The 56,089-nt window shown below is 34.7% G+C and overlaps 3 protein-coding genes across 3 annotated transcripts; 2 read left to right on the top strand and 1 right to left on the bottom strand.

The window, feature by feature from the left end:
- The first annotated feature begins 6,539 nt into the window (after window positions 1–6,539).
- Window positions 6,540–21,258, top strand: LOC111058134. Its single transcript, XM_022345636.2, has 3 exons — window positions 6,540–6,699; window positions 15,706–15,846; window positions 18,582–21,258. Exons 2-3 carry the CDS (start codon window positions 15,787–15,789, stop codon window positions 18,741–18,743), a joined length of 222 nt encoding a protein of 73 aa, XP_022201328.1. The 5' UTR covers window positions 6,540–6,699; window positions 15,706–15,786; the 3' UTR covers window positions 18,744–21,258.
- Window positions 8,362–10,801, bottom strand: LOC120350489. Its single transcript, XM_039424029.1, has 2 exons — window positions 10,518–10,801; window positions 8,362–9,475 (listed from the first exon to the last, which is right to left on the bottom strand). Exons 1-2 carry the CDS (start codon window positions 10,539–10,541, stop codon window positions 8,531–8,533), a joined length of 969 nt encoding a protein of 322 aa, XP_039279963.1. The 5' UTR covers window positions 10,542–10,801; the 3' UTR covers window positions 8,362–8,530.
- A 26,419-nt stretch (window positions 21,259–47,677) lies between the features above and the next one.
- On the top strand, window positions 47,678–50,274 carry LOC120350252. The gene is made up of 3 exons (XM_039422835.1): window positions 47,678–48,188; window positions 48,314–49,168; window positions 49,695–50,274. Exons 1-3 carry the CDS (start codon window positions 48,160–48,162, stop codon window positions 50,023–50,025), a joined length of 1,215 nt encoding a protein of 404 aa, XP_039278769.1. The 5' UTR covers window positions 47,678–48,159; the 3' UTR covers window positions 50,026–50,274.
- The last annotated feature ends 5,815 nt before the right edge of the window (window positions 50,275–56,089 follow it).

Genomic DNA, 56,089 nt, shown 5'->3' with positions numbered 1-56,089 from the left:
AAAAAAAATTCTCTCTCTCCTTTTTTACTGTAAAATTAAGAATAAAATGAAATCATTCAGACCTCTCTAACTTCAATCAGTTCTATCCTACAGTTTTTTCCAAAACGAGTAGAATTTCATGGAAAAATCAATTTTGATAAATCTTATAGTTTTTAATCAACAATATCTTCCGATTTTCACAATTCAAAAATGTATAATTCAACATCCTACTAGGCGTAATTTTGTGCTCTACAATCTGAGAACAAGTAGAACGCTCTATCTCAAAGATTTTCAGGACACCTCAAGGATAGAAATTTCATTCATAACTTTTGATACAATGTTCAGATCTTCCCGTACGCTCTTTCTTTTCGGCTTGTCAAGGTAGTTGGAAATCATATATCATGAGTCAAGTTCCTAAGATAAATGGGAAATTTTTTGTTGAGTGTACACTGTACTTCAACCCATATTCCATACACAAAATAATGACAATTTATTTATTCTATGCTGCATATCTTATGAAATAATTCAGCTATAAAATCAAAATCTAGTCAAGGATGTGAGGAATTTCCTCCTCTTCTCACTCCAATCAACAATACTTTCGATTTCAATACCATTAGAAAGTTACAACCGATTGAAAAAGTGACGATTGAAGTTTTACCATTTTTTCGCAATTCCACTGTTAATCAAGAGTCTCTTAAACGAGGATCATACATAATAGAAACTCATGATTGGTTCTAAATTTTATCCTATAGGAGCTCAGTTACCATAAATGTTTATCTTCAACTACTGTTTTCCATCTTAGAACTACCGAGATCGTGAATATGAGGAGAATATCTTCAATCTCTTGATATTTTCAAGTGATTGAATCGTACCATGCGTCCAAGTGAACTATGAATAAAAATGATAAAATCAACAGCATTTTTTGTGTTACAAGTTTATCAACATGGTCGGAATTGATTAGCAGATTCAGCCACAAAGTTTCTTCTAAAAGGTCATGAAGATTATTTCAAAATCGATTTACAATTTTAGATTTGCTCTTTATTGCTCTACTTATAATTTTGTATTATATCAAGCAAAGGAAATAAATTTACGACAAAAATACACATACATAATAACAGGGGTAGGTAAATCTTTTTAAAGAGTATCAATCAATTTCCTCATTATAATATACAATGAAACTGGATGTTATTTTACTGAATGCTAAGAAGATAATGGCTCTTATAAGTTTATAATGAGAGAAATTCATTGAATTTTCAAATTACTCCCTCTTCCCCAATCTCCCACTAGACAGCTAGCCTTACAGCATTTAGTTCATAATGCAAAATTAGAACTTTCCAGTATGGGTACAGTCCATGAAAAAGGTTGACAACCGTTGGCTATTCAATGAGAACAAAAAGCAACTGAAATAATATTATTAAGGTTAACAATCTTTGGCTATTCAATGAAAAAAAAGTAACTGAAACAATATTATTGTTAATGAGCAGTTTTGACATCATTTATTAAAATCATTTTAGAACAATAATAGAGAAATATAATGCTGCATTACACAGCACCTCAAGAACATGTCATGATTAAAATTATTCCATGCTCTTTCTCAATTTTTAAGTTCAAAATCGCAATATTGTGGATTAAATTAGATTGATTTAAATTTTTTCAATTATTGAATTGAAGTACATAATGTAATAAAGTTTGGATTATATTACATTTTTATAATGGACAATAGTTTATCTGGCCACTCATTCACTTATTGTTTTCTAGTTCTTGTTGATTAGAAATAAAAATTAATCCTCTTCGTCACTGGAGACGCAGCGTTCATGCGATCTGGAGAGTTGAGAGTAGCAAGTGATTAGAATATTGTCCAGGCGCTGGCTTACATTGAGCATACATGAGAGAGGCAGAGAATTTGACTTCGGATTACTGTTAGGGGGTCTTTAGTGTATATGAAACTTGATGTCGTCACGTCCCAGGGTGGTCGACAGCTTGGGGGGAGGGGGGTAAGTTGTAAAAAACGCGCGCTTATAAAATCGCCTGTCCTGCAGTTACTATTCATAGTACAGCTTTTATTTTTTTCTCAATATCATGTACACATAACTGGCTTTCAATGTGGTCCTCTACATTTTTGCGATAAACCGCATAGTTTTTCCGTAAAAAAATAAAATATCTCGAAAAATGTATTTTTTTATTATGGACTTTTTGTTATTTCTCGAATATTGAAGTCATTAGCCGACTTAGAGGAAAAGGCGCCCAATAAACGTTGTAGGCCGTTTCTTCCTGAATCCAATGATATATATAGTTTGGGGGTTACGATCATAGATGCGGCGGTGGGAGGGGGATAAGTAGCACTGTTACGCTGCGGCGCGGTCCTCCCCCATGATTAATGCGCGTAATGGCCTGTCTATCCCATCGCTCCTACTAGTCTTTGCATTTAAATTATGTATTTCAGGAACGCTATCTTATGTATTTTCGGTCGCTGAACACGATTTTTCAACTCTCAAGTCTCAATAATTGATAACTCTCATCATAATATACTAATTATGGTCAAAATTACAAACTTCATCTCATTCTGCAAGGAAACTAAGAAATGACTGTTTGAAATAAACGAAACTTGGGTTTCAAGAAATATATTAGGATAGAATAATGATAATATTTATATGTGTTTATGTTCTATTGTTTTTATCTCAAATTAATTTATTGTGATGCGCTGCAGGCTAAATTATATTATTAATTGCACACTGGCCACGCTTACTTGATATAGTGGTCAGTTAATTTCCAAGAAATATTTGTGGAATTTCTTAGTTCTTCATGGTGGAAATGGAATTCATCATTCATTCATTATCATAATGATTATGTTTAGTATAAAAATGTTAATCTTTCGTGAATCTTCAGTTTGTCATGAACTTTTGAGAAATTATATCCAATATAATAATAGATATGTGTCAAATCAAAATGAAATGAAAATTTAAATATTCATTCATATTATTTCTAATAGTATTATTATAATGATATTTCACTAAATCTTGATTGATTCAACCATTATCGTATTCCCGTTCAGACTGTTTTGAAATGGTAACAAGTTATTCAGTATCAAAATTTGGGATTCGAATAGTTTGCCATGCCTGTTATTCTTTCCCAAACATATTAATATGATTTGTAATTTTATCCACAAATGAATGAATGAATGTATGTATCTCTGCACGTAGCTAACGTATGGATTATTCCTTTATAGATTCTTGCATGTCACATTAATGAATCTCTGCCACAGATTTAGAAATCAAGTCTCGATGGTTTGGAGAGCATATTATTGGAGTGATTCTTTTACTCTGCTGCTTCTAATATGTTCACTACCTTTGTTTGATTTTAGACCATAGACATGAAAAGCTATGTCCACCTGTATCACTCCATCTTTATTGAGAATTTTCATAACTCTTCTCATCACAAAGTTTCCATAATCTTGTAGCGTATTGAAGTTTTGAAGAGTGAAGTAGGAGTTGAGTTCAGGAGAGCCATGTCATCATTATGCGAATTTGTCAACGATATTTAGGGATTTAGTCAAATCCACAACTAGTTTCACTTACAATTTCATGGGCCAAGTGAGATTAAGAGTTTTTTTTCAAATATCCATCAGATGTTGACAGAGATTGCGGTTATTGTAGAAATGCATGCTGCACTAAAACTTCAATGCTGAATTATCTTTAAACAGCTACCTAGTAAAAATACAGAGATCAGATCTTTTTGTTCTAGAATCAACTAAGACTAAGATTTTTGTTTGATTGCATCGTGGAGAAAGAAAGAACTCTGTTTCTTTTTATAGGTGAGAATACACTTTTACAATTTGCCACAACCATGTTCAGATAAAAATCGTTGGAGACCGAATAACTATTTCTTTCTATACGTTCAAAAGAGAATCACACACTTCTTCACTTGCTTCCAGACCATTGATAACATTATGCAGATTCTGTTGTCCATCAGAGTCTTGAAGAAAAATGTTATGTTCTCTTGAGAAGGTTATGCTTCTAGAAATCATTCTCATCTCTCATTATTCTTGTTTTACTCCATTCGATGACTTTCTTCACAATCTCCAGTGATATCCATAATAAAGTCAACATACTTGAACAGAATATCTTGATGAAAGATTTATTTATATAGTAGCAGCCATTTTAGGAGAGCCTTTGAAGAACTAGCTATTCCAATCACTCAGTTTTGGATGATCGAATAAGGGTTTGCTCCAAAGTATGATCGGTTGTCACATTTATTAAATTTTCAAGGTTTCATTTGACAGAGAGTCAATGTATTGAGTTAATGTTTCCTTATTGGAAATTATTTTCTACTTCTAAGGGTATTTTTTCTATATTTACTAGATATAACACAGACTCCATAACATAGTTTGTGTGATTGAATGAAAAAAGTATGGGATCTTTTCTCGTACAGTTTCTATGTGCAATACCAGAGTCCTTCCTTATGAGCATGAATACAATTTAAGATAATTTAAACTATGTTACAATAATCAGTCATAAATTTCAAGTAGTCATTGATTTTGCATTGTGATTCTAAAAAAACTCCACAAATAGCTCCTGTCTTCTTTCAAATATACTTTGACAATCTCTCATGTTTGAACCGTTCATGAGTCCTTGTAGTTGTTTCATGGAATTGATTGCTTGCTCTCACACCTTAATTATACTGATCTCCCCTCAATAGATTTCCAACAGTATTCTCTCCAAATATTTCAAATTCAAGAAAGATATCTCCCATTCCACTTCCATTCAAGTACCACCCCAAGACAATCAGTCAAACTCAGCCAGATGAAAAGTGTCTATTCGTAGATATAAGTCACAGAAATCAGTTGATAAAGCTGCGTTTACACCAAAGTTATTAACAAAATGTTAATAACTTAATCTTTAAAGACTCTATTAGATTAACGGAACTTGGCAAACACATATGTCCATCATGTGTATGATAAGTTATGTTCAATGTAATAGAATCTATAAAGATTAAGTTATATTAACATCTCGTTAATAACTTTGGTGTAAACGCAGCTTTAGAGTTGTATTTCCTTTGTAATAAAATATTTAGTCATATCACATGGGAGTAATTGGCATTATTTGTGTTCCAAATGTAAATTTATATTAAGAAAATATTTTACTCCTGTTACACGGTTCTCTATATGGGGTAGCCTATATTATTTGTTTAACTTATTCCATTACTTGACTTTCGCAATTCCAAAGTGATCATTGAACTAAATTGAATAATTATTCTCTCTTAATGGAATATCAGTTTTTTATCGACTGAGAAACACATATAGGATTCCTAACAAGATGGTTTATCATTGCAATGTAATCATAAATAATGATAATGAGATGAAGTTTGTAATTTTGACCATAATAAGTATATTTTGATGAGAATTATCAATTATTGAGACTTGAGAGTTCAAAAATCGTGTTCAGCGACCGAAAATACATAAGATAGAGTTCCTGAAATACATAATTTGAAAGCATAGACTAGTAGGAGCGATGCGATAGACCATTACGCACATTAATCATGGGGGAGGATTGCGCCGCAGCGTATCAGTGCTACTTATACCCCTCCCACCGCCGCATCTATGATCGTAACCCCCAAACTATATATATCATTGGATTCAGGAAGAAACGGCCTACAACGTTTATTGGGCGCCTTTTCCTCTGAGTCGGCTAATGACTTCAATATTCGAGAAATAACAAAAAGTCCATAAAAAAATACATTTTTCAAGATATTTTATTTTTTTACGGAAAAACTATGCGGTTTATCGCAAAAATGTAGAGGTCCACATTGAAAGCCAGTTATGTGTAGATAATATTGAGAAAAAATTAAAAGCTGTACTATGAATATTAACTGCAGGACAGGCGATTTTATAAGCGCGCGATTTTTACAACTTACCCCCCTCCCCACCAAGCTGTCGACCACCCTGGGACGTGACGACATCGAGTTTCATATACACTAAAGACCCCCTAACAATAATCCGAAGTCAAATTCTCTGCCTCTCTCATGTATGCTCAATGTAAGCCAGCGCCTGGACTAATAAGAAAAATGAATGTCTAGTCTATGTATTATTAGCAAAACAATGACATGCATGCCTCAAGCCACAAATGCTGTCAGAAGTTGTTTTGCTGGGGGGTGAGAGTGCAGAGTGGTGTGAACTAGTTTGTTGGAGAGGGAAGTGTAGGATGCCAATGACTCCCCACTACGTCCCCCTACTAGAGTACTAATCCAGCTCAGACAGAAATCGTCATTTGCGTATACAAGCGCTTTCTACCGGTATAAATGATACTACACATTAGGCGAAACAATAGTCGGTAAGAATGTTCCCTCTGATCCCTTCTTCTTTGTGGTTACTGCTAACTTTGCCGAAGCCGTACATGCACCGCAACCTCCCATGAACACAATCATTGTTTTCTATCCGATGCCGACGTCACGATATGGTGATATGGCAGTAGATGTTGGCTTCATCGACTTTCAGTATGAATATTCAATGGGCCGTGTCTATTCTATATAAGTAGTGCAAACGTCACTTGAGAAGGTCTTGTCTTGTAATCTAGATGGCATAGAACTTCTCAAAAGTCAAAACTCAAAACCGAAAATAGACAAAAATAATGAGGTTATGTCAATGCTCCGTAAATAACTTCCAAGAAAAGAATGTTTGTTTTCAACATATTTGTTGAAACCATGAGTAAAATTCAGTGTTAAATGGTGAGTAATGTAGAATTTAATCGATTGGGACAGTGAGAAGCAAATTAGAGTTTCTTACTTTTCTAGTAGTAACAATATTTTTGCTGGTATTCAAATCTCTATTATGTAGTATTTCGACAAGCTGATGATAACATCCTAATTTTTTATTTGATGGTTGCTGAAATTACTTAACTTACTATACTATTTTGAATGCAAGTAGTTCACTCATAATATTATCTTAAAATAAAGAACCAAAGCTAATTTAAGTTATGGCCCATAGGTTACTAAGCTGTGTATCATAATTATTAAGTTTCTTGTCAGCTTGTAAATTATCCATTTTCAATTTTTAGGCCTACCGGTACTTGTTGACTGAGTGAAGTTACTGTAAGGTCTAAGATTCAATTTGACGGGTTTCATTACTCTTTATGTATGTTTATATTTATGTTCCGCATTTACGGCGACACGCGGGAATAGATTTCTATGAAATTTGATAGGTATGTTCCTTTTATAATTATTGCATGCCAACGTAGTTCTATATAGGCTATATATATATATATATATATATAATATATATATATATATATATATATATATATATATCGCACCTTGGCAAGAACACCGTGTCATCTCAAAAAAGTACATTTTTGGAAAATCGTAATCAAAGTTTCATGAGCACATAAATTAATTAATATCAAAAAATCATCGCATATTTCTAGTTTATTCTCTTAAACATCTTTTCTACAATGTTTTGCATTATTGTATTTCTCTCTGAAAAATACGAATATTAATGGAAACAGAGATTAATGCAAATGGTTCTTGATGTCACGTTCTTCCTGCCTGAATACTATTGACCAGTCTTAGTTATCACGTCCATTTTCTTAATTCACAACACACTTAAAGGTGCATCCACATGTTATAGCTCTACCGAAATTGATAAAAACTCATAAATTTATAACTGCTGCAAAGAATAAATAGCAAGTATTCATGTATTGAAACTTTGGATACAGCAACTGTGTAACAATGTAGCTGTTAGCAAAAAATAGCTTGTAAAACTCATTGATTGCGGATATCTTGCCCAGCTGTATAAAGCATAGCTACAACATTTTGCTATAGGTAATACTTCTTACAAGTTTCTTGAAATAATCTAGTTTTATATAAATTATAATGGTAATCGAGCTATATTCATGAATATTTTCATAAAATAATAGCCAATCATAACTGAATAAACCAATCTGTAACTAAATAGTTTTGTTATTTGGCATATCCTGATGGTTTTGTAACAAACAGTATAAGTTAAAGCAGCTATTCTAACAGAAATTTTCCCATTCTTCAGCCCTGTTGTGCCTGAAAAGCAACTTGTTACAATAGAAACATCTTTATTGGAATTGTTGCATCAATTTTCATACAGCCTGTTATGAAATATCAGGGTACGTTGTCCGACCTTTACATTTACACTGTAGCATACTTTATGCTACTAGTGATGCAAACTTTGTCGTATTCACTGTCTATTGTCTTGCTCAATCCATAACTTTAATTCTCACTTTCAATCAGTGTTTTTTCACTTCAAATAAAAGGTGGGATGCATCTCATAAATTGATAGTCTATAGCGCATCGTTTACAAAGGGTATTAATAACTCAAGTTATCAATAAAAATGCATTGTTTAATAGTAAATCTTAAACAGTTTAATAAAAAAATAATGAAATCCCTGAGCATCACATTAATACATAAAGAATAATAAAATACAAATAGTATAGAACAATAGAGTTTGGATTACAATCATTCATAGTGCATCTTGTGATATCCAATGTGTTCATGAAGAAAACTTTACAAACCCGAATTTCCTTACCATTCTTAGTGGAATAGTAATAGTGGAATAGCCCAGTTCACTTTTCTGGATTTATCAGTTTGATTATGGGTAGTTACATCCTTTTTTTGGCGAGTGATGAACTCTCTCTGCCTCGTTACATCTCCAATTTCCCAATATTCAGAGAATATTTTTTGCCTATCTTCATCACTGAATTTAGATGCACAGTCGAAAATACAGTCATCACATGCAGGTTTCAAAGCTCGAGCAGGTCTAGTTGTCTTACTTTTTTTCTTGATATATTGTTGGCCAGTATTGCGGAGTTTTTTTCTTTTATTGTCTTCCCACTTTGAAGGATCCGCTATTCTTTTCTTTCCCTTTTCTGCCACTAATGTGGATGGAGCGTAACTCAGTTCATCCTCCTCATTATCGATAACTTCTTCTTGAGAACATAGAACAGGAACATCACCTGTGAAACGGTTGTCAGTTTCTGCAGCTACATCTGTGAGAAATGCATCATTGCCGTCAGATGGAGAAACTTGATGTGTTTGAGCCAAATTTTCCAGTTCATCTAACATGCTTGTGAGATTCTCCTGGGTCTCTACATGAGCAATTGATTCTACTAGAAGAGATGCAAGTTCTTCATTGGTGATTTTGGGTTGAGGTTGATCGAAGTCATCAAAGGTCATTTGATGAGTTATTGTCGAATTATTGTTCTCTTCCATCTTCTCTTGTTTATTTTCACTCACCTTAGTTGTGTCAGACCCATCAGACAGTAGCGTCATTTTTAACAATGTAATATTTTCATTGCTTATTTCACAATAAAAATGTTTGTGTTCAAAACTCAGCTCCGCCCAAACACTGCCAGGATCCAGCTTCCAGGACTCACCAACATTTTGGGTGATGAGCGATTTCTTCGGATGTTGAATGTGAGAAGTTGCTGGCACAACTTTTACCATTCTCAAAAGTTTCTCCCCTCTGCTCTTCGGTATCTGAAAGAAAACTAACATACCAGTAATATCAATATTATAAATGAATAGTATTTAGCTGCTAATTATAAAAATTGGGATACTGATAAAATAATTTTAATTTTGTAATGTCGCAGCTTTATTTCCATTGTAATAATAAATGTGAAATGTCTACCTGTGGGATTGGAATGAGCATTTAAATGGTATTTCATGGATTATTGATTTGAATGAAAAGGACAAGAGTTATTCCATATCGAAATTTATTTATATTCACCACTCGAAATTGTTAAGAAATATAAGTTGAATGAGGAAAGAAGATAAATCAAAATCAGAATCAAAAAGTTAAAAAAATCTTTAGATTATTATATAGGCTAATAATGATGAGTCAATTATTAAAAGAGAATTAGTTTTTATTCCCAATATAGACTGAAAGGCTACACACATTATGAGTGTTCTAATAAAATCATGCATAAATTATTTAGCTAAACATTCATGAAGCAAACAACCGAATGATAAAGCATTCACAGTAGGCCTAAGTGATTTCATTCTGACTTTATGATGTTTATCATTTTGTATAGAAGGATCCAGCAATTGAAAACAGATATGAGTCACCAGTGGTGACTCACTACTTCTACACTACTTAAATACAAACTATTTGTTTTTGATGGCTTTGGGCTCCTTGAACAGACAATAGTCCATTAATGTGAGCTTAAATACATAATGTATCATGTATTATTTTGACTCTAATGAAGCTTCAAATATCATTACATGTAGATGTAGTTATTGTACCGGTATGTATAAATATTGATAAATAAACTCGATTGTCTAGGTTGTGATAAATATGCATTACATTATTAGTGTGAAATCTGAATAAATAACTGGCTACTTTTCAAACGAAATCTGAAAGAGATCATAACGATTTCAATAATTATTATTAATTCATTGCAAATAATAGAAGCAGGCTGTACAGGAAACCACAAGATTAAAATCAATTATCATGTAAAAAGTAATGCAATTGAAGCAAGAACAATGAGACATTATCGGCACTACTGTGGGTAAAGCTTACCTTGATGCAAGAAGACTGTGCCATCTCGATGTCACGTTCTTCTTGACGTAGGGTCCTCCCTCTACCAATGTCGCAGCACTACTGGCTGGAAGATACGATGTTCTTGCCTTATTATCCTCATCAACTGCTCACAAGAATACTGTGATCAGCACTCCAAACGGGTACGGTTTGAGTTATGTTTGTCACGTTGTTCTTGAACTGTAGAGCTCGTGAAAACGAATACGATGATGTATAATACTAAAAATCCATTATTTTTGAGATGTCACGGTGTTCTTGCCGAGGTGCGATATATATATATATATATATATATATATATATATATATATATATATATATATATATATATATATATATATATAGTTTTTTTTATCAATCGTTCAAGAATCATATATATATATATACTGTATATATGATTCTTGAACGATTGATAAAAAAAACCGTGCTGATAGAGCATCAAGTTGTCTTCAATTTTATGTATATTTTCACTATATTCTACGAATCTCCCTACGACTGTTGCAGCAGTTTTAGAGTTGAGAGTGATATTTTCTGTTCAGCAACAATAGATCAGTTGACAATGAAATTTGGAGGGAATGTTTGGAACACAATTTTTGACTTTGCAGCTTTGTTAAGACTAGTTTGGAGGTGATCATATCAAAAATCCTACATCATGTGCTGGAGGGATGAGGGTGGTTTGAAAGATGCATTTTCCACTTATTACTTACATGCTTTTATCTTGAGAACATTGTGTTCTATTGCCATAGTCAACTAAATAAAAATGAAGCTTAATAAATTTCTTACAAGTTTTGTTTGATAGAGGTATTTCGATAAATCCGATACTTTTCGAGATATTTATTTTCTAAAGTGATGCATTTTCGAAAAACCAGTTTTTCAGGTCTTATAACTTTTCAACAATTGATGAAACAATAATGTGCTAATTACGAGATTGTAGAGCATTAAATTATATTTCATTTCATGTATAATTTGACTATTTCACGCATTTCAATACGACTGTTGCAGCAGTTTTACTTTTGTGTGTCTTTGTTTGGTAGGAAGTTTAGAAACACCCCCTGTGTTTAGTTCCGCAGACTGTCCAATAGGTACTCAATATGGATGTACATACTCAAGCACACTGCCAATATTCATGATGACAATAGTGTGATATTCGAAGAAAGTCACTTGTTGCAAATCTTGAGATTTGACTCTCAAAACTAAAATTACTGCAACAGCGTATGGGAATGCGTAAAATAGTCGAATTATACATGAAATGAGAGATAATTTAGTCCTCTAAAATCTCGTGATCAGCACATTCTTGTTCCATCAATTGTTGAAAAGTTATAAGAAAAGAAAGAGCGAAAAAATGGAAGAAAAACTGGTTTTTCGAAAATGCATCACTTTAAAACATAAATATCTCAAAAAGTATCGGATTTATCGAAAAACCTTTACCAAACAAAACTTGTAGGAAATTTATTAAGCTTCATTTTCATGTAGTTGATTATGTCAATAGAACACATTGTTCCCAAGATATAAGCATGTAAGTAATAAGTGGAAAATGCAACTTTCAAACCACCCTCATCCATTCAGCACATGATGTAGGGCTTGGGATTTTCTATATGCTCACCTCAAAACTAGTCTCAACAAAGCTGCAGAGTCGAAAATTGTGTTCCAAACATTCCCTCTAAATTTCATTGTCAACTGATCTATTGTTGCTGAACAGAAAATTTCACTCTCAACACTAAAACTGCTGCAACAGTCGTTGGGAGATGCAAAAAATATAGTGAAAATATACATCAAATTGATGATAGTTTGATGCTCTATCAGCTCATAATAAGCACGGACTTTTTATCAATCGTTCAAAAATTATACGGTCGAAAATATGGAAAAATTGGAGGCAAAAGTGTTTTTTCAAAAAATGTGTCACCTTCAAGAGCGGATATCTCAGAAACTATGAGAAATATGGAAAAAATGTGAAGGACAAAACTTGTTGATAATTTTGTATGCTTCAATTTTGCACAGAATACAAATGTTCATAAGATGCATAGTTCCCGAGATATATTATGCAAAAAATTAAAAAATGGTACTTTCAAACCATCCCCACCCCTTTAGCAAAGGGGGTAGGGGTGAGGACTTATGATATGTTAATCCTCTTACTATCCTTAAAAGAGCTTTGGAGTTGAAAATTGTGTTTCAAACTGTTCTCTCTATACCTTTATTTGAACATTCGTTGTCTGGACTAGTATCCAGATAAAAATTTCGGGAAGAGTTCGTAACAGTGGAGTAACTTTGGGATGACACCGAGGGGTGTGGGAGGACCCCCCACCAAAGGGGCTTCCCCCGGACAAGTATGAAAATGTACCTTTAATTTCATGCGATTTTACGCAATTTCCACTTGAATACAAACATTCCATTAAAGTTTTTTTGTTTCCATTAGGCCACTCATTAGGTACTTCGATTTTCCACTAAAAATTTTATTGTTAAGGCCTAAGGGTTTTTCGATTGAATAACAAATAGAATGGAATCTAGTAGAATTTCTTAAGTCAATCAATTGTTTAAATAATTATAATTTTGTAGTAGCTCTATCCATTATTAGATAACAAGCTAGAATGCTTTATTTTTGGCTCCAATAAAACACTATTACAACCAAACCTATTTCTACTTGAGTGCTTGAACTCACATTTTTTTGGGGGGTGGGGGATAAAACATTTTTTCCAAACATAAGGGGGATGTGTTCCCCTGTCCACGATAGAAACTACACCCGTTGATCATAATAATTATTCCAATTATTGGAATACTCTATAAAAAGCTGCTAGAGCTTTTTATAGTTCAAGGATATGAACTATAAGCAGTCACATTTTTCATCCACATGTATTAAACTAAATAAACTATAATCATCTAGAGCAATATGAGCTATATTGAATTTCTTCATGATAATAGATTGTGAACTACAGAAATTTTAAGTAGTAGTTTCCTGCTATCTAGTCCCTACGCACTAAACCACACATTGTCTACAAGAAAATTAATTAAAATACAATATGAAGAAAATATGGCATTAGAAGCAAAGTCCCATCTCGGGGGGGGGGGGTGTTCATTTTTTAATGACATCTCCATATCTTCCCTTGATGATTAGCATTATTGATACACCAACCCAAACAGCCATTAGTCGTCTTTACACCGATATCCCGCTGACACGACAGGACAGGACAGAATTTACTCTGATGGACGGTTTGGGCATAGAAGACTGTGGTTTATAACTGTGCGGGGTCTACTGTTCACAGAACTACTAGTCATTACTAAATTTGAAAACAACAATAATAGTTTCTATCAATACCTATTCCAAATTATGAACTAGTCTATGCACAATTATTATGTTAAATCAACTTTGAAGAGTCTCTTGAACGAGCCAATTAGGGAAAGACATTCAGCAATATCAAACATGTTTGAGTTTCAAAAACAGCTATTCAGGATCCGTTCACACAGGAACACCTTCTTGTTACATGATTTCTCATAAGAGACAATTCGTTTGTTTCAACTTGCACTCTTATCGACCCACATCTTTCCTCACTCCTCTTTCAAATACGAGTTACTACACTAGCATATTTATAACAAATGAGGTTCCGTTTGATATCTGACCTTGAGTCGGTATAAGTATTATTTTGTTTGTAAACTGAGAGTACGAATAATGGCCGGGACACACATAACCGCACCGAGCCCGGGCCGACGTACGGCCGAGCTAAGCCCGCGACACGGTGATGGTCGTGGGAGAACACACGTACTCCGTGCGACAGCCGTGTCTCAGTTATATAGTGCTACTGTGTACTGATTTCTGAATGTGTAAAACTATTAATAATATTAATTATATATATTATATTAGTATATTAATAATATAACACTATTAAAAGCTTGTTACATCCGATTTAAATTTATTTTTTTCCTTTTAAACGAATTACCTGTAGACACAGAAGATGAGAATTATAGTGCTGGTATATATTTCGGTGCATAACTATACCATCATAAGTCATGCATCGGAAATTTACATATATGTTTCATTGTATATCAGCCATAAAATTGTTATCTTCTGCCTTCTGCGCTATCAAATATCTACACGTAATTAGCTTTAAATTTAAAATTTGAGACACAGTCACGAGTTCCTTCTTTTATACTTTTTTTGTTTATTTTATTATTCATTATATACTTTATTATATTATTTATTATATATGTTTATTATACCTTTGGCTTAACTTATTATTTGGTTCTACTTTCACTTTTGGTTCAACTTATTTTCCGTTCAACCATATTTCTCATAACTTTGATCGTACAAAACTGAAAATTCCGTATCCCTTCAATAAGTTTTTCACTCTCCATGTTACACGAGGCCGCACCGTCACCGTCAAAAAGTGAACTGAACTAGTCGGTGACGGCGCGGGCAACAAACACGGCGACGGTGCTGGCGCGGTGCGGTAGTATGTTTCCCTACACGTTTGAAAGCCTTTGTGTTCACACTCGCCGTAGTACGTCCGACACTCGGCCGTACGTCGGTGCGAGCTCGGTGCGGTTATGTGTGTCCCGGCCTTAAAACGGGCAGGTCGATGTTTAGCTTCCAGTTTTGGTCGCGCTCACGATCGACCTACATGTAAAGGCAAACGCATTCAATAACAGACGAACGAATGCCGAAAGACTGAAGAAACTATCACCCCAGGTGTTCGAATGTTGCACAGACGTCCTTTTGTCTCAATAATATGTCTGTCTGCATGCAGACGTTTGATTTTTCTCCGTCTGTATGCGTTCGCCTCACATTTTAAAGCATGGAAGTAAACAGAACGATCAAGTCTCATTCGCGTATCTGCGCGACGACATCCAAGATGTTTTACAATAATTACTTACATTGATGATTGATCTGTAAATGATTCACATAAGGAGAAATGAATCAAGCCATGATTCTATCTATTACATTTAAAACTATCAGCTTCAACTGTATAGTTAAAACGAACACTATGTAAACTGTCCTTGTAACATAATTTTGCTATAATAACTATTCATTGAAATCAATAGTGTAATTGTAATGTACCTAGAACATTTGGATTGTTCTATAAACTAGAATTGGAACCGTTTTGGATTTTAGCCTATGGTACTTTTCTAGAAGTTGTATAATTCTGAATTATTTAATAAATTAATAAATTTACAACTATTACAGGTAGCAAGAGTCTCACTTTGAACGTACTGATGAGAATGTAGAATTATCTTCATCTCCAGAAAGTTACCGTTGAATATCAAAATGACGCCTCTTGAAGATTTCATGTATCTATTGAACTCTGTTCTGCTTGGCGAAGAACCAGTAAGTAACGACGTAATTCAATTAAAAATTACATATTTGATTGTTTCTCAGTTAAATGTCATTAATGTCACTATCAAAGTTCTTTGCGAATTCTATCTGTGCAGATGCACCAAAATTAGGAAGAAAATAAGTTTTGGCCTTACTTTGTTAAAGTATTTCATGAATAAATAAATAGATGCAGGAATATTTTGACATTGACATTCAACTTATAAGGGTTAGTTAGGCATGATGCACAACTTACCTGATTATATAGAAAATCGAAACTTTTCTCAATTCAATGTTGGATATGATTTGGCTTTCTAAAAAGCATTACCGCTCTTGTTTCTGCATTTTTTTGGTGTTTTATTTTCACGATCCTTCTCATTGAAATTTTAAGAGAAACTATAATCTATATCATGGAATTTTCTTGTACAGTGAGATTCACTCCAAACTGTCAGCATCCCTTATGATGCTGACCTTCAATGCTCCCATCCAATCAATGCTGACAGTTTGGAGTGAAACAAACTCACTACATCGATTCTCCTCGTCGATAGTGTCGTGTCAGTCGCACAAGTTTTTAAGTCTACTTTGGTTTTTCGTTTCATTATTTAATTTATAGAGGGGTTCAAAAATATGCATACACTTTGTTTTCTGGCTCTAAATTCTGTGAAATAACTCAACCATTTTCTAATTAACTTGATGTTGATTTGAGTGTTATATTTTTGTATTTTGGGAGGGGGGGGGGGTGTTAGTTTATCACGGTCAAAATTGAAAACTCTTAGTTTTTTGTGAGTGAAAATGGACTACATTTTAGAAAAGTGGTACCCTTTGTTTAGAGAGAGCACTTGGCAGAGAGTCAATGGAGCCGCCTCTAGAGGCATCTCCACTCTGAAGAGATGGTATGGTTAGATGTTAGCTCCCTAAGCTTGGATAAAAAAATAAAAATATAATGATTTTTCAAGAAACATCTCTGGACATGAAGATACACATTGTACACTTAAATTGCAAATAATTATTTGATGATTCTTCCTGAGACAGCTTTGATAGCTGTCCTGAGATTGAAAGGACTAGTGAAATAAAATATTTGGGTTTGATAATTGAGGAGAGATTCAAGTGGAGAGGCATATTGAATACCTATGCGATAGATTAAGGTTTGTCTCGTATACATTTTTTATACTTGATTTATCAACGTTGAGAATGCTTTATTTTGCAATTGAGCAATCTCTGTTAAATTATGGCTTAGTGGTTTGGGGAGGTACGTACCAATGACACTTTTTTACCACTATTTATTGTTCAGAAAATGATCATAAAAACCATATTAAATAATCCCATATTGTTCCCTTCAAAAATTGTATTCAGTGATCTGAGAGTCATGTATGTCAATCCGTGAACTCTATGAGCATAGCATATTTAAATATTTCAATAAACATAGAAGCTCGTTTCAAGAATTAATGTAACTCATAGAACAAGATACAATTTACATAGATATCTCACTTATGATTCTAATTTAACGGCCATTTGTAAGCAGCTGGTATACATTGCTCCAAAGATTGTAAATTGCATCCTGAACGAGCTCATCGGTGAACCTATCAAGTTTGTCCCAATAAATATTAAAAACTGAATACTTCACAATTATTACTTCCATCATAATATTGTATGAGATCAAAACTTTTTCAACTTTTTCAACTATTCATTATTGTCAAGATTAACCCACAATTGATAGCATTTAAGTTTAATATACTTTCTATTTTTCACATAAAAAGATTAAATTTTAAATGATTAGCTCAAGATTTGGAAACAGTTAATAAGTACTCCTACTGGTGAACAAATGTTTCATGCCAGTAGTCTTAACCTCCAGCCGTATAAGAATAAGATGTCCGATTTAGCTATTCAGAATAATAATTATTGTCTAATTGTCACAACTTTGTATTATTTTTGTTTTTGGTGAAATATATCAAATTACATTGAAATGGCCCTAATTCATAGCATTGTAATTTTAAATATATCAAATTACATTGAAATGGCCCTAATTCGTGTTTTTTAATGCTATCTAAATATGGGAGAAAAATAGTGCAAGTTTTTCTCCAAGTAGTTTTTCTCTCCCGATTTGTGTTTTTTTAATAAAATAAATAAACTTGCAGTGAAAGTGAAGAACAAAATAACAGTTCAATAATTATGAATCTTACTCTGTATTGTAGTTTAATTTTTTGTCAAAAGATAGTGTGGCATGCAAACTGTGAGGGTGTGATGCCGTTTCAGACCACCTTAGCATCTTGGGTGATTTCGCACGTATCCCAGCGTATTGATACGCATACTATGAACAGTTCACAACAAAATATATTCTTTCATATTTATTGCATTTTATCACATTTTGAGCTGGCTCATTGTTTAGCACAAAGCACATGTGCTGCCCGAGATATGGAGCGACTAAATTGGAAATCATAGCATTGACGAAGCGTATTATGTAGTGTCAGCGATGTCAGATTGTTTGAAATGTGTAGATTGATTAGCATTAGGAGATACATCTTTCAAAAGATGTCACTCAAGCTATGTAAGGCGGTCTGGAACGGCTTATCATTGCGTTACCAACATATTATGTATCAAAAAGTGTATACATTTTTTTGGACCCCATGTATATTACATGAAACCCCATGAAATATTACATTAATTTCAATCTTGACTTGATCACCACTTTGATTCAAGTGGTAGTCAATAGCATAATAGAAACCATTCTATGTTTAAATGTGTTTTTTCAGACCGTGGAAGACTTTATCCTACTGGTTGGAACATTAGTAGCGTTTGTGGCATTTGTGCTATGGTGCTGCTTCCCGATTGTACCGAAAGAGGCGAATGCGCCCCTACAGTATGACACTCGCAACTACAAGAAACTTGACAACTCCTATGAAGCCGTGTCATAGCCACTAACCAACAGTCGGTTCATTTATAAAATTCGTCCCTCTTAATGAAACTCGGATCTCATCTAAATTTCTATTTCTTCAGCAGATTGACAACTTGTAGAAAATATTAGCACCATTAGATGATGTTCCCAATAAGGTATCATTCCTTCTATATTTATATTACTGTTTCAAACAATGTAACTAACTGTTCATATTCCTACTAATCTAGAATAGTTACGTACAAGTCTATTTGATTGATTTTGTTGAATGCTTTGATTGACAATTTACTAGTAATAACTGAGTATTATCTGAAATGAGTATCAGAATGTGGAGATCAGCAGAATAATAATAATTGTTTCACTACTTTTTCTATGAAATTAGATATTTTCTACAACTTTATGTAGCTGAAGCTGATACATATATTTCAACTTGAATTCTTTAAAGCAAACGCAAATAGCAGCAAACAGACAAAGGAAAATCAAACGTATGCTTGCAGATCTGAGCAGACAGACGGATGTCTGTGTGCGTTACAACATTTAAACACCTGGGGAGGGATTTTTCCGTTTTCTGTCTGTTGCTGTGTGCGTTCGCCTTTAGATCTCAAACTATCTTCACCTTATTGGTGTATTATAGGAATGAGTTTGAGAATAAACATGGAGTATTTGTTCTTGTTTTAAAATTGGATACTAGAGTACTGTACTGGCAAAATATTGATGTATCCAAACATTTGATTGTCAGTGAATGAATTAAGTTCTAATTTATAAGATATTCTTCATTTAATTAATCAGTTTTATTGAAATGATAAAGTCGAAAGTTCATGGTTCTCAGTACAACTTGATAGGTAATTATATTATTATTGTCCACTATACAAGTGCTCTGTTAAAAAGTTAATGTTGTATGATCTTGAGTGCCACTAGAATCAATTCGATGAAAATTACCAATGGATATAAGAAATCAAATCGAATACAACCCCTTTCTAGGGAAAATTAACATGGTAACTTGAATCATCTTCACTTCTAAACAATTATTCAAAGAATTAGCTATTCAAAGATTAGCTTCTCTATGGGAGACAATTATTGAATTGAAAAATCAATTTTTATCAAGAAGTATATAAAAAATAATTTTCTCGTTGAAAGATCTCTCTTTGGACGATTATTAAGTTTACAAATGAACCTAAAACTTGAAATATAATTCATATTTTATCAATAGTAGCTTAGGGCCCCATTAGACCTGCATATTTTATGATAAGGCTTCCAATAATGAGTCAGCTCTTGATATGTGATTGCACATATCTGTGGTTAGCTTTCAAATAAAAAATGTGACTATCTGGTGAAAAATGAATGATTTGAGACTTTATTATCCTCGTTTCAAATAGTTCATTCATTTTCTTTAAATAACACAAATAGCATTGAATGCAAATTATACATCAAATACAGATACAGTATAAATGACAATTTTTTGAAGGTTCATCAGTGAAAGGTGTTGAGTAGAATTTCGTATTAGGTTTTTTCTAATACAGAGTTATTCTAAATGATGGACCCGTTTTTAAACATTCATATATTACTAAAGTACCAATCCTAAATGAGCAATCTTTATACCAATGGAAAGAGAAAGTTTCAAATTTTGTGGCGGTTAGTGATGGTTCCATAACTGGCCGGTAGAATTCTCACAATAATAGGCCGCCATATCACTGCTGTCGTGCACTCAATAACACCAGTTACGCTTTCTCGTGTGTGGGTATGAGTTTGGCTACCGTGTAGATGTTTGCCGTGCAGCAGCCGGAGGCCACATTGAACACTTGTAAGGTATTAAAAAAACCTTTGAAACTTTCTCTTTCCATTGGTAGATTGTCCATTTTGCATTTTTACTTTAATATATACCAAGTTTTGGAAATGGGTCCATCATTTAGAATAACTCTGTATAAGTATATGTAAGTCCGCATATCTTGAACAATCTGATCAATAACTCATGGAATGTTTATTTCGCTAACCTTTTCGCAAAATATGCAGGTCTGATGGGGCGCCCTTAGATTTGTGCTGCAGTATTCGAAATATTACATTTGTAAAATAGTATCCAACCAAGTTCATGTAATATTCAATCTAAAATGATCTCTCAATCCATCTAGTCATGTAACATTAGTTTTGTTTATTTTTTGATCATACAAGACTTGATTATTCATGCATTTAATTATAAAGTATATGTTTGTATGCATTCATATCATATTATTATTATTTAACCCCAATAACTCACCATCTATTTTGAACTTGTGCACTTTTGAACACCACTGCGTCAGAGGATGCGAATTGAATACATCAATGTTTCCATTCAACCAATGCTGACAGTTCAAAGTGAAACTTAGAACGAGTTGAATTTACTAATGTAATGCTTTCTTGGATGAACGAGTCTCCCCTCAAAGATTTCGATTGCAAAATTTATGTTCATCTTGTAATGCCTTCTTGGATTACAAGTTGTAAACAAGATTAAACTTGATTAAAAAATGTAATAATTAGTCAAATAAAATAATAATAAAATTGAACGTTTATGCCTTCTTGTATTACATGATTGTAAACAAGATTGAACTTGATTACAAGATGTATGCCCGGTTGCAGAGTCGTTACATAAAATCAAACATAGCTATGTGAGACATAGTTCAAAATCACTGACATAAATGGTTGGTCGTTGCACAGTCGTTTGCCAAAGCCCATTGAGCTATATCTCTAATTAGCATCACACATAAGTCACCCTGCAGCTCTATTCACTTTTTTCCGTACATGCTCCAATCCAATCAATGTCTTGGCATCGGGGAAAGTTTCAATCGACATCACTGTGAACACACCTGAAAGATCTCACATAAAATTGATAAACAATATGGCGACTCTTGGCTTTTGGCGAGATTTCTCACCATATTTAGCAATTTGGAGGTTATAAACAACTTAAAAAAACATAGGGAGAGAAAATAGTTATTTGTGCAACTAGTGCGCAAAGTGACAGTTTGCTGCACCGAAAGAAACGTTTACGCCCGAGCCGTAGGCGAGGGCGGAATGGTTTCTTGAGTGCAGCAGAGGAGCTTTGCGCACTTATTTCACATTAAGTTTTTCCTACAGTTACCATTGAATATGAAAAGTGGGTAATTATGGGTAAAATTGCCTGAAATCCATCAAATGTTTTTCTGTGTAATTTTATTATTGATAAAACCTTAATTTATTGTCAAATAGAATAAAAATGTTGTCCTTGGTTATAATATCTAATACTAATAATTTGCGCGTTTTGCTTCGTTGCACCTCTGCTCACTATAGCAGCCCAGTCACTGTTACCAACTTCATTTTGATTTTGCTGCACTGTTGCTCCATATAACCTACTAAGTATTTTGTGTTGCCATGTTGCAAATCTGGAGTGCAGAAAAATTTTTCCCGCACTAGAGCGGAAAAGTGATTCTTTGCGTTCTGTAATCAGTGCAGCAATGGCCACTTTTCAACGTAACTGTAGGAAAAATAATTTACTTATATACAGATGGTTTTTCATAAACATCTTTCAAAAAAAGCTATCACAACCTCTAAAATGCATTTTTCTACAACTGCTCCTAAAAATAGCTATATATGTATTAAGAGCGTAATGCATGACTTTATCGCTTGCGCAAAACAGTTATCACGCGAAGTGGAGCGTGATAATTTTGCAAGAGCGATAAAGAAGCATTACGCGCGAATTACATACAAAATTTTTTCTACAACTGCCCAAACCTGTTAAATTACTTATATCGGCGGAGTTACAATTACCGACTTTTTAGGTTGAAATCTGACTTTTTGGCGAGCTGCTTACAATCAGCTGATTAGGAAGTGTAAAGAAACTCTTCTGCGCATGCGCGAATGATTTGGGAGCGGTAAAGTGAATCTACTGCGCATGCGCGGATGGTTAGCGAGCGAAAAAGTAGATTCTCCTCAGAAATAAGACGTTTTACAAGGAGAATTGAGTGTGTAAATTCTTTCTTTACGCGCAGTTGTAGAAAAAAGAATTTACATACTCAATTCTCCTCGTAAAACAGCTCATTTCTGAGGAGAATCTACTTTTTCGCTCGCTAATCATCTGTGCATGCGCAGTAGATTTTCTTTCCGCTCGCTAATCATTTGTGCATGCGCAGAAGAGTTTCTTTACGCTTGCTAATCAGCTGATGATGAGCAGCTCGCCAAAAGTAGGTCAGATCTTAACCTAAAAAGTCGGTAATTGTACCGGTTCTACATTCTGCAGCCATGATGGATATCAGTGAAGACGAATTATTATCAACTCCGCCAGATGTGAGTAATTTAACAGGTTTGGGCAGTTGTAGAATAGTATATTTCGAACCTAGAGCAGAAAATGAGATTTTTCTGGCTCAAAATCGGTTTTCAAGTCCGAGGCCGTAGGCCGAGGACTAGAAAAAATTAAGAGCCAGAAAAACATTTCTGCCCATGGTGCAAACGCTATTTTTCGCCACACTCAAAAATAAACAATATATATATATATGAGAATAGTTGTTTACTAAGCACTTCCAAAAGCAGAAGTGGAAGGTGATAGCTCTAGCAAATCTGAGGTAATCTGAATATCAGGAAATTGTTCAAGTATTTTTATTTTTTATTCTGATTTGTCTAAATAACCTAAAAGATGATGTTCAATTATGTGGGAGGTTGAGTTTATACTTTTTTATTCTTTCAAATGACAATAAGTTGATATTATTATAAATGTTTTAATTATTGAATAATGAACACAAATAATGAAAAGTTTTTTGATCAGCTGTTTTTTGATCACCTTTCTTAGTTCCATGTTAGCGGCTGGAAAGGGTACTCTTTCCGGCCTAGGCCGGAAAGAAACCTGTTCTGACGTCAGACGAGAGCCGTCTGCAAACAATGTCTTTCAGATCTACGTAGGGACTGGAAAACAGCAGCTTTCTGTGCAGTGTGGCGAAAAAAAATTTGTATGTAAGTCGCACATTACACTCTTAATACATAAATAGCTATTGACGAGAGTATATATTGGATTTAACAGCACGACTTCGGGCCCATAACTTAACTGACCGTTTTTAGCTATTGGAGACATTAATAAGGTCTTTCTGATGATTGTGCAACAAAATCATGTGTCTAATTGGGCGTTTTTAGTTTTATGGGAGCTATAGTTTACTTTGACATTATTTGTGCAACGTAAAGTTGAGTTATGGCTTCATTGTTAAATGCCTGATTTTATGTGACGACTCTGCAACCGGCCAATAGTTTAGAATCACTGATATAATGGTTGGTCGTTGCACAGTCGTTAGCTGAAGCCCATTTAGCTATATCTCGAATTGGCATCACACATGAGTCACACTGCAGCTCTATTCACTTTTTTCCGTACATACTTCTATCCAACCAATGTCTTGGCATTGGGGAAAGTTTCAATCGACATCACTGTGAACAGACCTAAAAGACCTCATAAAATTGATAAACAATATAGCGACTCTTGGCTTTTGGCAAGATTTCTCACCATATTTAGCGATTTGGAGGTTATAAACAACTTAAAAACATATGGAGAGAAAAAATAATTTACTTATATTGAAGATGGTTTTTCGTAAACATCTTTCAAAAAAGCTATCACAACCTCTAAAATTCATTTGGTGGGAGTTGATATAGGATTTAACAGCACGACTACGGCCCATAACTTAAATGACCGTTATTAGCTATTGGAGACATTAATAAGGTCTTTCTGATGATTGTGCAACAAAATCATGTGTCTAATTGGGCGTTTTTAGTTTTATGGGAGCTATAGTTTACTTTGACATTATTTGTGCAACGAAAAGTTGAGTTATGGCTTCATTGTTAAATGCCTGATTTTAACTTCATGTGACGACTCTGCAACCGGGCAGTAATAATGTTTTAGTCTCCAACCGAAGAAGAAATTATTGTAATGTAAAATTAAGGGTTTTCATCTTGGGTGTGTGCTGGACAGAATATACCTGACTTTAATTTACCCTTATCATTTGGTTATACTGGATGTATGGTTATACTCAATTTCACCCCTTAGTTTGGAGCAGAAGGAATTCTTTTCAAATTCATCTTAGAATACAAATCCACGATGTGATCATTCGTATGTCATGCAGACATGACTGGAAGGAAAAATAAATATTAATGCTATAATATCATCAATTTTATTTTTTTATTTACAATAAGTAACAAAACACAATCACGTTAGCAGTAATAATATTATTCTTATTTACACAGATTGCGACTTGAAATTCACAAATTAATCTAGGACTTTACAAACAAACTTAAACTGCGTTTACACAGGAGTTAACTTGACTGAATCGTCAAAAATTTCTCTTGACAAAAGTTAATAACTCATGTTTTTAACAGAAAATTCCTTGTTATTAACATTAACAAGATCTTCTTATCAATATAATTGTCTTTCATATGATTTAATTTAACGAGATAATTCATAATATGATATAACAGCCGGAATAAAAGCAAAAAATTGTCTTCAAAATACTTTAAATTGAAACAGGTGTGATCTTCAACATAATGATCTTCATCTGACCTAATGTAAATAAATTATAATGCGTTTACACATGGCTTACTTTAGATGGCTTCTATTCTATAGTAGGCTGTGGTTTACACCAAAGTTTATAACATAAGTTTTCAACATAGTTTTGTTAGCTAGTTTTGTTATCAACAAAAGTTAATAACTTTGTCACGTGTTTCGTCTGCAGCTGTAGTTTTTAGGGAACAGCTGTAGTTGTAGAGTAGGGATGCTGGGCGCGGGGGTTGCGGGGAAGATAGGAACCTGTTATTAACAAAAGTTAACACGATAAAAGAGGCTTTTGTTATTAACATAACACATTTCCTTTGATCTTAACCGACTCTCGATGGATAACATAAATCTTGTTGATAACAAGGAATTTTCTGTTAAAAACACGAGTTATCAACTTTTGTGAAGATAAATTTTTGTCGATTCAGTCAAGTTGATAACTTTTTATTAATAGCTCATGTTATTAACTCCGGTGTAAACGCTGCTTTAAACAGCTAAATAATAAAAAATCAAGACCAGTAACAATTTTTTGGGGAGTATATTAGCAATAGACTGCTTTTGGCTAGAGTCTAGGCCTAAAGCCATTATATATGTCATCAAATTTTTGATTGGAATCTATTGGTTATTTTCATCACAAAAATTAAACGACGGCCACTCATTATGAATTCAAAAATAATAATTTAGTTTTACTAACCTCACTTTGTTCAAGACTTTTCACATACCAATTAAGCACACCTCTGAACCTAGAATTTTGCCGGTTAGGGATCAGGTTGAGTTATGTTTATTGAGTTATGTTTATGCTTTTAAATGGCAATAATATGATTGAAGGGGTTAGGGATGAGATCAATACATCGATAAGTACTGTATCGACTGCACGCAAAATTGTGTTTGGGATCAAACAAAAATTTGATGACAGGTATAATGGCACTGGACCTAGAGTTATGCCCTGCTTTCTATAAGGCTAGGCACACACCAGTTAGTCAAGACAAGACAAGACACGTTTAGTCACAATACTTCACATAGTTGCTTATTTATTTATTTATTTATTCTAGATATTACAATTCACTTAATTGGATAGAAACACAGACCAACGTCCAAAACGTCTCTTATTCCAAATTTTGTTGAAAAATAATGTCAAAATTAAGGTTATGTTCACCTCGTCCAATAAAACACAAATTTATGCTATGAGGAAAGTTAAAGATCAAAGTACTGTCCAAAAATATATATGAGCTGGAAATTTTGAATTCAGAATAATTAAAATACCAAATTATAGTCAAATATTGCACTTAATAACACCGCACTTTGAATAAATTAAGTTATTTTAGAAAATTTTGAAGCCAAAAATATACACACAACTTTCCACTGAAGATATGAAGATATGTCTAATTGCAATGACTAATCGGCGTGTGTTGCTTCATAAGCAGCTATGTGAAGTATTGTGACTAATCGTGACTAGACTTGTCTTGAGTAACTGGTGTGTGCCCACCCTTAGTTGATGATAAGAGGATGACTATTAACAGACTAGAACGGTGTTATAAGAAGGCTAAACACTATTATACTGTATATACAGTTCATCTGTACAAATGATGGATCAAGTTTCTACAATCTTAACTATTTTATCTTACATGGTAAAATATTTTCAAATTAATAAACGTCCTAATTCTGTTTTCAACAAATAACAAGTCTATTTACATTATAATCAGTAATTTTATATTGTAAATTGATGTTTGAGTATTATGTGAGATCAACATTACATATTCACATGTAGGCCTATAACATGAGTAAATACCAAGTTCTTGAACTTATAGTCCAGTCAATATAGACATAAAAAAGGGGGTGTGCTTGCAATTCATATTGTAGTTCTGATTTTTTAATATATTATTTGGGTACATAAGAGAAGTCCAGAACCACTTTATTCATGCAAAATTTCCTTTTGCTAGATACAAAAACAGAGTGGCCCAAAAACATCGTATTTTCGGCTCATTTTCCAGTTTTCAGCTATTTCTGCCAAATCTCGCAATCGGACAGAAAAATTTGCCTCTCGCTTTTTTTTAGATTGAAACATTATGAATGAAATGAGATCATTCGGAACTCTCTATCTCTAATGAGTACTGAGTTATGATTTTTCAAAAATGAGTGAAATTTGAAGAAAAAATCAATTTTGATGAATTTTAGTTTTTGATCAACAATATCTTCCGATTGTTACCATTTAGATGTATATTCCAAAATCCCTCTGGGCGTATCTTTGTGCTCTACAATCTGAGATTAGGAATAATGCTCTACAATCTGATATTAGGTAGAGCGCTCTATCCTATAAAGATTTCCAGGTACACCTGACAACAATGCTCCTTGTATTGTGAAAAACACCTAATTTTCAGCTTCAACCATCATCACCAACCACATTTTCCTCACATTGATATTTCGCACAATGTCATAAGTTCATGACATTATGTTCTATGAGAATCACTCGTTAGATGCACTTCATTCCAGTATTTCCTAACTAAAATATAAATTGCATGCACCAATGTATATAGTGACTGGACTATTAGTTGAACGATTTTAATAATCCGTCTTTGGGCAATGAAGTATGGAGGATTTGGAGTAGCTGTTAGATACTCATTTTTAAATGAAATTCAATTTTTTCTTATCTGGTCGTGTGTTCTTAAAATTATGCCATTTTAATAATCTGAGAGGAGAAGTATTGTAAGTTTGCTTGTTTACAAAAAATAGCATGTGTAAAATTGCGTATGTTTTTGTTCAGAATAATGTAGACAATGTGAGAAGTTCAGGACAGAGTGCTGTGCAAGAGATAGCCTTACCGAATCTGCCTTGGAACTCTTCGAAGATTGGGAGTGGTTGAAAATTGGGATTTTCTGCTTTAGCAATGGCGAATAATTGACTGTTTAGTGAAGCATTAGTCAAAACTTTTTATTATTGTTCCTTACTTTTTGAGAAAACGCCACTGTCAATTCAGATAAGTAATCTAATAATGTTTCATGTTATTTTCTGCCACCATTGAGCAGATAACACATGCACCTCAATACTATATAGTTCTATAGTGGTCAGGGACCTGTAACCTTGTGACTTCTGACTATTTTTTATGGGCTAGCTAAAGGAACGGGTGTATATAAAAAATACGTTCACTCAAGTCCCGTGTGAGATAACATAAGAAATGCGAGCGATATTATCACGCAATGCTTTAGAGGAGTATGGAAAAATTCTGAAAAAATTTTGTATTCACAAAATTGACGTCATTCAAAATATGTTATTCTCCGTACGTAACCTTTTCTAAAATGTTTTGCTCTAATTATCGAAATGACAGCATCCAAGGCACATACTGGAAAAATAATAATTTGAGTTTTGTTCAAAACAGCGATTCCAAACCCTCCATACTCCATTGCCCAACTCTAACAATTATGAAAGCAACAATTAAAAAATTATGAACAAATTATACAAAAATAAAAAATTATTATTTTATCACTCTTTATAAGAAACTAATTAATTTACTCATCACTACTAAATCAGTTGAATTCATCATCAAGAAAGCAGTAGGTCCTAGTGAGAGAGGAGAATAAGTTAACTTGAAGAACATAAATACTGAGTAATGTAGGCTACTAGTGCTTAATGATAGCTGAAGTAAGTTAGGCTACATTATTTTTCATGAAAAAAAGTAAATGAAAAATGTATGTTTAAAAATCTAAATTGTCAAAATTCTAATTACTTTTGAACTTATTTCAAACATCATTTGCTTGGTTTTACAATTTGACACACTTTTCTAGTTAACAATAATGTAATTTTGTTCCAAGCAAATTTCATTGTCAACGATTGAAAGTATTCCTTGAATCTCTGCGACTTCAAATTATCATAAAAAGACAATCTTCTCCAATTGGATAGTCGTAATTAAATAATATTCAAAGAGTGTGAACATTTTACCTGAACAATAGCTCCTCTAGGAGTTGAAGGGTGCCTGTAACTTATGGTAACTTTAGTCTTGCGCACATCTTTGCGAATCATCGTGCAGGATATGGTATGGCAACGGTTGCAGGACAATTTTGAAGCCTTGATAAAGTGGTTGAAATGAACAATCGTTCCTCGTTCGGCAAACGATTCGCATCAGGCACAGATGTGCATAAGTCTTTACTCTAAAACCAGGTAGAAGGGAGAGGCTACCTACGTGAAGCCCTACCTTCTACATAAATGTTCGATATTAATATCACGTTTTAGTATAAGACAGTTACGGTATGGTGGCTTAAATTATAAATTAAATGGACAGCCCAATGCAAAAAGGGTGAATGTAAAACATTTACGAAATTGAGCTTCAAGTGCATTTGATTCATCAGCAGCTGTAAAACACGATCATACGATATGCTAGCTAGAACACTAGAGTAAGGCCGGCCACTAACGAACCGAACATGTTTGACAGACAATTTGTGTCATGGGCAGAAGCTTCGACCATATTATAGAATATTATAGGAACCTATAAATGTTCGAGGGGCGAAAGGCTTCGAACAAATTTTCCGAGGTTGGGTTTTTATATCTTCGATTTTTGCCATTATTATAGTGTAGAGCCTACTAGGAAATTGAATATGGTAGAGAAATAATTAAAATAATCTCTCAATACTCTGATCATCCTCTTTTCATCTCAATTCATCACTATGGTAGAATCGCCTAACATTAAATTTGTTCAATGTAACTTGACTAAAATTAATCAAATTCTTGCGAGAAATAGCATAATTCATTCTTTTAGAATTTGATTAATTATTAAAATATACCTATATGTATATTGGAAGGTGAGTGAAGCAACTCAAAACTTCAATTATTTCTCTCTCACATTCAATTATAATTATAATTGAATGTGAGAGAGAAACAATTGATATTAACAGAGCTCTTTTCTAGTAGAATAGTCACAACAAAAAACTAGAATATTTTACCACCTAAGGTTTTTTGCAAAAATCTGGTGTGGCGCACTCACAAAACTTTCCTTGACGTTATGAAAATTGATCACCTGACGCTAATGTTCACGCGCATCTCAAGTCTACTTGAAGATCTGAGCCAGCTGGTGACAGGACAATAACGCTGGAGACATACGAGGTCTGCTATCTCTTCATAGTGAATCATTTAATAGAATCAACAGTTTGCAATTGGATAATCACATTTTCTCGAATTTCGAGCTTATTTTCAATTTTAGGTGGAAATGTTACTGAACATTAATTGTAGTAGATTTTCATGCTCAACCTTTTCCACTTGAATTTTTTTGTAAAAATTGCATCTGAAGCCTGATAATTGGGTAAATAAAATCAAACTTTGCATAGATGGGGTGGAGCTCCTGAATTTTTTACAGATTTGGGACTTATGGCAATTGATAGAGCTTATCAATGACTATTTTAGGAATAAATTTGATCAAAATCGTTGGAGCCGTTTTCGAGGAGATCGCGAAAAACCCTGTTTTTGACAACATTTTCTCCATTTCAGCCGCCATCTTGAATCGAATTTGATCGAAATTGTTCGTGACGGATACTTATAGCGTAAGGACCTTAAGTTCCAAATTTCAAGTCATTCCGTTAATTGGGAGATGAGATATCGTGTACACAGACGCACATACACTCATACACTCATATACACACACACACACACACACACACACACACACACACACACACATATATATATATATATATATTATATATATATATATTATATATATATATATACAGACCAATACCCAAAAACCACTTTTCTGGACTCCGGGGACCTTGAAACGTATAGAAATTTAGAAATTGGGGTACCTTGATTTTTTCGGAAAGCAATACTTTCCTTACCTATGGTAATAGGGCAAGGAAAGTAAAAATGTAAAATTTGGTTGTCACAAACGATGAATAAAACGATCAATAAAAAAAAATGAAAGGCTAGTACAATTCGAAATGTGTTTCATAGGAGTTTTAGATCTAAAAAGATAGCTATGGGCTATTTTCTATACAGAGTGGATGAAAAGTCTGAGAACGGCTTAATATCTCATACACAAAGGTAATTTGACTGTGAGTGTGAAACTGTATTGATTTGCGTATCGATACTTATCGTATTGCATATCGATACAACGAAAAAAATATCGTATCATTTTGCATCGATACACAAGGGCATATCGATACAAGGAGACCCTGTATCGTATCGTATTGTATCATATCCATTTCCATGCAGTGTTGCCATTCCAAAAACTTTTAACAAAACTTTGAAAATTACTAAAATTTTTGCTTATATTCTAGATTATGATAGCCTAAATATTCTATGCTTGATTTTACAATAATTTTTACCTGCCGTGGCACCATACAATACTTTTGACGCTGCTGTACAATATCAGGTCAGGGATTACAAAACAAATGTGGCAACACCGTAACCATGAGGCTGAGGCATGATTCATGCTCACAGAACAATAATGGCTCAATTCGTTCAGGGGACTTCCGGATCTGCTTCACGGGTTACGCTTACGCATTTACAATATTAGGATTGTAACTTGTTCTTGTTGTATGTATTATAGTAGTTTGAATTGTGTAGTTGTTGTCTTTTATTTATAAATTTCATATTTATTTCATATTTTAAAATGGCTCCACCAGTTAGAAGTTACATAAATCAGTATTTTAACAGAATAGATAGTCTTTGCTTTAAATGTAAGATTTGTGGGACTGAGGTTAAAACATCTGGGAATACAACAAATTTAATGACCCACATGAAAAGGAAACACCCAGGCCTTCATGAGGCTAGAACTAAAACAGCAGAAACAGAAGCAGTAGCGACAACTTCAAGAAGTTCAAGCACAAGCTCACCTGGCCCTGGATCATCCAAAATCAAGGACCAAAACCAAATGAAAATGAAGAAACAAACTGGAATTAGAGAGGTAAGAAAATAGGCATTTCTATTCTTTAGGTTGATAGGCCCAGGCCTACCTATCATAGGTTGTGCGGTTTTGTGTAAACTGGGAAACTGGCTCAATCAAATTGTTCTTAGTGTAGACATATACCATGTAGGTGAACATATTATAGCTTATAGGCCTACATATTTTGTCAAAACTTTTCATTCTGAATCAGTTGTCATGATCGAAAATGTCTGAAAAGGTCAAATAAAATATTTATGACCTCTGAAAGTTGAAATTTTGTCTACTATTTTCCAATTTTATATCTTTTTGCTGCACAGAGTGTATATAAAAATAGTAAAATTTTCCGAGAAATCCAATGAGACTAGTTACAAGATTGTAACTTCGGTAGATATTGAGATAAAAAATGTGATTTTTCAAATTCAAAGTAGCCTAAATTGACTTACTACTTTATTTTATGATAAACAGGTAATTTGAATTCATGGAACTTGTAAGTTAGAGAATTTAATTCTGAAGATGAAATGTCCAGTCATTTAAAGATGCAGATGCAGTTATTTATTGAGATATTTTGCAAAATGAGCTAGAAAGAAGTTCATGGAGGTTCAAGAAGTTCAGAAGTATGAATGGTAGGTTGACTTGACTAATTGATCTCTAAACAGGTATTGCAATCCATGAACTAGTAGAGAATTCGATTCTGAAGATAAAATGTCCAGTGACTCAATAGTCCAAATAAGTCAAAATGCAGTAGTTATTGAGATATTTGGAAAAGTATGCATCAAACAGTGATTTTTCAAGTTTAAAGGAGGCTAGGTCAGATCAGGATAGGTGCTGATCAAGGTTAGGTTGGGTGTTGGCAATTCTACAGTAAAGTGGCCTGGGGTCCAACTTTTTTATATCAAGAAATAGGTTAGGCATAGTTATAATTAACACTCCAGTGCTCGCATGGAGCAGGCATACTGATACTTATGCTGTGAAAAGTTGGCAGCAATGATGACCTTGAGCGGTGATCTACCTTCCTACCAAGTCTCTATTTATGTGTTAGTCTACCAGTTGTTGTCTTAGAGCGAGTTTGTAACGTCTGACAATCGATTATTTCTAGTGGTGCATTCTTGAAGCACGGGTATGCTCCACGCGACTACTGCATTCACAGTTTTTAAATTTTTTGAGTTCTTGATTTTTTTTAGTATTTATATTTTCTGTGATATAAATGTGTAGTAAAGACATATTTTTCTTTTAAATTGAATAATGGGTGATCGAGTACTACTCAACGACCACGAGCAGTTGCGCCGATGGTTGTCTGAAGCTGAGGATGACAATGAAATTATTTTCGGTGTTGAAGATGAAGATGAACTGGAAGTGGACCACGTTGAAATGCCCAACTCTGGATGCATGGAAGAGGGTAGTGACCACGAAATGGAATTAATTGATACAGAACCTACAAGGGAAGAAATTCATGAAACTGGACGTTCACCATCTCCATCTTTGAACTCTGAATTTTATTTGGGAAAGGATAGAACTACAAGATGATACCTTGATCCTCAAGTAACTCGTACATCCCGGACCCCCAGACACAATATCATTCCTGTATTTCACCGACCAGGACCACAAGGTAATGCCAGAAATGCCCAATCACCTGCAATGGCATTTCAGTGTATAATAGACAATGACATGGTTTTGAAGATTGTAGAATATACAAACATATATATTGAGAAAGTTAGGGCCAATTTTGAGAGAGATAGAGATGCTAGGGACACCGATGTTCATGAGATCAAAGCATTGATAGGACTGTTGTTACTTGCAGGTGCATTGAAAGCGGGTAGAAGAAATGTGCTTGATATGTGGGACATGACTTGTGGTACAGGAGTTGAATCAGCATATGTTACAATGAGTATGAACCGATTCAGATTTCTTCTACATTGTCTCCATTTTGACAATATTCATAGCCGAGATGAACAAAAAAGTGTTGACAAATTAGCTGCTTTTCGGGAAATTTTTGAAAACTTTGTATCAAATTGTAAGAGCTCATACAAGCCAACAGACTATTTGACCATTGATGAACAGCTAGTGGGTTTTAGAGGTAATTGCCCTTTCAGAGTGTATATGCCAAGTAAACCAGCAAAATATGGAATCAAAGTGTTTGCTCTTGTCTCTACCTCAAAATTTTATGCCACAAATCTCGAAATATATGTGGGAAAACAGCTAGATGGACCTTTCAAAAATAGCAATAGTACTGAAGATTTGGTGTTGCGGCTAGTGGAGCCTATTGCTGGGTCAAACCGGAACATAACATGTGATAATTGGTTTATGTCTGTATCCCTTGCAAAGAGACTACGAGAAGAGAAGAAAATAACCATTGTTGCCACTCTACGTAAGAATAAGCGTGAAATACCACCTAATTTTCTACCTGCTCGAGACAGAGAAGTGAAAAGTAGCCTGTTTGGTTTTCAAAAAAACTGCACCCTTGTGTCGTACGTGCCTAAGAAGAATAAAGCGGTTGTAATGCTTTCTACCATGCATGATAGTGCTGCCATCGATACAGAGACTGGGGATGAAAAGAAACCTGTTATAATAACATCGTATAATGAAACAAAGTATGGAGTTGATATACTAGACAAAATGTGTTGTCAGTATGATGTGAGCCGAAACTCTCGTAGGTGGCCTCTGACACTTTTTTCCACATACTAAATGTTGCAGGCGTGAATGCTTTGACAATCTACAAGGCAAATCAAGGGAATGTCCTTGTGTCCAGATTGGATTTTTTGAAAAGATTGGCATTTGAACTGATGAGACCTCATATGGAGCACCGTATCAGCCTTCACACAATACCCAAACAAATAAGGACCAGAGGACGACTTCTATTGAATCTGGATCAAGGAGGAGCAGACCCAACTCAACAGCTACTGCAACCGCCTCGAACTGCTGAAACTGGAAGATGCTACCTGTGTGGTAGGGCACGGAACAAAACCACAAGAAAATCTTGTATCAAGTGCAATAATTGGGTTTGTTTAGATCATCTAAGAAGTGTTTGCACCGAGTGTCTTGAATAAGGAAAGTTTAATTTTTTATCATTTGTGAGGATTACATTTTTAGACATTTGAGAGCATTTAATTATCTAAAATTTTTTTAGTAACATTACAATATTATTTGAGAACATTCAATTTTCTAAAATTTGTGTAGTAGCATTACAATATTATTTCATATAAACTTTCAATTTCATAATTCTCGATTTATTCTATTTTATTTTTTATTGAGGCTGAAAATAAAAAATATTAATTTTCATCAATGTATATTGTTTCATCCCAACCGAAAATGACAAATGACATCATTAAATGACAATTAAATATCAAAATAGTCATGAAAATAGGGTGGAGCACGATTGTGCTCCACACGATCACTCATTTTAGAGTAATCCACGCGAGCAGTGGAGTGTTAAATAGAGTCTTGTAAAGTGATATCAACCTTACCTTAACTTATCACAACCATAACCTAACCCTATATCAATCTAACTTGTTATAATATATAGTGCAATTGTCTCATAACTATTGGGTTTTTCCAGGCTCTGCTGCCAAATTCCTTCAAAGGGAAATCTTCACAACCAAAACGGACTGACCTACCACCCTTACCAGATGATTCAGATCCAGATGATCCAAAGAGGATGCCAGGAGTGGTGGCTCCTTCTCCATCAGCATCCACAACTCTTTCTGTGCCATCAACTTAAAAAACTACTCTTTCTGTGGCAACAACTTTGAATACCAAAACCCGCAGTAGCCTGAGCCCACGGATTATTCAGCCCATATTCCAATAAATAAAAAATGGTCAATTTCTATATTCAAAGCAAAGATCAAGTAATGATTTTTATAATAAGGGGTTATCGAGATACATAGCCTTGAATATTTATTTTTATTTATTTATTGTATAAAATACTATAATCATAATACAATTATGACATTGGAGGAAAAACTAGGCTAAGCCTGTACTATTTCTCTCCAAAAATTTTGATAAAATGTTAATGTTGTCCAAAAGATAAGGTTATATAGTCACACACTGCTTCGTCACTTGATTTTCGGTCCAGAAATGATGATTTAAAATTTTGAATTTTGAAGGTTGATTTTATACTCTAAATGAATCACAATAAATTAAAAACTTTAGAAATATTGCACTTATTTAAAAAAATTGAATACAAAATCAAAAACCTACTCACTATTTGTTATTCACAGCTTTTTATAATAAGGGGTTATCGAGATACATAGCCTTGAATATTTATTTTTATTTATTTTATTTATTTATTGTATAAAATACTATAATCATAATACAATTATGACATTTCAATATAGAAATTGACCATTTTTAATGTATTGGAATATGGGCTAATGTACACTCAACAATAAATTTTCCATTTTTCCACCGAATTTGACTTATGATGCATGATTTTGGACCGCCTTGACGAGACGAGGAGAATGAAGTGTAGTACGATGAAATCTGAGCATTGTGTCAAATGTTATAAGTGTTTGAAATTTTGATCCTTGAGGTAACCTTAAGCACACCTCTCCACTAGGAAGTACTGAAATGAAGTGCATCTAACGGGTGATTCTCATAAAAAATAATATCATGAACTTATTTCATTGTGCGAAATATCAATGTGAGGACAATGTAGTTGGTGATGATGGTTGAAGCTGAAAATTAGGTGTTTTCTACAATACAAGGAGCATTGTTGTCAGGTGTACCTGGAAATCTATATGAGATAGAGCGCTCTACCTGATCTCAAATTGTAGAGCACAAAGATACGCCAAGAGGGATTGTGAATTATACATCTCAATTGGAAGATATTGTTGATCATAAACTAAAATTCATCAAAATTGATTTTTTCTTCAAATTTCACTCATTTTTGAAAAATCATAACTCAGTACTCATTGAGTACGATCTGGGAGGACCTGATCTACCTGGTGCACCGGGGCAGACTAACCGCGTTCCATGGGAGCTTTTGACAGTTCATAAACCGGTCGCCATCTTTGAATGAGGAATTCTGAATGATTCAGGATTTTATAATCTGAAAAAAGGCGGAAGTAAATTTTTCTGTCCGATTACGAGATTTGGCAGAAATAGCTGAAAACTGAAAAATGAGCCGAAAATACAAGGTTTATGGGCCACTCTATATGTAGCACAAGGAAATTTTGCATGAAGAAATTGGTTCTGAACTTCTCTAATCTACCCAAATAATATATTAAAAAATCAGAACTACAATATAAATTGCAAGCACACCCCCTTTTTTTATGTCTATATTGACTGGACTATCAATACCATGCAAAGAAATGAAATACATAAGTGGTATTGATTAAAATGTGAATATCTTCTAAACGTTTGAGATATAGATGTGCCATTTTTGTCATTCATTGTTTCTTGAAATTCCGTATCGAAATCAAGTATCTCATGACCACCTTCCTATTCAAAATGGCGGATCCAAGATGGCAGACCAGATTTTTAAAGTCATAGTAAAATATTATTTTCAATGATATTTTTACTATGCATTGTTGGAGAGTTATAAGCCCTGAAACATCAATAAATTTGATAAAAAACTGCTATTTTAACAATATATTTCACACCTTTGAGAGCAAATATCTCGAAAACTGTTTGAGATATCACAAAAATTCTACTCTACAAAAATTGCAGAGGATTTAGCAAGCTTCATTTGATACATTCTCCTCCCAACTAGTCCCAACAAAACTGCTAAGTCAAAAATTGTATTCAGAGCATTCAGTCCGAATTCCGTTATCAAATGGTCTATTGTTGCAAACTAAAGATTTCACACTCAACACTAAAGCTGCTGCAAAAGTCGTAGGGAAATGCGCTAAAATGTGAAATCAAACATTAAACTGAAGATAATTCATTGCTCTATAAGCTCATAAGCAGCACGTATTTCTTCCATTAACATTGAAAAAGTTATAAGAGCAAAAGTAGCAAAAAATTGGAGGTAAACGTGTTTTTTTCAAAAATGTCACACCTTCAAGATTGGATATTATTATTTTTGAAGGGACAGATTCAAGGATCCGAAGGTTCATCAAAGAGCCCCACACGTCAACCGAAGCTTATTATGTTCCCAAGTAGAACGTTAGTTAGGTAAACCAATACCCTGTGTCCTACAAGAACCATGAGTTTTTCCCTATGCACAATCACCATTCCCTAACATCCCATTTAACACCTTGTTGCTTGTCGCAATCCAGTGTGATATGCTTGGCAATCTCTTCAGACTGATTGGTCCTCATGACCTATGTGATTTCCACTACTGGCCTTCTTTGAAGGTCCTTCCACTGAGGAAGGGGTCACCAAGTTGCGAGCACCCTCGACTCGAGCTCTTGACCTACATTTGTGCCTGGAGCTCCATGTATCTCTGGTCTCTTAATTTTTTTTCTTTTTGCCCCTCCAAAAATTTGCAGGGTCAAAAGCCTTACCTCTCCCAAGAAGTTTTGCCTGAGTGGCCACCCTTCTTTGAACAGTGGTGAGGTTTGGTCTCTCCACCCACAAACTTGTGAAACTACATGAGTTTTTGTAGGTCTTTGAGTCTTTTTGTAGGTCCTATGAGGATACAATGGTCGGATATCTCAAAAACTATCGAAAATATAGGAAAAGTCGTTGTATGAATATTATAGGAAATGATGTAAGGTTCAATTTTGTATTTAACAGTTTTGTCCATAAGGTACATAGTTTTTGAGTTACATGCCAGAAACCAAAACGTGGTACCTTTGAACAACCCCCACCCACTTTAGCACAGTGAGTAGGGGTAGGGACTTTTGATATGTTCATCTCCTTACTACCCTAAACAGAACTGAGGGGTCAAAAATTGTCTTCCAAACTTTTACCTCTATAACCTTTCCTAGACTGGACTAAAATTTGTAAGCACTAAATTTAATTGTCAAATAACCATGGTTTTGATGAAAGTTGGACAACACAACTTTTGTTGACATTTTTAATTTTCTTGTCCTATTACCATAGGTAAGGAAAGTATTGCTGTCCGAAAAAAATTAAGGTACCCCAATTTCTAAACTTTTATACGTTTCAAGGTCCCCAGAGTCCAAAAAAGTGGTTTTTGGGTATTGGTCTGTATGTGTGCGTGTGTGTGTGTGTGTGTGTGTGTGTGTGTTTGTGTGAGTGTATGTGTAGGCCTACACGATATCTCATCTCCCAATTAACGGAATGACTAGAAATTGGGAACTTGAGGTCCTCACAATATAAGGATCTGACCCGAACAATTTCGATCGAATGCAATTCAAGATGGCGGCTAAAATGAAGAAAATGTTGCCAAAAACAGGGTTTTTCGCGGTTTTCTCGAAAACGGCTCCAACGATTTTCATTAAATTTATACCTAGAATAGTCATTGATAAGCTGTATCAACTGCCACAAGTCCCAGATCTGTAAAAATTTCAGGAGCTCCGCCCCATCTACACAATGTTTGATTTCAGATTCCCAATTATCAGGCTTCAGATACAATACTTTAAACAAAAAAATTCAAGTGGAAAGGATTGAGCATGACAATCTCTACAATTAATGTTCAATAATAACATTTTCACTTAAAATTGAAAATAAGCTCGAAATTTGAGAAAATGTGATCATCCAATAATTGCAAACTGTTGGCAACTGTTGATTCTATTGAATCATTCACTATGAAGAGATAGCAGACCTTGTATGTCTCCAGCGTTATTGTCCTGTCACCAGCTGGCTCAGATCTTTGTTGACCGAGCGAAGTGAGGTCTAAGATTCAAGTCGACGGTTTGGCATTTTTCTTGATGTTCAAATGTTTATATGTTTATATTTTGCGCATTTACAGTGAAACGCGGTAATATATTTTCATAAAATTTTACAGGTATGTTCCTTTTTTAATTGCGCGTCGACTTATATACAAGGTTTTTGGAAATTCTGCATTTCAAGGATAATATAAAAGGAAAAAGGAGCCTCCTTCATATGCCAATATTAGAGTAGAAATCAGACTATTTATTCATCATAAATCAGCTGACAAGTGATTACACAAATGTTTGGAGAAGCCAGTCTATTGCTGTATTTCCAAAAAGTCTACAGTTTCAATCAGGTACTTGTGGATGAGAATACTGCGTGAGGTCTACTGTTCACAGAACTACTAGTTTATAAGTAGACTTGAGATGCGCGTGCACACTAGCGTCAGGTGATCAATTTTCAAAACAACAAGGAAAGTTTGTGAGGGTGCCACACCAGATTTTTTTTATGTGTTGCTGAAAGGGGTGAGTTTGTGGGACAAAGTATGGATGGAGCAGGCAATATGAGAGGTAAATATACTGGCCTAAAACGATTATACAAAAATATTACCCTAAAACGTTTCATGTATGGTGTTGTTTTCACCAATTCACTTTGATTGTTGGAAAATATTTGGAAATGTGCACACAAATGAGACATTTATTCCAGTTCTTGGAAGAGTGCTAAGTTTTCATGCCAGAGCACAGACGACATCATGTTTTTTATGAAAAACTTGGAGGAATGGAGCAGAACCAAAAGAAAACAATGACGGAAAAGGGCACAATACACCAGTTGGTAAAGCCGAAATGATGCCATGCAGACAGTCATAATCTGTTTTGAAATTCTGAAACAGACTTTGTCTGAGTTGTGCCTTGTTGACAGTCACTCAGACAGAAGCATCAGCAAGTGCTTTGGTCAAGAAGCTCTTGGTCTTTGGCATAGTCTCTACCATGCTTCAGTCAAAGCCATTTTCAAAGAATTGTCACCTATATCAAAGTGCTCACAATCTGGAGCTCTTGACTACATTGTTTCCCCTAAAATTATTGATGCCTCAAAATTTGGTCGAACTTTGAAGCCAGACTGGATGGGAAACAGTAATATCAGAAATTACTGAAATTTGTGAAGAGCACAATGTAGTACAACCTATTTGCCAAAACAGAAAAGAAAATGGAAAAGGTTCATGGATGAAATAGCTGTGGACAAAACAATAGTAGAGCCATTTAAAAAAATAAAAGTGGAAGTGGCCAAGTTTTGGGATCTCTGCAGCAGCAAATATCTGAATGGTTCCCAGAAAGAACCCTAGCTTTGCTTATACAGAAGTCAGTTTCATTTAATTTCATTTTTTTCATCCCACTGACCACCTATGAAAGGGGTATAAGGATTTGTCAATTATAATCTAAGTCATCAATCTTTGCATTCCATAATGCAAAAAGAATTCCTCACTGGAATAAGGACAAACCTGCAACAACTCCTCACCTCACTCCTCACCTTAATTCTGAACTTTTCACCTGTAAGAGCCTTTACGTGTGTTGGCAATGAATTATAAAGCCGAATTCCTGCACTCTTTAATACATACCAGTTCGATGAATGTCATCTCTGAGGTTTTGTCTATATCTGATATTGTATGAGTGGAACAACTCTCCTGTATTAAACCTAACTTTATTCTTATCAATAAAACAAAGAGCCTCCAAAATATATACACCTGGTAGTGGGAGAATCTTTAACTCTTTGAAATAACCTCTAAGACTTGCTCTAATAGATTCACCCACCATCACTCTAACTGCCCACTTTTGAATCCTAAATATATGTGTTGCATGAGTTGAATTGCCCCAAAATATAACACCGTATGAAAGAAGAGAATGGAACACAGCAAAATAAACACTTCTAAGCGTTTCTAAGAACAAATACTGCCGAGTTCAGTTTGCTTTTTAGTTGGTCTAGATGAGGTCGCCAGGAGAGTTCAGAGACCAGCACTACTCCAAGTACCTTTGCCTCATTTGCTGAACCTATGTTTCCATCTCTCATATCCAATACTGCTTCCCGAGCCGTTCTGAATGGAATCTGCATAGTCTTATTGTAATTTAGTACCAACATATTTGAGGCCAGCCATTCTTCTAGTTTCTGAAGAGCTCTTCTACTTTCAGATTCCATATCATGCTGACTGTTACTTTTCAATAAAATACATCATCAGCGTATAAAACACAGTGTGCTGGTTCAAGGTGTGGTGGCAAGTCGTTAATATATAGAAGGAAAAGCAAAGGACCAAGGACTGATCCCTGAGGGATCCCACTCCTCGCCTGTAACCATTCCGACTGATACACAAAAGAGTGAGACTGTATTTTCACCCGCTGATATCTCTCATCAAAGTATGATACGAACCACTTGAGAACCTTGCCTTCAAAACCATATAATTTCATCTTTTTCAATAAAATTTCAATGTTTACAAGATCGAAAGCTTTGGAAAGATTGGCAATCAGGCCACATACCCTGGATCCTCCATCCACAGAATTCAGCACTTCATTTATAAAAGAAAGAAGCGCATCACCTGTAGAAGTGCCGGGCCTGAATCCAAACTGTTTAGGGGACAGCAGTTTTAACTTGTTTAAGTACTTTCTTAATCTGTGGAGCACTATGTATTCGAATATCTTCAGAAATACAGGTGGATTGGCAATCGGTCTGAGATTTTCAGGAAGCTTGTGGTTACCTTTCTTATAAATGGGGACTACCTTAGAATATTTCAACTTTAATGGTACACAACCGGTTTTCATTGATTTATTAAAGATATAAGTCAGAGGTTCAATTATATGTTCGGCTGTCTGTTTTACTAGATAGTTTGAAATATTGTAGTGATCATAGGATTTTTTAATGATTTAATTATCTTTCTGAGTTCTGTTCTACTTGGATATTTAGCCATGAAGGAATAATTCCTTCATGATAACCCAACAACTTTGGGTAAAAAGGTAGACATTGACGAGCTGTGCATATTTTATGATTTAGATAAAGAAGGAATCATTGATGAGCTGGGGATATTTGCAACTATCTACAGAGCTATCTACTCAAGTATCGACATCAATGATGAAGCTTTTATGGAAGAAAATACACAACATAATAACAAAGCCGAAGCTGGCTCATTCCACCAAGATGACAGAACATCAGGAAGTTTCACTGACAATGGCCCATATAAAACCAGAGCAAATTCTCATGAGCAAGAGCATGGAGCATAAGGTTTTGCTCATGAGCATTAGGTAGAAGCATTAGCATTTGCTCATTTTTATATGAATAAGCTTTACCTTATACTCTTACCTTATGCTCCTGAACTCTGGAGAAAATTTGCTAACGTATTTTAAAGATTTTTCATCAGCTGATTCGCTTTTGTAGCCTTACTTTGTTTTTATAGCTCACGGAACCGCTAAATATGCAAGTAGGGGGCACCACTTGTGTTTGCCTCGTCTGCTCTGTTTTCTATTTATGAATAGAGTTTTAGGTTAGTTAAGTTTGGAATTTTGAAATAATAGCGTGAAAAAATGTCATCTCTATAATAATCTTCAGCATATTCTTATAATATCAATAGTCTTCTTATAATCGTCTACACTCTCATCTTCTTAAATGCCTATTTCCTATTCTGTGATGGTTATCTTTATATCGAATAGGTATCTTTTGTATCTATCCTTTTGTAGGGATAATGGTGATATATAAATCATGGTTGAATCTAAAAAGAGTTTTATAGTTTTCAACTATTGGTTGTGATTGTGTCTTTTATAGTTTCCTCTTACTCACACGAATTAGTTGAGCCATTTTACTATGAGCAAATGGTGAAAAGCTGCTCCAGAGTACTCACCTTTTTGGAAGCATTTGCTTCAAAAGTTGAGCAAATGCTCTAGTTTATTCATACAATTTTGAACAAAAGCTTTTACTTTTGAGCAAATGCTCAAACTATTTTTTTGATGAGTATGAGCAAAAGGTTTTGCTCACGTTTATTCATAGAAAATGAAGCAAATGCTTCATATTTTGGAAGTATAAGCAAATGCTCAACTTTATTCATATGGCCCAATGAAGAGACTAATTACCAACAAACTGTACATAGATGGTTGGGAAGAGGGTTTATTAGGCCATATAGGTGCCTCTTGAATCTCTCAGGGCTGCCAATCCTCCTACTAGAGTAAATGCACCAGTAATAGACAATTCACCAGTAATTGGCACTTCATTATTCATTTACTAGTTGTAAGCTTTCTATTGGCTGTTTTCTTCATCAGTTAATATCTTACACTTTTCTCCACCATCTACTGCAGAGCTGAATCGGGTGTTTGTTGGTGTCTGAGTTGAGGAAATTTTTTGTTGTTCAGCTGCTCAATTTCATCAATTTTCTAAGGAAAAAACTAAGAGGTAAGTGTTCACATGTTGCTATCTGTACAGTGTGTAGATGGAAATATAAATTAAGAAATAATATCACTGGTTTCTTTATTAAAAATCTATAATTTAATAACCTCAATTTTTTGGAGCGAAAATAGGGGTGCCAATTACTAGAAATTGATTATGCTGTTTCCCCCACTTATTGGCAGTGACTGCCAATTAATGAGTTCATAAAAATCTAGTAATTGGCACTGAATATAATTTTTCTCTAAGGCCGTAGGTAAGTACAAAACAAAATAGTGAAATTCTATAGTTACTGAGTGAGGTGGTAGAAACTTGTCTAGGCTAGTTAACTAGGCCAATAAAGTATACTTACACTATTTATTGTTTAATTAGATATTCGAGGGACTTTGTGGTAGCCTAGCTAATGATTTTTTTTGTTTGCAGATAAGCATGGCGCGGTCTAAGAAAAAATGACTGAAGTTTGAATACAGTGAAGCTGATATGGATGCAGCTATTGCCGCAGAGAGAGAAGAAGAAACTGCTTTTGCTGTTAGTAGGAGATTTGGTGTGCCGATGTCAACCCTTGTGAGTAAAGCAACTGGTAAAACTCCAATCCAGTGGAAGATGGGACCACCGCTTACTTTGGGACATACCATTTAAAAGATGATAACTAACTGAATCTGCTGGATTTTCAGTTAAACAAAAAGTGACAGAAATGAAAATTGAAACCAATTTTACAAATGGTACTCCAGGGAAGAAGTGGATAGAGCTTTTTCTAAATCAACATCCCAATATAGTTTTGCATGAGACAGAAAAACTAAGTAAAGTGTGTGCTTCAGTCACTGAAAAAGAAATCCATGTGTGGTTTGCAGAAGTTCAAGATTATGTTCCTGAAAAAATCTTTGTGAAGTTTTGAAAGATCCTACATGGATCTTCAACCTAGAAGAGACTGGCTTCATGCTTTGTCTTAATACAGGCAAAGTTTTAGCAGCCAAAGGCCAGAAGAACATCTATGAAGTACTTTCCGGTTCTGCTAAGGAAAATATAACAGTTCTAACAACTGTAAATGCTGCTAGGAAAAGTGCTCCTACACTTGTTGTGTATCCTGGCCAGATAAAAACCATTTTTCCTGCAAACATCGATTGGGCTCTAGGCAGATCTGAATCCAGCTGGATGAATGGTAATGTTTTTTTTTTGAATTTATAGCCAATAATTTCCATCATTGGTTAAAACAGCAAAAAATAAAGATGCCAACTATTTTGTTTATGGACGGGTATTCAGCACATCTTACCTACCATTTGAGCAAATTTCGTGCAGACCATGAAATAGTTCTCATTGCATTACCAACAAATGCCACACATCCACTGAAACCACTGATTATGGGCCTTACTGGTTTACCTCATTCTTGGAGCATAATAAGGAACTATCAGTAAGGTTGTATAATAATATCAAAAGGAGTATAGCTGAAATGAGCCTGTCTGTAATAAAAAGCTATTTTTGAAAAATCGACTGTAATTCTTGCAAGTGTAACACCTGATAAAATAATAGATTTTGTTGAAACGAACATGACAGATGATCCTGGGAGATCCATAGTTATAACTAACTGAAAGTAAGCAAACAGCACATATTTGTGCCAGCCTCTGGATGTTTCATTCTTTGAACCTCTCAAACGTTCATGGAGAGCCCAACTTTTAGAGTGGAAAAGGTCTAATAGAGGGTCAATTCCAAAAGACAAATTTCCAAGGATATTGAAGAACTCGTTGAATAGGATGAAAATATCATTAAATCTCAAAGCAGGATTTATGGCTTGTGGTATATCTCCACTAAGTCCTAATGAAGTCCTGAAAAGGCTTTCTGATAGAGACAATGTATCAATGATGAGAGGTGAAGGTGATGCAGCACAGACAAATGAAAATGACATGCCATGGTCTGAACGTTTTGTTGACATCATAAAAATGACAAGGTTTGGGGAGGGACCAAAACAAAGGGTTTCACACAAGAAGGTGTCAGCAGCTCTTGGATAGAGTGTGTCTGTGGAGTATTTCTAAGAACATGTTGAACCAGGCTTCACTTTGGAAAGGGAAGAGTCCTCTAGTCAGTCAAGTGAATCTAGTGATGATGGCAACTGTAATACACAAGAAATTCCTCTTCCAGATTTTGATAATATAAAAGATAATGATTTTCTTCTTGTTAAATTGAATTATGATGAAGAACCGAGAAAATCAGTCCAGAAAAATTTCATCTGTAAAGTGATTGGACAGTTTGAAAACAATGAGTGGCCCTGTTCATTCCTTAGAAAAAGTACCAAATGTGACCAGACTTTCATTTTTCCAACTGTGATGGTCGAACTATCTGTGAAGAAAAACAATATAATAAAAGTTTGAGAACAACCCATTATTAGCAGAGGTAGTCATATTTTCCAGTCTTCTTCTATCAATCAGTACAAAATTCGATAAAACAAAATTGTAATTAAAGACAACTACCAAGCCAAACAGTGGTCTCAGTCAGTGAGAGAGGTTGGATGGAAACCACTTCTTCAATTGGTTTCGTGATGTATTTTAAAAAAACATTGGGGAACAAAGACCAGTGTTGTTGATTCATGATGGTCATGCAAGCCACATTTGAACCAATCTTATAAGATTGGCTCAACAGAATCAAGTGACAATCATGAAATTGCCACCCCATAACACCCATGCTCAAAACAAACTGGGATAAAGAGCTGTGTAAATGCAGTGACAGAACCCTAGGAAAAATTCTAAAGCCTGATTTTTTAGCTATTTTAACAAAATGTGCTGATCATATCTCACCAAATATAATAAAAAAAAGCTTCAGGGCAACAGGCATTTACGATTCAGAAAAAAGGTCCAAACAAAGAAGCTATTTCTCAAAACATTTTCTCTGCAAGTGACCTTTCAAGATACAAGAAGTATCTTACTGACAGTAATCCCCAACAACAGGCTTTAGCAACAACTGACAACCACCAACAACAAACCTCCTCTGAGCCACCTGCAATGGAGCACCCAGCGATTGCTGAGCAATCACAACACACTGAGCAACCATCGTCAATGGAGCACCCAGCGATTGCTGAACAACTGCAACACACTGAGCAACCACCGTCGATAGAGCACCCAGCGATTGCTGAGTAACCACAACACACTGAGCAACCACCATCAATGGAGCACCCAGCGATTGCTGAGCAAGCAGAACACACTGAGCAACCACCTACAATGGAGCAGCCAGCAAGTGCTGAACAACAATGGAGTCTCTCAAAGGAGACTAATTCTATTTCCACTACATGATATGAACTAATTGATCAAATTGAACTAATTTCATGAATTGAGTGATGTGTTATGTATTTAGCTGTATTTTTCAACAAAACTACTTATTTTTCCTGTTTTTTATAATATGAAATTATGTACAATAGGGGAAAGTTGGACAAAACCGGGACGTTGGGTAAAACCGGGACGTTGGGTAAAACCGGGACATGCTGTTTTGTGGCTGTATGGTACTGCAGTACCATATGATTGCAGTCAACTGGCAATCACTTGAACTACGTGACCACTCACCATTAGAAGTTCTAATGAGTCGTTGACTCGTTTACCGGTTCAGTTATAAAGTAGTTAACTAGTTAATTTAAACGTTTTGCCTTTTAATATTTTTTTTAAACTTTTTATTAATTATTATTAAGATGTCTGATGTAGAAGAAAGTACTAGTGATGAAGAGAAACGTCTTCCAGGAAAAAAACACAGACTAGGAAGGGAAAAAGTACTTCTGAAAATAAGAGAAAATTCGTTCATAAATATAGGGCAGAGTGGGAAAGGGATAGTGCATTTAAAGACTGGATAAAACCAAACAAAAAAGGGGCAGAATATTTCCACTGTAGGATTTGTAATGATGACAATAAAGCAGGTTTGTCAGCTGTTAAAAAACATTGCATGTCTGAAAAACACTTAAAAAACTGTAGGTCAGTGAAATCGTCAAATTTGGGGCAGAATATTTCCACTGTAGGATTTGTAATGATGACAATAAAGCAGGTTTGTCAGCTGTTAAAAAACATTGCATGTCTGAAAAACACTTAAAAAACTGTAGGTCAGTGAAATCGTCAAATTCGTTAGTTCAAAGCTTTTCTCAAGCAACTACTTCGAAAAATAAGGTGAAAAAGGGAGAAATAAGACTAGCTAGTTTTATTGCCGAGCACAACATTTCTATAGAGACTTCTGACCACTTGGTAGAACTAATCAAATCTGTTTGTCCGGACTCCAAAATTGCAAAAAATATGTCTTGTAATAGAAGTAAGTGCACTGCTCTCATAAACAACGTTATTGGTAAATCAGAATTTGAAGAATTAGTTACTCTAATGCAGAATAATAAATTTAGTATTATTGTTGATGAATCTACCAATAGAACATCTGAAAAACACCTTGCAGTAGTAGTGAGAACCTGCACTGATGACTTGAACATTTGCGATGATTTTTTAGCTTTATTGGAAGTCACAGATGGGACTGCTTTGGGGCTGTATAAACTTCTCACCCAATTTTTCAATGACAACGGGATTCCATACAAATCCAATTTATTAGGGTTTGCTGCTGATGGGACAAACACAATGATGGGTGCCAAACAGTCTCTGCAATCTTTATTGAAACAAGATGTACCCAACCTGTTCATTATGAAATGTGTTTGTCATTCACTAGCGCTATGTGCTTCATATGCCTGCGAGAAGATTCCCAAGGACGTGGATAATTTAATAAGGAATATTTACAACTATTTCAAATCGAGTCCTAAAAGGCAGAATGAGTTTAAGGAGTTTCAAAAATTTGTGGAGATGAAGCCACACAAATTGTTGAGGCCTTGCCAAACAAGGTGGCTATCTCTTCTTGCGTGTGTTGAAAGAGTTCTAGAACAATATCCAGCCTTATATTCTATATGTTCGAGGAGAATACCTGATTGATGAGAATGCAAAGCACATTTATGACAGTCTGACAGAAATAAACAAATTGTATCTTTTTTTCTGGAACATATACTGCCCACCATTGTCAATTTAAATTTAGAGTTCCAATCAAAAAACCCGAAAATTCAGAACCTCTACTCCCACATTGAAACAGCCTACAAAACAATCTTGGATTGCTATGTTGACCATCAGCTGATGAAAGAGATAGATGTCACACAGTTCCAATACAGGAATCCAAGTAACTTTGCTAAGCTTGAAAATATTTATTTAGGTGCTAAATGCACTGAAATTCTGTCAAGCGAAAATCCTGTAGTCACAAGACAAGAAATTCAAACATTCCGGATCAACTGCCTGAACTTCTACGTAGAGTGCGCACACCAGATTTTTCAAAGATTCCCTTTTCATTCAGATCATGTAAAATGCCTCAAAAATTTGAAATTCCTTGACAAAAACAAATTCAATCTCTAGCTCCAGCTTCTTTATCATTCAAAAAAGTTATTAATGTTTATACTGTAGCTTTAGACAGGGAGTGGCGTTTACTCAGAAATACACCCATAGAACTACAGGAAAAGATCAAAGTTCTACTGTATCGTTTTGGAAGGAAGTAAAGAAAACAAAAAAAGGAGATGACATGGAAGCTTTTCCAAATCTAAATTCATTCGTCGCCCAAATATTCACTCTTCCACATAGCAGCGCTTGTGTTGAGAGGGTGTTCAGCGCAGTGAATCTCAATAAAACAAAAACACGTAACAGACTGAGAACTAAAACCTTGACTGGTTTGCTACATAAAAAAACTTTATTAAGACAAAAAACAAGAGCTGCTTCGACTTTGAAGTCAACAACAAAATGTTGATGAAACATAACAATGATTATGTACTAGATAAATAAAAATTGAACAAAGTGTAAATAGGATTATTTTTTGATTTCCAGTAGTATTTAATTATTTCATTTGCATGTATGATTTCTTTTGTAAACATGACTCAGTGTGGGTGCTTACTTGCGTGTTTATAATTGTGTGCATGCATAATAATATTATAAAATAATTACGATAATAGCCTAATTATTATGTCTGATAATAGGAAGAAATATTATGGTAGGTTAGAGTGGGGAAATTGGGAAGAAAGTGGGGAAATTTCGTTGGTCTCAGTGGGGAGGAATATTTTTTTTCACCTGCCAACACTGATTAGAACAGTCTGAGCTGAGTTGCAAGTTAGAACGGATGTTTGCCGATTAGAAAAAAATTTATCAAGTTTTCATGTGAAATTATTGTGAGTTCTCATCAAAATGTTTCATCTTTAAAAACCTTTCCAGTCAGCAACAAGTCAAAAGTAAGTAATATGTCGAATTCATCATCATTTGAAAAGTATTTAACCCTAGAGTTTCTTTGAAAAATCTTGTCTAACTTTGTGTTGCCACCATCTTAATCTTTATGTGCTGTGTGGGGCAAAACCGGGACAAAGACTGTCGTCCAAAACCAGGACGCCCCGGTTTTACCCCACTTTATTTGCAGTTCATATTTTATCATTCATGGCAATTTTAATAATTTATTAGTAAGTTGTAAATATCCTTTTTTATAGAATAACAGGATTTGATAATGCAGAACTGGAATGAAAATTGAAACTAGTTTTTTTATATTCTCAATTCACTTCAACTAGGTATTATTGTTTCAGACATTGTTTCAGACATGCCTCGCAACTATGTCAGAAAGACTACCAGACAGAGTTGGTCCCAGGAAAGCATGGCTGCTGCTATATCAGACGTTCTTCTTGGGCATATGGCCTACAGGAAAGCATCTGCAGCTTTTAATGTTCCACAATCCACACTGGAAGATAGAGTAAGAAAAGCTCGTCAACAGAATATTTCAGCAGAGTGTGCAGCAGAGAAGAGACTAGGTCATTTTACATCAGTTTTCACTCATGATCAAGAGAAAGAAATAGTGCAACACCTCCTCTTCTTAGAAGAAAGGTTGTTTGGCATGACACTACAGGATCTTCAAAGACTTGCTTTTGAATTGGCTGAGAGAAACAACATTCCAAATTCATTCAACAGAGAGAAAAAAATGGCAGAAAAGGATTGGATGTACAGCTTCCTTCAAAGGCATCCTCAGGTCTCTTTGAGAAATCCTGAGAAGACATCTCTTTCTCGTGCAATAGGATTCAATAGAGTTGTAGTGGGAAAGTTCTATGACAACCATCAACATCTGCTGGAAGCTCATTTTCCATTTCACCAAAACTTGTGATGCCTCCTCCTCAAGACTTAAATAGATCCGATCCACAAAAAAGAACTGGAAGGAAAAAAGGTAGAACGTAATCCTCACCTCCAGCCCCTACAAGACTGAGCTGGAGAATGAAAAAGAAGAAAAAGAGAAGAAGAAAACTCCAAAAAGAAAGTTAATGATGATCCCAAATGAAGATAAAGATGCTGCAAACAAGAAGAATTGACAAGAAAAGCAAAAGGAAATTAAGAATAAACAAACACAGGCAAAGAAAACTAAGTGCATTGACAAATCAGCTTCGACTTCGAAAATACAGGATGGAGGCTGGAGACCTGCAGACAACAAGAATCAAAGAGTTGCAGAAGAAAAGAAGAGTAGGCCACATGTACAACCTCAGCTGAAAAAGAAAACTGAAAACTTTCAGAAAACAAGTTCTGAAATTTCTGAAGAAGAAGATGAAGAAGCCTGCCTATTCTGCAATGAACTTTATGCTGAATCAAAAGGAAAGGAAGGTTGGATTCAGTGTGACGTTTGCAAGGGATGGGCCCATGAAGCGTGCTCCAATACTGAAGAAGATGATGAAACATTTGTATGTGATTTTTGTACTGAAGCAAATTATTTATTTAAATGAACAGAATGTACAAGATTTGTAATGCAAGGATGAAAGAAATATGATTTGAATAAAAATATTGATGAAAAATAAGTTTTCAATGTTAATCAAATGATGTCCCGATTTTACCCAACCTATGGGGCAAAACCAGAACAAATGAAATTTTTGTAACATTTCATTCTAGACAAAACGGTATGATTAAAGTATACAGAAAGTGAACAGATAATCGATTAAAGGAAGTTTTATTGAAAACTGTAATGTAAAGTTATGCAATAAAATTACAGTAAATGCTCAAAAATGTTGCCATTAACTTCAATGCATCTTTCTGCTCGTTTAAGAATTGCTCTTGTTGCTTTTCGTAGTTCTACGGGGCTCTCCTTTAACTGCACAAAGGCTTCATTAATTCGATCAAGTAACGCCTCACGGGAATTTACTTTGACCTCGTAAACATGATCTTTCATCCATCCCCATATGCAGAAGTCCAATGGCGTATGATCTGGTGACCTTGGTGGCCAGTGTATAGGACCACCACGACCGATCCATTTATTTGGGAACTGATGATTTAGATAGGTGGAAACATCATTTGAAAAATGTGGCGGTGCGCCATCATGCTGGAAGTACATCTTGCGTCGCGTTGCAAGAGGAACATCTTCCAGCAATGTCGGTAATTCTTCTTGAAGAAACTGTAAGTACGCCTGACCTGTTAAGCGCTCTAGAAAAATAAACGGTCCAATTAGCTTATCATCAATAACACCACACCATACATTAATGTTAAAACGGTATTGAAAGTTACGTTCAATTGTTGCATGAGGGTTCTCTTCTGCCCATGAATGTTGGTTTCGTAAATTGTTGATACCATCACGAGTGAACTGTGACTCATCGGTAAATAAAATGTACTTGAAGAGTTGACGATGATTGACTAACCAATTGCAGTACTCCAAGCGATGTTCATTGTCTCCTGGTTGTAAATGCTGTACTTTTTGTTTATGGTAGGGATAAAGGTTGCTCTTATTAAGTGTTCTCCAAACATTACTTTGCGAAACCCTAAACCGCTTTGAAATACGTCTTGTACTAATACCTGGACTACGTTCAACAGCAGCAATAATGTTTTCTTCTACATTAACATCATGTTGGCGAGGGCGGTCAGACTGGATCTTTACGCTTGGAAGTGATCCTGTTTCCCGTAACGTACGAAATGTAGAAATAATGGTTCTAGCATTTGGAATTCTACGGTAAGGGTAACGTTGTCTGTATTCTTCCACAGCGATTGTAGCATTGCCTTCACATACACCGTAAATAAACACCATATCGGCGTATTCTTCAGTTGAAAAAAGTATGGCATTACTACTCCAACAATTTAATAATTACTATGGACAAAACAATGCTAACACGGACTAAAATTCAATACGACGAACAGAACAATACACACGTGGACTAAAACTCAGTTGTTACCTCTCAAGGAATTAAAATTCTACATTTCAAATCACATCATTGTTGATCAGCTGTTATTGTAGTGCCAACTTATGAAAAACAAATTATCCGCTCAACATGTGTATTTTTTTTTATTATTTATGTTTGTTGTTTATGTTTATTTCTTTATTTTAAAACTGTGTTTTAATATTATTTTATTTTGAAATTTTAGTAAAAAAATTAAGGTGTTAAATTTAAGTAAAAATCATTAACTTTTTACAGATCTTTAATAAGAAATCAACAGAGTTATTGTCGGCCAAATGAAAAACGTGTGTTGTTCTGTTTTCAATAAAACTTCCTTTAATCGATTATCTGTTCACTTTCTGTATACTTTAATCATACCGTTTTGTTTAGAATTAAATTTTCTACAAGTTTTGTTCTGAAATTTGATCAGTTTATTGGTAAAATAACAAAGCGATTGCTGGCCAAATGTAAAAATTGTGTTTTTTTACTCAATGTTTTTGCATTTTACACTGGATTACTCAAAAACTACTCATCTTACAGTTCTGGGACCTGTTCTAATCAATTTTTCAGGTAAAAAACCATAAGAAACAATGGCATTTGCCCCTAAATTTAACTTCCCAGAATTTCAGAGAGTCTTCATTTACTCAGCGGAACTGAAATCCAGGCGAAATCTTTAACTCTGTATAACTCGCTAACGAAACATTTCCGGACCTATGTTTATATAAGTTTTTTTCATTATTTTTACATATTGAATGAGCTCTCAAAGTTACCGCATATCCTCGTGAATCACCCTGTATATGTAAATATGGGAGTGTGTAAATATATAGATATGTGAATGTTAATATTTTGATAGAATGTAATTTTATTGTATATAGTTATGGGGCCAGGCATACATTGCCAAGTATGGAAATTTCATCAAAAGTATGATCATGACCTAGAACATGACACACTATAATGGATAATTCTCCGTGTGGGTCTATGGCATATGTGGATCAGCTTTTATCCCCTGTTGTTAGTACCAAATACAAGTATTCACAACAGGCCAACCTCTTACCAGAATGGAGAGGTGCCAATCAAAAGGGACATGCAGGTCCTGGCTGGCGCAAACAATAGACCTTATTGCACTTCAATAATTTTCTGATTTTCAGATAAGAGTTGCGATGGAAAAAAATTACGTAACTACAAAAATATATGTGAGTAGGGATACCTTGTCATGTCATTATAGCCAGACCACAATGATAGAAGTTAATACTTTTATACAGTAGTTAACATAGGTTACAGTCAGTCTGAATTTTCACAAGAAAAAAGTTCCACTGATGATATGTTATTTTTGGTTCACTGTGTATCATGTTTCTATTATAGTCTAGGCAATTCATAAGTACTGAATTTGAACGTTCATGAAAATTTCACAGATGATATTATAATAATGAACCAACGAGTTGTAGGCTATTCCTTACAGAGTATAATGAGAATTTTCATAATGGCAAGGAAAGTTGTGTGAGCACGCCACACCAGATTTTTTGATTTGTTCATACCTGAAACAGCAGGGCTTGAAGGAGCAAAACTCTTGATTTATGATGGCCACAATTCTTACATATTATTGAAACTTGTTGAATTGGCAGAAAGAACAATGTCATACTTTTTGCCTTCCACACACATATCACATATCCTCCAACCTTTGCGTGTGGCTGTAGATGTGGATGGGGCTACAAAACTTCTTCAATGAAACAAAATTCCATAATGTAGACAAGCCTAATTTTCCAAGAGTTCTGAAAAGGCCTTTCTGGGGGCTATCTCAGTTGTGCAAATGCTATTAGTGGGTTTGAAGCAGCTGGAATTTATCTTCTGAACAAGGAGAAGGTTTTCAAGAAGATTCATACCACAGCTGCATTTGAAGAGGTTAATGAAGTTTCTGTAACAGCCTCTAGGCCTACTTCATCAGTAAGTAATACTACATCACAGTCCACACAAATGTCTGATAAATCTGCTTCACTGACTCTGAAAAAGCTCTAGAGCAATCTCTCTATTGTCTGTTCTAAGAATGACACACAAACCCCATGAATCTGTTAGCAGAAAGTGATCGACTTGTACATTTGCTGTAAGTTTGACTTCACCAGAAGCCAAAAACGTTTACAATCTATCGAAAGAAGAAGCAAAATGTTGAACAAATGGGGATAAAAAAGACGAAATTAAAAAGAAACTGATTGAAGAAAACAGCAGCTCTTTGGATGAAGCTGTTAATGATTCCTCTGGAAGATTTGGAGATGGACAATGCAATAAAGAAGCCTGATTCTGTGGAAGATGAAGACTGGTTGCTTGTTCAGTTGTGTTAAATATTTTTTGCCCATCTGTTCTTGGATTAAGGATATTATTCTTACCTTTTTGAAATTGTGTTCCAGGAGAATGTCCTACCATCCTCCATCCTTGTGCTATGGAAACTGGCACTGACCCAACTGTAAGTCAACACACAGTCAGTTCTACTGAAATGATATATTCTTCCAGTGTTACTACTGATGTAAGTGACAAGTCAGTGAAGTCTTGACAACAAATGTGACAATGCAAATGACCCAGATAATGTGCAACTGACTCAAGATTCTTGTGTCAATCATACACAATGTATCAGTTCGCCTCTAGACTTCGAGGAGTAAACATCGTGTG

Source organism: Nilaparvata lugens, chromosome 3 (assembly GCF_014356525.2).
Source record: "Nilaparvata lugens isolate BPH chromosome 3, ASM1435652v1, whole genome shotgun sequence".
NCBI classification, from domain to species: Eukaryota; Metazoa; Arthropoda; class Insecta; order Hemiptera; family Delphacidae; genus Nilaparvata; species Nilaparvata lugens.
Note: the sequence above shows the minus strand (reverse complement) of the source record. Positions and strands in the feature narration are given on the sequence as shown.

Bases quoted from the DNA above. Each gene is read 5' to 3' on its own strand.
- LOC120350252 (XM_039422835.1), top strand. From the start codon at position 48,160: ATGTCTGAAAAACACTTAAAAAACTGTAG. The intron at 48,189-48,313 runs GTCAGTGAAATC...AAAAAACTGTAG, and splicing joins AAACACTTAAAAAACTGTAG to GTCAGTGAAATCGTCAAATT. The intron at 49,169-49,694 runs TTGATGAGAATG...CTGTAGCTTTAG, and splicing joins TGTTCGAGGAGAATACCTGA to ACAGGGAGTGGCGTTTACTC.
- LOC111058134 (XM_022345636.2), top strand. From the start codon at position 15,787: ATGACGCCTCTTGAAGATTTCATGTATCTATTGAACTCTGTTCTGCTT. The intron at 15,847-18,581 runs GTAAGTAACGAC...GTGTTTTTTCAG, and splicing joins TTCTGCTTGGCGAAGAACCA to ACCGTGGAAGACTTTATCCT.
- LOC120350489 (XM_039424029.1), bottom strand. From the start codon at position 10,541: ATGGCACAGTCTTCTTGCATCAAG. The intron at 9,476-10,517 runs GTAAGCTTTACC...GTTTTCTTTCAG, and splicing joins CACAGTCTTCTTGCATCAAG to ATACCGAAGAGCAGAGGGGA.